Here is a 72,089-nt window from a genome sequence, read left to right as displayed (position 1 = left end):
GGATCACAGCCACACGCCTTCACATGATCACAGTCACACGCCTTCACATGATCACAGCCAAACGCCTTCACATAATCACAGTCACACGCCTTCACATGATCACAGCCACACGCCTTCACATGATCACAGCCACATGCCTTCACATGATCACAGTCACACGTCTTCACATGATCACAGTCACATGCCTTCACAGTAACTGCAGCCACATGCCTTCACAATGACTGCAGCCACACGCCTTCACAGTGATCACAGCCAAACGCCTTCACATGACCACAGTCACACGCCTTCACAGTGATCACAGCCACACGCCTTCACAAGGATCGCAGACACACGCCTTCACAGGGATCGCAGCCACACCCCTTCACAGTGACCACAGCCACACGCCTTCACAGTAACTGCAGCCACACGCCTTCACAGTGACTGCAGCCACACGCCTTCACAGGATCACAGCCACACGCCTTCACATGATCACAGTCACACGCCTTCACATGATCACAGCCACACGCCTTCACATGATCACAGTCACACGCCTTCACATGATCACAGCCACACGCCTTCACATGATCACAGCCACATGCCTTCACATGATCACAGTCACACGTCTTCACATGATCACAGTCACACGCCTTCACAGTAACTGCAGCCACATGCCTTCACAATGACTGCAGCCACACGCCTTCACAGTGATCACAACCACACGCCTTCACATGATCAGAGTCACACGCCTTCACATGATCACAGCCACACGCCTTCACATGATCACAGCCACATGCCTTCACATGATCACAGTCACACGACTTCACATGATCACAGCCACACGCCTTCACATGACCACAGTCACACGCCTTCACAGTGATCACAGCCACACGCCTTCACAAGGATCGCAGACACACGCCTTCACAGGGATCGCAGCCACACCCCTTCACAGTGACCACAGCCACACGCCTTCACAGTAACTGCAGCCACACGCCTTCACAGTGACTGCAGCCACACGCCTTCACAGGATCACAGCCACACGCCTTCACATGATCACAGTCACACGCCTTCACATGATCACAGCCACATGCCTTCACATGATCACAGTCACACGCCTTCACATGATCACAGCCACACGCCTTCACATGCTCACAGCCACATGCCTTCACATGATCACAGTCACACGTCTTCACAGTGATCACAACCACACGCCTTCACATGATCAGAGTCACACGCCTTCACATGATCACAGCCACACGCCTTCACATGATCACAGCCACACGCCTTCACATGATCACAGTCACACGCCTTCACAGTAACTGCAGCCACACGCCTTCACAGTAACTGCAGCCACATGCCTTCACATGATCACAGCCACATGCCTTCACATGATCACAGTCATACGCCTTCACATGATCACAGCCACATGCCTTCACATGACCACAGTCACATGCCTTCACAGTGATCACAGCCACACGCCTTCACAAGGATCGCAGCCACACACCTTCACAGGGATCACAGCCACACGCCTTCACAGTGACCACAGCCACACACCTTCACAGTAACTGCAGCCACACGCCTTCACATGATCACAGTCACACGCCTTCACATGATCACAGCCACATGCCTTCACATGATCACAGCCACATGCCTTCACAGGACCACAGTCACATGCCTTCACAAGGATCGCAGCCACACACCTTCACAAGGATCGCAGCCACACACCTTCACAGGGATCGCAGCCACACGCCTTCACAGTGACCACAGCCACACGCCTTCACAGTAACTGCAGCCACACGTCTTCACAGTGACTGCAGCCAAACGCCTTCACAGGATCACAGCCACACGCATTCACATCATCACAGTCATATGCCTTCACAGTCATCACAACCACACGCCTTCCATGATCACAGTCACACACCTTCACATGATCACAGCCACACGCCTTCACATGATCACAGTCACACGCCTACACATGATCACAGCCACACGCCTGAATATGATCACAGTCACACGCCTTCACATGATCACAGCCACATGCCTTCACAGGGATCGAAGCCACACGACTTCACATGATCACAACCACACGCCTTCACATGACCACAGTCACATGCCTTCACAGTGATCACAGCCACACGCCTTCACAAGGATCGCAGCCACACACCTTCACAGGGATCGCAGCCACACGCCTTCACATGATCACAGCCACACGCCTTCACATGATCACAGCCACACGCCTACACAGTGATCACAGCCACACTCCTTCACATGATCACAGCCACACGCCTTCACAGTAACTGCAGCGACACACCTTCACAGTGACTGCAGCCACATGCCTTCACATGATCACAGCCACATGTCTTCACATGATCACAGTCACACGACTTCACATGACCACAGCCACATGCCTTCACATGACCACAGTCACACGCCTTCACAGTGATCACAGCCACACGCCTTCACAAGGATCGCAGCCACACGCCTTCACAGGGATCGCAGTCACACCCCTTCACAGTGACCACAGCCACACGCCTTCACAGTAACTGCAGCCACACGCCTTCACAGTGACTGCAGCCACACGCCTTCACAGGATCACAGCCACACGCCCTCACATGATCACAGTCACACGCCTTCACATCATCACAGTCACACGCCTTCACAGGATCACAGCCACACGCCTTCACAGGATCACAGTTACACGCCTTCACAGGATCACAGCCACACACCTTCACATGATCACAGTCACACGCCTTCACATGATCACAGTCACACGCCTTCACAGTAACTGCAGCCACATGCCTTCACAGTGACTGCAGCCACATGCCTTCACATGATCACAGCCACATGCCTTCACATGATCACAGTCACATGACTTCACATGATCACAGCCACACGCCTTCACATGACCACAGATACACGCCTTCACAGTGATCACAGCCACATGCCTTCAGAAGGATCGCAGACACACGCCTTCACAGGGATCGCAGCCACACCCCTTCACAGTGACCACAGCCACACGCCTTCACAGTAACTGCAGCCACACGCCTTCACAATGACTGCAGCCACACGCCTTCACAGGATCACAGCCACCCGCCTTCACATGATCACAGTCACACACCTTCACATGATCACAGTCACACGCCTTCACAGGATCACAGCCACACGCCTTCACAGGATCACAGCCACACGCCTTCACAGGATCACAGCCACACGCCTTCACATGATCAGAGTCACACGCCTTCACATGATCACAGCCACACGCCTTCACATGATAACAGCCACATGCCTTCACATGATCACAGTGACACGACTTCACATGATCACAGCCACACGCCTTCACATGATAACAGCCACATGCCTTCACATGATCACAGCCACATGCCTTCACATGATCACAGTCACACGTCTTCACATGATCACAGTCACACGCCTTCACAGTAACTGCAGCCACATGCCTTCACAATGACTGCAGCCACACGCCTTCACAGTGATCACAACCACACGCATTCACATGATCAGAGTCACACGCCTTCACATGATCACAGCCACACGCCTTCACATGATCACAGCCACATGCCTTCACATGATCACAGTCACACGACTTCACATGATCACAGCCACACGCCTTCACATGACCACAGTCACACGCCTTCACAGTGATCACAGCCACACGCCTTCACAAGGATCGCAGACACATGCCTTCACAGGGATCGCAGCCACACCCCTTCACAGTGACCACAGGCACACGCCTTCACAGTAACTGCAGCCACACGCCTTCACAGTGACTGCAGCCACACGCCTTCACAGGATCACAGCCACACGCCTTCACATGATCACAGTCACACGCCTTCACATGATCACAGCCAAACGCCTTCACATGATCACAGTCACACACCTTCACATGATCACAGCCACACGCCTTCACATGATCACAGCCACATGCCTTCACATGATCACAGTCACACGTCTTCACATGATCACAGTCACACGCCTTCACAGTAACTGCAGCCACATGCCTTCACAATGACTGCAGCCACACGCCTTCACAGTGATCACAACCACACGCCTTCACATGATCAGAGTCACACGCCTTCACATGATCACAGCCACACGCCTTCACATGATCACAGCCACATGCCTTCACATGATCACAGTCACACGACTTCACATGATCACAGCCACACGCCTTCACATGACCACAGTCACACGCCTTCACAGTGATCACAGCCACACGCCTTCACAAGGATCGCAGACACACGCCTTCACAGGGATCGCAGCCACACCCCTTCACAGTGACCACAGCCACACGCCTTCACAGTAACTGCAGCCACACGCCTTCACAGGATCACAGCCACACGCCTTCACAGGATCACAGCCACACGCCTTCCATGATCACAGTCACACACCTTCACATGATCACAGCCACACGCCTTCACATGATCACAGTCACACGCCTACACATGATCACAGCCACACGCCTGCATATGATCACAGTCACACGCCTTCACATGATCACAGCCACATGCCTTCACAGGGATCGAAGCCACACGACTTCACATGATCACAGCCACACGCCTTCACATGACCACAGTCACATGCCTTCACAGTGATCACAGCCACACGCCTTCACAAGGATCGCAGCCACACACCTTCACAGGGATCGCAGCCACACGCCTTCACATGATCACAGCCACACGCCTTCACAGTGATCACAACCACATGCCTTCACATGATCACAGTCACACGCCTTCACATGATCACAGCCACACGCCTTCACATGATCACAGCCACACGCCTTCACATGATCACAGCCACACGCCTTCACAGTGATCACAGCCACACTCCTTCACATGATCACAGCCACACGCCTTCACAGTAACTGCAGCCACACACCTTCACAGTGACTGCAGCCACATGCCTTCACATGATCACAGCCACATGCCTTCACATGATCACAGTCACACGACTTCACATGACCACAGCCACATGCCTTCACATGACCACAGTCACACGCCTTCACAGTGATCACAGCCACACGCCTTCACAAGGATCGCAGCCACACGCCTTCACAGGGATCGCAGTCACACCCCTTCACAGTGACCACAGCCACACGCCTTCACAGTAACTGCAGCCACACGCCTTCACAGTGACTGCAGCCACACGCCTTCACAGGATCACAGCCACACGCCCTCACATGATCACAGTCACACGCCTTCACATCATCACAGTCACACGCCTTCACAGGATCACAGCCACACGCCTTCACAGGATCACAGTTACACGCCTTCACAGGATCACAGCCACACGCCTTCACATGATCACAGTCACACGCCTTCACATGATCACAGTCACACGCTTTCACATGATCACAGTCACACGCCTTCACAGTAACTGCAGCCACACGCCTTCACAGTGACTGCAGCCACATGCCTTCACATGATCACAGCCACATGCCTTCACATGATCACAGTCACATGACTTCACATGATCACAGCCACACGCCTTCACATGACCACAGATACACGCCTTCACAGTGATCACAGCCACATGCCTTCAGAAGGATCGCAGACACATGCCTTCACAGGGATCGCAGCCACACCCCTTCACAGTGACCACAGCCACACGCCTTCACAGTAACTGCAGCCACACGCCTTCACAGTGACTGCAGCCACACGCCTTCACAGGATCACAGCCACCCGCCTTCACATGATCACAGTCACACACCTTCACATGATCACAGTCACACGCCTTCACAGGATCACAGCCACACGCCTTCACAGGATCACAGCCACACGCCTTCACAGGATCACAGCCACACGCCTTCACTTGATCAGAGTCACACGCCTTCACATGATCACAGCCACACGCCTTCACATGATAACAGCCACATGCCTTCACATGATCACAGTGACACGACTTCACATGATCACAGCCACACGCCTTCACATGATAACAGCCACATGCCTTCACATGATCACAGCCACATGCCTTCACATGATCACAGTCACACGTCTTCACATGATCACAGTCACACGCCTTCACAGTAACTGCAGCCACATGCCTTCACAATGACTGCAGCCACACGCCTTCACAGTGATCACAACCACACGCCTTCACATGATCAGAGTCACACGCCTTCACATGATCACAGCCACACGCCTTCACATGATCACAGCCACATGCCTTCACATGATCACAGTCACACGACTTCACATGATCACAGCCACACGCCTTCACATGACCACAGTCACACGCCTTCACAGTGATCACAGCCACACGCCTTCACAAGGATCGCAGACACACGCCTTCACAGGGATCGCAGCCACACCCCTTCACAGTGACCACAGGCACACGCCTTCACAGTAACTGCAGCCACACGCCTTCACAGTGACTGCAGCCACACGCCTTCACAGGATCACAGCCACACGCCTTCACATGATCACAGTCACACGCCTTCACATGATCACAGCCAAACGCCTTCACATGATCACAGTCACACACCTTCACATGATCACAGCCACACGCCTTCACATGCTCACAGCCACATGCCTTCACATGATCACAGTCACACGTCTTCACAGTGATCACAACCACACGCCTTCACATGATCAGAGTCACACGCCTTCACATGATCACAGCCACACGCCTTCACATGATCACAGCCACACGCCTTCACATGATCACAGTCACACGCCTTCACAGTAACTGCAGCCACACGCCTTCACAGTAACTGCAGCCACATGCCTTCACATGATCACAGCCACATGCCTTCACATGATCACAGTCATACGCCTTCACATGATCACAGCCACATGCCTTCACATGACCACAGTCACATGCCTTCACAGTGATCACAGCCACACGCCTTCACAAGGATCGCAGCCACACACCTTCACAGGGATCACAGCCACACGCCTTCACAGTGACCACAGCCACACACCTTCACAGTAACTGCAGCCACACGCCTTCACATGATCACAGTCACACGCCTTCACATGATCACAGCCACATGCCTTCACATGATCACAGCCACATGCCTTCACAGGACCACAGTCACATGCCTTCACAAGGATCGCAGCCACACACCTTCACAAGGATCGCAGCCACACACCTTCACAGGGATCGCAGCCACACGCCTTCACAGTGACCACAGCCACACGCCTTCACAGTAACTGCAGCCACACGTCTTCACAGTGACTGCAGCCAAACGCCTTCACAGGATCACAGCCACACGCATTCACATCATCACAGTCATACGCCTTCACAGTCATCACAACCACACGCCTTCCATGATCACAGTCACACACCTTCACATGATCACAGCCACACGCCTTCACATGATCACAGTCACACGCCTACACATGATCACAGCCACACGCCTGCATATGATCACAGTCACACGCCTTCACATGATCACAGCCACATGCCTTCACAGGGATCGAAGCCACACGACTTCACATGATCACAACCACACGCCTTCACATGACCACAGTCACATGCCTTCACAGTGATCACAGCCACACGCCTTCACAAGGATCGCAGCCACACACCTTCACAGGGATCGCAGCCACACGCCTTCACATGATCACAGCCACACGCCTTCACAGTGATCACAACCACATGCCTTCACATGATCACAGTCACACGCCTTCACATGATCACAGCCACACGCCTTCACATGATCACAGCCACACGCCTTCACATGATCACAGCCACACGCCTTCACAGTGATCACAGCCACACTCCTTCACATGATCACAGCCACACGCCTTCACAGTAACTGAAGCCACACACCTTCACAGTGACTGCAGCCACATGCCTTCACATGATCACAGCCACATGTCTTCACATGATCACAGTCACACGACTTCACATGACCACAGCCACATGCCTTCACATGACCACAGTCACACGCCTTCACAGTGATCACAGCCACACGCCTTCACAAGGATCGCAGCCACACGCCTTCACAGGGATCGCAGCCACACCCCTTCACAGTGCCCACAGGCACACGCCTTCACAGTAACTGCAGCCACACGCCTTCACAGTGACTGCAGCCACACGCCTTCACAGGATCACAGCCACACGCCCTCACATGATCACAGTCACACGCCTTCACATCATCACAGTCACACGCCTTTACAGGATCACAGCCACACGCCTTCACAGGATCACAGTTACACGCCTTCACAGGATCACAGCCACACACCTTCACATGATCACAGTCACACGCCTTCACATGATCACAGTCACACGCCTTCACAGTAACTGCAGCCACATGCCTTCACAGTGACTGCAGCCACATGCCTTCACATGATCACAGCCACATGCCTTCACATGATCACAGTCACATGACTTCACATGATCACAGCCACACGCCTTCACATGACCACAGATACACGCCTTCACAGTGATCACAGCCACACGCCTTCACATGATCACAGCCACACGCCTTCACATGATCACAGCCACATGCCTTCACATGATCACAGTCACACGACTTCACATGATCACAGCCACACGCCTTCACATGACCACAGTCACACGCCTTCACAGTGATCACAGCCACACGCCTTCACAAGGATCGCAGACACACGCCTTCACAGGGATCGCAGCCACACCCCTTCACAGTGCCCACAGGCACACGCCTTCACAGTAACTGCAGCCACACGCCTTCACAGTGACTGCAGCCACACGCCTTCACAGGATCACAGCCACACGCCTTCACATGATCACAGTCACACGCCTTCACATGATCACAGCCACACGCCTTCACATGATCACAGTCACACGCCTTCACATGATCACAGCCACACGCCTTCACATGATCACAGCCACATGCCTTCACATGATCACAGTCACACGTCTTCACATGATCACAGTCACACGCCTTCACAGTAACTGCAGCCACATGCCTTCACAATGACTGCAGCCACACGCCTTCACAGTGATCACAACCACACGCCTTCACATGATCAGAGTCACACGCCTTCACATGATCACAGCCACACGCCTTCACATCATCACAGCCACATGCCTTCACATGATCACAGTCACACGACTTCACATGATCACAGCCACACGCCTTCACATGACCACAGTCACACGCCTTCACAGTGATCACAGCCACACGCCTTCACAAGGATCGCAGACACACGCCTTCACAGGGATCGCAGCCACACCCCTTCACAGTGACCACAGCCACACGCCTTCACAGTAACTGCAGCCACACGCCTTCACAGGATCACAGCCACACGCCTTCACAGGATCACAGCCACACGCCTTCCATGATCACAGTCACACACCTTCACATGATCACAGCCACACGCCTTCACATGATCACAGTCACACGCCTACACATGATCACAGCCACACGCCTGCATATGATCACAGTCACACGCCTTCACATGATCACAGCCACATGCCTTCACAGGGATCGAAGCCACACGACTTCACATGATCACAGCCACACGCCTTCACATGACCACAGTCACATGCCTTCACAGTGATCACAGCCACACGCCTTCACAAGGATCGCAGCCACACACCTTCACAGGGATCGCAGCCACACGCCTTCACATGATCACAGCCACACGCCTTCACAGTGATCACAACCACATGCCTTCACATGATCACAGTCACACGCCTTCACATGATCACAGCCACACGCCTTCACATGATCACAGCCACACGCCTTCACATGATCACAGCCACACGCCTTCACAGTGATCACAGCCACACTCCTTCACATGATCACAGCCACACGCCTTCACAGTAACTGCAGCCACACACCTTCACAGTGACTGCAGCCACATGCCTTCACATGATCACAGCCACATGTCTTCACATGATCACAGTCACACGACTTCACATGACCACAGCCACATGCCTTCACATGACCACAGTCACACGCCTTCACAGTGATCACAGCCACACGCCTTCACAAGGATCGCAGCCACACGCCTTCACAGGGATCGCAGTCACACCCCTTCACAGTGACCACAGCCACACGCCTTCACAGTAACTGCAGCCACACGCCTTCACAGTGACTGCAGCCACACGCCTTCACAGGATCACAGCCACACGCCCTCACATGATCACAGTCACACGCCTTCACATCATCACAGTCACACGCCTTCACAGGATCACAGCCACACGCCTTCACAGGATCACAGTTACACGCCTTCACAGGATCACAGCCACACACCTTCACATGATCACAGTCACACGCCTTCACATGATCACAGTCACACGCTTTCACATGATCACAGTCACACGCCTTCACAGTAACTGCAGCCACACGCCTTCACAGTGACTGCAGCCACATGCCTTCACATGATCACAGCCACATGCCTTCACATGATCACAGTCACATGACTTCACATGATCACAGCCACACGCCTTCACATGACCACAGATACACGCCTTCACAGTGATCACAGCCACATGCCTTCAGAAGGATCGCAGACACACGCCTTCACAGGGATCGCAGCCACACCCCTTCACAGTGACCACAGCCACACGCCTTCACAGTAACTGCAGCCACACGCCTTCACAGTGACTGCAGCCACACGCCTTCACAGGATCACAGCCACCCGCCTTCACATGATCACAGTCACACACCTTCACATGATCACAGTCACACGCCTTCACAGGATCACAGCCACACGCCTTCACAGGATCACAGCCACACGCCTTCACAGGATCACAGCCACACGCCTTCACTTGATCAGAGTCACACGCCTTCACATGATCACAGCCACACGCCTTCACATGATAACAGCCACATGCCTTCACATGATCACAGTGACACGACTTCACATGATCACAGCCACACGCCTTCACATGATAACAGCCACATGCCTTCACATGATCACAGCCACATGCCTTCACATGATCACAGTCACACGTCTTCACATGATCACAGTCACACGCCTTCACAGTAACTGCAGCCACATGCCTTCACAATGACTGCAGCCACACGCCTTCACAGTGATCACAACCACACGCCTTCACATGATCAGAGTCACACGCCTTCACATGATCACAGCCACACGCCTTCACATGATCACAGCCACATGCCTTCACATGATCACAGTCACACGACTTCACATGATCACAGCCACACGCCTTCACATGACCACAGTCACACGCCTTCACAGTGATCACAGCCACACGCCTTCACAAGGATCGCAGACACACGCCTTCAAAGGGATCGCAGCCACACCCCTTCACAGTGACCACAGGCACACGCCTTCACAGTAACTGCAGCCACACGCCTTCACAGTGACTGCAGCCACACGCCTTCACAGGATCACAGCCACACGCCTCCACATGATCACAGTCACACGCCTTCACATGATCACAGCCAAACGCCTTCACATGATCACAGTCACACACCTTCACATGATCACAGCCACACGCCTTCACATGATCACAGCCACATGCCTTCACATGATCACAGTCACACGTCTTCACATGATCACAGTCACACGCCTTCACAGTAACTGCAGCCACATGCCTTCACAATGACTGCAGCCACACGCCTTCACAGTGATCACAACCACACGCCTTCACATGATCAGAGTCACACGCCTTCACATGATCACAGCCACACGCCTTCACATGATCACAGCCACATGCCTTCACATGATCACAGTCACACGACTTCACATGATCACAGCCACACGCCTTCACATGACCACAGTCACACGCCTTCACAGTGATCACAGCCACACGCCTTCACAAGGATCGCAGACACACGCCTTCACAGGGATCGCAGCCACACCCCTTCACAGTGACCACAGCCACACGCCTTCACAGTAACTGCAGCCACACGCCTTCACAGTTACTGCAGCCACACGCCTTCACAGGATCACAGCCACACGCCTTCACATGATCACAGTCACACGCCTTCACATGATCATGCCAAACGCCTTCACATGATCACAGTCACACGCCTTCACATGATCACAGCCACACGCCTTCACATGATCACAGCCACATGCCTTCACATGATCACAGTCACACGTCTTCACATGATCACAGTCACACGCCTTCACAGTAACTGCAGCCACATGCCTTCACAATGACTGCAGCCACACGCCTTCACAGTGATCACAACCACACGCCTTCACATGATCAGAGTCACACGCCTTCACATGATCACAGCCACACGCCTTCACATGATCACAGCCACATGCCTTCACATGATCACAGTCACACGACTTCACATGATCACAGCCACACGCCTTCACATGACCACAGTCACACGCCTTCACAGTGATCACAGCCACACGCCTTCACAAGGATCGCAGACACACGCCTTCACAGGGATCGCAGCCACACCCCTTCACAGTGACCACAGCCACACGCCTTCACAGTAACTGCAGCCACACGCCTTCACAGTGACTGCAGCCACACGCCTTCACAGGATCACAGCCACACGCCTTCACATGATCACAGTCACACGCCTTCACATGATCACAGCCACACGCCTTCACATGATCACAGTCACACGCCTTCACATGATCACAGCCACACGCCTTCACATGATCACAGCCACACGCCTTCACATGATCACAGTCACACGCCTTCACATGATCACAGTCACACGCCTTCACAGTAACTGCAGCCACATGCCTTCACAATGACTGCAGCCACACGCCTTCACAGTGATCACAACCACACGCCTTCACATGATCAGAGTCACACGCCTTCACATGATCACAGCCACACGCCTTCACATGATCACAGCCACATGCCTTCACATGATCACAGTCACACGACTTCACATGATCACAGCCACACGCCTTCACATGACCACAGTCACACGCCTTCACAGTGATCACAGCCACACGCCTTCACAAGGATCGCAGACACACGCCTTCACAGAGATCGCAGCCACACCCCTTCACAGTGACCACAGCCACACGCCTTCACAGTAACTGCAGCCACACGCCTTCACAGTTACTGCAGCCACACGCCTTCACAGGATCACAGCCACACGCCTTCACATGATCACAGTCACACGCCTTCACATGATCACAGCCACACGCCTTCACATGATCACAGTCACACGCCTTCACATGATCACAGCCACACGCCTTCACATGATCACAGCCACATGCCTTCACATGATCACAGTCACACGTCTTCACATGATCACAGTCACACGCCTTCACAGTAACTGCAGCCACATGCCTTCACAATGACTGCAGCCACACGCCTTCACAGTGATCACAACCACACGCCTTCACATGATCAGTGTCACACGCCTTCACATGATCACAGCCACACGCCTTCACATTATCACAGCCACACGCCTTCACATGATCACAGTCACACGCCTTCACAGTAACTGCAGCCACACGCCTTCACAGTAACTGCAGCCACATGCCTTCACATGATCACAGCCACATGCCTTCACATGATCACAGTCATACGCCTTCACATGATCACAGCCACACCCCTTCACAGTGACCACAGTCACATGCCTTCACAGTGATCACAGCCACACGCCTTCACAAGGATCGCAGCCACACACCTTCACAGGGATCACAGCCACACGCCTTCACAGTGACCACAGCCACACACCTTCACAGTAACTGCAGCCACACGCCTTCACATGATCACAGCCACATGCCTTCACAGGGATCGAAGCCACACGCCTTCACATGATCACAGTCACACGCCTTCACATGACCACAGTCACACACCTTCACAGTGACCACAGCCACACGCCTTCACACGATCACAGTCACACGCCTTCACATGATCACAGCCACACGCCTTCACATGATCACAGCCACACGCCTTCACAGGACCACAGTCACATGCCTTCACAGTGATCACAGCCACACACCTTCACAGGGATCGCAGCCACACGCCTTCACAGTGACCACAGCCACACGCCTTCACAGTAACTGCTGCCACACGTCTTCACAGTGACTGCAGCCACACGCCTTCACAGGATCACAGCCACACGCATTCACATCATCACAGTCATACGCCTTCACAGTCATCACAACCACACGCCTTCCATGATCACAGTCACACACCTTCACATGATCACAGCCACATGCCTTCACATGATCACAGTCACACGCCTTCACATGATCACAGCCACACGCCTTCACATGATCACAGTCACACGCCTACACATGATCACAGCCACACGCCTTCACATGATCACAGTCACACGCCTTCACATGATCACAGCCACATGCCTTCACAGGGATCGAAGCCACACGCCTTCACATGATCACAGCCACACGCCTTCACATGACCACAGTCACATGCCTTCACAGTGATCACAGCCACACGCCTTCACAAGGATCGCAGCCACACACCTTCACAGGGATCGCAGCCACACGCCTTCACATGATCACAGCCACACGCCTTCACAGTGATCACAGCCACATGCCTTCACATGATCACAGTCACACGCCTTCACATGATCACAGCCACACGCCTTCACATGATCACAGCCACACGCCTTCACATGATCACAGCCACATGCCTTCACAGTGATCACAGCCACACGCCTTCACATGATCACAGCCACACGCCTTCACATGATCACAGCCACACGCCTTCACAGTGATCACAGCCACATGCCTTCACATGATCACAGCCACACGCCTTCACAGTAACTGCAGCCACACACCTTCACAGTGACTGCAGCCACATGCCTTCACATGATCACAGCCACATGCCTTCACATGATCACAGTCACACGCCTTCACATGATCACAGCCACACGCCTTCACATGACCACAGATACACGCCTTCACAGTGATCACAGCCACATGCCTTCAGAAGGATCGCAGACACACGCCTTCACAGGGATCGCAGCCACACCCCTTCACAGTGACCACAGCCACACGCCTTCACAGTAACTGCAGCCACACGCCTTCACAGTGACTGCAGCCACACGCCTTCACAGGATCACAGCCACACGCCTTCACATGATCACAGTCACACACCTTCACATGATCACAGTCACACGCCTTCACAGGATCACAGCCACACGCCTTCACAGGATCACAGCCACACGCCTTCACAGGATCACAGCCACACGCCTTCACATGATCACAGTCACACGCCTTCACATGATCACAGTCACACGCCTTCACAGGATCACAGCCACACGCCTTCACATGATCACAGTCACACGCCTTCACAGTGACTGCAGCCACACGCCTTCACAGGATCACAGCCACACGCCTTCACATGATCACAGTCACACGCCTTCACAGGATCACAGCCACACGCCTTCACATGATCACAGTCACACGCCTTCACAATGATCACAACCACACACCTTCACATGATCACAGTCACACGCCTTCACATGATCACAGCCACACGCCTTCACATGATCACAGCCACACGCCTTCACATGATCACAGTCACACGCCTTCACATGATCACAGCCACATGCCTTCACAGGGATCGAAGCCACACGCCTTCACATGATCACAGTCACACGCCTTCACATGATCACAGCCACACGCCTTCACATGATCACAGTCACATGCCTTCACAGTGATCACAGCCACACGCCTTCACATGATCACAGCCACACGCCTTCACATGATCACAGTCACACGCCTTCACATGATCACAGTCACATGCCTTCACAGTGATCACAGCCACACGCCTTCACATGATCACAGCCACACGCCTTCACATGACCACAGTCACATGCCTTCACAGTGATCACAGCCACTCGCTTTCACATGATCACAGCCACATGCCTTCACAGTGATCACAGCCACACGCCTTCACATGATCACAGCCACATGCCTTCACATGATCACAGTCACACGCCTTCACAGTGATCACAGCCACACGCCTTCACAGTGATCACAGCCACATGCCTTCAGATGATCACAGTCACATGCCTTCACATGATCACAGCCACACGCATTCACAGGTATCGCAGCACACATCACAGCCACACACCTTCACAGGGATCACAGCCACACACCTTCACATGATCACAGCCACACGCCTTCACAGGGATCGCAGCCACACACCTTCACAGGGATTGCAGCCACAGGCCTTCACAGGGATCACAGCCCCAAGCCTTCACAGTGACCGCAGCCACACGCCTTCACGGCAACCGCAGCCACACGCCTTCATGGCAATCACAGCCACAACGCCTTCATGGTGATCGCAGCCACAATTTTTTCTTCCCTCCACCGTGCTCTGCCCCCCATCACGTCCTCATACCCCTCCACCCTGGCTCCTGCTCAGGGCCACTCACAGAGGCTCACAGTTCCACTGGTTCCAGTCACAGGGCACGGGCATGTGGTTGAGGCTCTGACCCATCTTCTATATGATCTGGTTCTTGGGGTCCACGTGAGCATACACAGGGAAGCCCTGCTTGAGCAGACACTGGGACTGCTGGTAGACGGCGTGGGTGACAAGCCCCTGGGCCCGGTACTCAGGCAGGGTGCCTGCCATCCGCATCTCTCCCGTCTGGTCCATCAGGGACCAGGACACAGGGGTCCCCTCAAGCCCCAGCAGGCAGAAGTTGGGGAAGCTCCAGATACAGCGATCGATGAACCTCAGGCTCCTCTCGTTGCCGCTGAAAAGCCAGAATCTGTTCACCACAGCCGCATGGCTAAGATCCGCAGATGAGAGCTTAAACATCTCTGGGTTGCTGTGGGTGTTCCAAGAGAAAAGCACAGTCTGTGAGTTTAGAGGTTTGCATCTGTCCCCACCTCTATTGTCCTGAGAGACAGAGGAGGCAGAGGAGAGAGGGCACACAGAGTCCTGGACTGTGGCTGAGCTTGTGAGGATGGAGGATGAGAAAGAGTCTGCTGCTGCTGGACTGAGTGAGCTAGAAGGGCAAGTCAGGTCAGAGAGGGCTGCACAGGCCTGACACACTCCAGAGGAGAGGGCCTGGTGGCCTATTTTAAGCAGGGAGAAACACGGCTTGAATTATATTTTTTCAAAAAGCTTATTCTGGCTGCCTAGAAGAAGATGGATTGTGGGGAGCCAGGGTAAAAGCAGGCAGAGAAGGCTGGAGGCTACTTGCATATGAGAAGTGTAAGTGGTGCAGAGTAGCTTTTATCAAACTCACATGGACTTGGGTTTGCCATCGCCGACTGGTAAGTTCTTTACATCCAGCAGAGATGGAGTCAGTTCCTTTATTGTCTCAGATGCCACGTAGAGAATGTTTTTTGATCACTTGACTTTGAAAGATTTCATGGCTGCAAGATTTTGTATTACTTCATTCAGGCTGGACTGTGTACCTAGATGGAATTATAAGGAGACATGCCATGATTTAAGTCCATTCTAAGGAAAAGCTCTCCAGTGGAGTAGGAGTATCTGAGGGTTTATAAACAGAGAACTTTGGGGATGGGCTTGGGGCTGCTTCCCTGGTGGCTCAGCCAGTAAAGAATCCTCCTGCAATGCTGGAGACCTGGATTCGATCCCAGAGTTGGGAAGATCCCCTGGAGAAAGGAATGGCAACCCACTTCAGTATTCTTGCCTAGAGAATTCCACTGACAGAGGAGCCTGAAAATCTACAGTCCATAGGGTCACAGAGAGTTGGACAGGTCTGAGCCACTCACATGCTGGTGGTGCTGCTGTATGACTGGCATTATGTAGTCAAGATCTGTACAGTTTTCCTTGTTTTACAAAATTGAAAACATGTCTAGGAATTCATTCAGTCATGGTCATACCAAGACTTAAGTCTCCTGGGCTACATAACCATGCGGTTCTGACGACCAAAGAAGGTGAGCTATCATCATTATAGTTTCCACCATGTATGGAGAACTTACTGTGTTTCCAGTATGGTAGATGATTGCAGAGATGATTGCAGGAATGGTCCTCAGTTTGCCCACATGTCCTTGTATCCATTCCCTGGAATAGCCCCCCTCCTGCACTGCATCTGACCTTGACCATATGACTGGATTCCACCAATTGGGAAAGAGTATATTGATGCGGGGGGGGGGGCTTAAAAATGCTTGCACATTGTGGCTCACCATGTCTTTGCATTTCTGTTTCCTTGAGATCAACACTGCGTGAATAGGCCTAGGCTAGCTCGCCGAGGACGTGTGCGCCTATTGTATGACCACAAGTAGCCAGCCCTGACAGTCAGACCATCATTCAGACATACGCTAGGCCATGCTAGAGAAACCAGCCAATGGCCCACCCATCAGCTGACTGCAGTTGCATATGAAAACCCAGAGGAGACCAACAGAACAACCGCCTTGCCAAGCCCAGCCCACCTGTCAGTTCACAGATTTATGAGCTTTCCTATGCAGTGAAATGGACTGAAACATCCAGGCATTGCACTCAGCAATTCCTGGTCAAGATTTCATTGAATCTTTTCAACAATGCTTTGTTTTGGGTCCTTCATTGGAAGGACTGATCCTGAGGCTGAAAGTCCAATACTTTGGCCACCTGATGTGAAGAACTGACTTGTTTGAAAAGACCCTGATTCTGGGAAAGATTGAAGGCAGGAGGAGAAGGGGATGGCAGAGGATAAGATAGTTGGATGACATCATTGGCTCAATGGACATGAGTTTGAGCAAGCTCCAGGAGTTGGTGATGGACAGGGAGGCCTAGCTTGCTACAGTCTATGGGGTCACAAAAGTTGGACACAACTGAGCAACTGAACTGATTATTCTCAATTCTATATATGTAAATCATGATCTCAGATAATGTCTCTGGCTAGGATCACATAGCAAAGTCACAGGCAAATGCCATCCTAGGTGGTCTGACTATGGAGGGGATGCTCATAACCACGACAGCTGTTCTCTGTGACCTGAGAGGTGATCTAAGAACAGCAGTCTCTGGGGCAAGCTCTGCTCTGATACCCAACCATCCTAAGGCACCCTGCAAGTGAAGGGTGAAAGTGTGCAAGTGAAGTGAAAGTCACTCAGTCATGTCTGACTCTGTGACACTGTATGAACTGTATAGTCCATGGGATTCTCCAGGCCAGAATACTGGAGTGGGTAGCTGTTCCCTTCTCCAGGGGATCTTCCCAACCCACGGATTTAATCCAGGTCTCCTGCATTGGAGGGGGATTCTTTCCTGGCTGAGCCACAGGAAAGTCCCTGGGGCAAGCTCTGCTCTGATACCCAACCATCCTAAGATATCCTGCTTATGTCTGCAAAGTGTGGCACAAATCCTTGACTATCCGGGGACTATGTACAGTCCTCTATAGAAGCCATACAAGTTTGGAGGGCGTTTCTTCCCCTTTACATGTACAGTTGTAGTTGAACAACAACAACAAAAATGTTGACAGCAGGCTGAGGGTCTGGAGCTTGGAGAAAGGACATAGATGACAAGAAGAAATTGCTAGGATGGAGATGTGAGTCCATTCCTGTTACTTACTTTGGATCTGCAGATGCTGTTTCCAATTGATGACTTCTGATAAGTCAAGGAATTCCTGACAATTCTTAAGATCTTCAGAGTAGACATGGTAAGTATTAGTGTAGTGATCAAGGTCATCTTTCATGTCCTGTTATCACAAAGAAATGGGGGACAAAATAAATTTCTTATTTTTCATAATTTCAATCCTTTTTTTCCTAAAATCTACTAAACTGTGGTATTTTTCAGTACTAGAATATTGCTGTCTGTATTTGTGCACTACAAATTTTTCTGAATCATTTAAGCTATGAGGTATAAGCTATAAACTATTCAGGTATTCAAATTATGATGAAAAACTGAAGAATATTATATACATTGTGTCAAAATGTCCTCTCAAACAAAGGCACAACTATCTAGAAACCACTTTTCTATATTTTCATTTCCTCAACAGGGATAAAAGCAATTGACAAGGAAAAGTTTCTGTTGCAAGAATAAATTTTTCTTATTTCAAATACTTGTTGAATATACCAACTAGAGGATGACAATATTAAATTTAGATATTGATAATTCTGGGTTGAAATTTTTATCTATACTTAATTAGGACAAAGAAGATGAAAACCTATTTGAAATGCTTACTTACAATATTAAACTAGTTGAACAAACTGTAATTACAGAAAAACAATGAAATCACTTATGCAGAAAAATCCTGTCAAATTATTAAAAAGGGAGTGAGATTATGTGGAAGAAAAAGTCACAGAAAAACATAACAGCTAGTGCAGAATTATAGAATTTTTAAAATGTTTGGAGTATGTTTCATAAAAATACATTCACAACTCAGCAATGACATCGTTAACAAATTTTGTTTATTAATATCCCATTGAAGATAAAAGATCAAATAATTTTATTTCAGTTCAGTTTTTATCAATATACATTTATTCATTAAATATGTTTTTTTGTTTCCAGTTTTTAAATAACATTATTTTTAGGAAAGGTATATTTATATATTTATAAAGCTATAATTTTGCTGGATATTTTTAATGAACTTAGAATGTTTTGTCTTTGAAATGCACTAAATATTTAGTTTTACTACTTTTTAATATTTTTCAAAAATGCATACAGAAATTCTAATATAAGTTTGCTTTTATAATCACCTTAGCTAACTGTCTTATTTTATACCTTCCTATTTTTGTCCTTGCTACTTTCTCTGGTTAGAATGTCCTCCATTCTTTTTCGGCCTAACAAAGATGTATTTATCAACAAAATCCAGTTCCGATGAAACATCCATTCAGAGGTGTCTCTCACCTGATTCTGTAACGTCCGTCTTCAGCCTCCACAGCTCATCAGTTTTCACCAGTGATTTCTTTGTATGCTGTACATTTTCTGTTCTTGTACACTTTGTGCTAAATTATCATTTATTTATCTATCTATATTTCCCTCCAGACTCTGAGGTTCTTGAGGACAGGGGCCTGTTCACTATCACTGCATTTCATCTCCATATCTCTAGGGTCCACCACACTGCCAGGCACATGCTAGGCACACAGCAAAGATAAACATAACACATTCATTCCACACCTGGCCCCTTACCTGCTCCTGAGGGCGGATAACCACTGTCTTAAAATCAGGCCACTTGTCCACCAGGGCCTTTAGATTGAATGGGTTTCCATGGTTCATGTTCATGACGGTTCCATAAACCTGCAGTGTGCAGAAAAAGTGAGGGGGTCAGCCTATCAGGAAGGGATGGCAAAGTACCTTCTTTGATCAGGACAAGGCTTATTTCTATGAAATCATGAAATTTTATAGTGGGAAAAAGACAAATAGGGCATCTATGTCAAAAATCTCCACGTGAAACATTTTTTTTTTACCTGAAATGAGAAATTTTTCTGCCCATCTAATATAAATCAAATTGCCAAAATCTATTGGATCATAGAAAAAGCAAGAGAATTCCAGAAAAACATCTAATTCTGCTTCATTGATTACACTAAAGCCTTTGACTACATGGATCACAACAAACTGTGGAAAATTCTTCAAGAGATGGGAATACCAGACCATCTTACCTGCCTCCTGAGAAAGCTGTATGCAGGTCAGGAAACAACAGTTAGAACTGGACATGGAACAATAGACTTGTTCCAAATTGAGAAAGGAGTACATCAAGGCTATATATTGTTGTCCTGCTTATTTAACTCATATGCGAAGTACATCATGCGAAATGCCAGGCTGGATGAAGCACAAGCTGGAATCAATATTTCCAGGAGAAGTATCAATAACCTCAGATATGCAGATGACACTATCCTTGTGGCAGAAAGTGAAAAGAAACTAAAGAGCTTCTTGATGAAAGTGAAAGAGGAGAGTGAAAATGCTGGTTTATAACCCAGCATTCAAAAAACTAAGATCATGGCATCTGGTCCCATCACTTCATAGCAAATAGATGGGGAAACAATGAAAGCAGTGGCAGATTTTCTTTTCTTGGGCACTGAAATCACTGTGGATGGTGGCTTCAGCCATAAACTTAAAAGATTGTTCCTTGGAAGAAAAGCTATGACATACCTAGACAGCATATTAAAAGTAAAAACATCACTTTGCTGACAAAGGTCTGTCTAGTCAAAGCTATGGTTTCTCCAATAGTCATGTATGGTTGTGAGAGTTGGACCACAAAGAAGGTTGAGCACCAAAAAATTGATGCTTTCAAGGTGTGGTGCTGGAGAAGACTCTTGAGAGTCACTTGACCAGTAAGAAGATCAAACCAGTCAATCCTAAAGGAAATCAACCCCAAACATTCATTGGAAGGACTGATGTTGGAGCTGGAGCTCCAATACTTTGGCCACCTGATGTGAAGAGCTACTCATTGGAAAACTCCCTGATGCTGGGACGGATTGGGCGCAGGAGGATGAGTTGGTTGGATGGCATCACTGATTCAATGGAGGTGAGTTTGAGCAATCTCTGGGAGATAGTGAAGTACAGGGAAGGCTGGTGTGCTGCAGTCCATGGGGACCCAAAGAGTTGGACATGACTGAGCAACTGAACAACAACAAATATAAATCATACATGCATATGGCAAAATATTTGGACAAATAAAGTTAGTGATCTTAAGAACATCATTCTTTTTTTTTTTTTTTTTCTTTTTTGGTAGGATTTGTTATCTTTTCCCAGACTGTCTTCTAGTCATACCCATGTGCTATGCTTAGTCACTCAGTCGTGTTTGACTCTTTGCCACCTCATTGACTCTTGAGACCTCATGTTTGACTCTTTGCCACCCGCCAGGCTCCTCTGTCCATGGGATTCTCCAGGCAAGAATACTGGAGTGGGTTTCCATGCCCTCCTCCAGGGGATCTTGCCAACCCAGGGATCGAATCCCGGTCTCCCACATTACAGGTGGATTCTTTACCATCTGAGCCACCAGAGAACTTCATGGACATACACAATTTTACAAATGTAAAATGATCAGATACATGATCTTTCCCCCCACTGAATAAATCGTGGAAGTACTTCTATGTTCATAAATATAAACATTTTTAAATTATGTTCTAATTGGTGCAGAGGATTCCATTATATAGAATCAGTACTACAGTTCATTCATACCTTTGCCTGTTAAAGGTCATTTCAGCTGGTTCCAAATTTTCATTTTAACAGATAGTTCTTCAAAGAGCATGCGTGCACAGACATCTTTGCATGGGCACCTGCTATTTCCTTACATTATCCAGAAGGTAATTACTAGTTGAAAGGTTATGGACACATTTAAAACTCTTTCACATGTCTTCATAACCCCTTGGTGGCAATTTCCTTCCACCAATAAGCAAAGGCTACAGCAAAATGCTCAAGAGAATGGACTGTGGAATCCGGCAGCCTGAGTCCAGTCTGGGAATCCCAGCCCCACCGTGTTGCACAGGCTGTTGAGAGAGAGGGAAAAGCAAGGAGAGAATGTATGAGGGCACCCGTAGGTCTTAAATACTCTAGTTGTTTGGGGGTTGGGGAATGCAGCAGTGAATGAGTTCTACCATGGGCCTCGTGACTCTTGTGGACATGAAACCTCTGCAGATACCAGCATGGAAACTGCCAGAGACCAAAGGTGAAAATAAAAAAAAAAAACAAGTTATCCAGTTGAATGACTTCTACCGTGGTTAATGAGGAGAAAAGTCTATGTTGACTGATCTTACCCGAATGTATTGTTTTCAGCCATGAATGGAGGCTTGAAATAGAAATTCAGTGGAGTCTGGCAAAATACTGGTGTTTTTACACATCGGCATCTGGGGGGTGTAAAACTATTTTATGCGCTTGTGTTTAGTCGCTCAGTTGTGTCTGACTCTCTGCAGCCCCATGGACTGCTGCCCACCATGCTCCTCCATCCATGGGATTCTCCAGGCAAGAATACTGGAGCGAGTTGCCATTTCCTACTCTAGAGGATCTTCCCAACCCAGGGATAGAACCTGCGTCTCTTGCATCTCCTGCATTAGCAGGAGGATTTTTTACCACTAGCACCACCTGGGAAGTCTGTAAAACCATTTTATATTAATATATGATTCATTACAAGATCTGAAAATATGTGTAACTGTTACTCTTTCTTATTCCTCTGGCTGAATTAATTAAAACCTTTTTTCTATTGAACTCGGAACATAGTGAGTCAGGCAACTACTCTAAATTGACTCAACTGGAGTTCACACACAATAAAATGTACTGAATAGCCAACACTTAGAAGGGCAGATGGACATTATCTGAACTGAGACTCAAGTACTGAGTTCCAGGTTACAGTTCCATTAAAAGTACCTGGCAAACAACTACTGTAGATTTGAACTAGGGTATAATGTGCATCTCCAATATACAACCAATGCTGTTTCTTCAGGAAAGCTGGGGACCCAAGAGGACCACCTTTTCTTAACACAGAGATGCTCCAAATAAGGGCCCTTGGACCCACCAACAGTTTTCTCGAAATGTTTGGAGTCCACTTAACTTGAGGAGAAAGTTTTAGGCTGAAGAATATTAAAAAATAGCTACTCACCATAAAAAATAATCTTAAGCAAATGTTCTTAAAATGTATGACTGATGTTATCTCTAAGAAAAAATTGACTGTTTCTCTGAGAGTTTGCCTGGATCTTAAGGATTTATCAAGTGAAAGAAGTTCACTAAAACTAGGTAACAGAGATTTGTATTTAGTGGGATCCACTGAAGGGGGTGCTTTTTTAGTTTTAAATTAGTTGATCTGGAGTCATTTTCAGGCAGTAATTTAAAGACAGGGTGAGTTGTTTCATTAGTCCATTTTGCTCTTTTTCAATATTTATTTCACTGCCCCAGGTCTGAGTTGCAGCATGCACGTCTCTAGTTGCTACCCGTGCCCCTTTAGCTTGGCACGTGGGATCCAGTTCCCTAGCCAGGGATCGGAACTGGGCCCCCACCTTGGAGTGTGGTGTCTGAACCACTGGGCCATTAGGGAGTACCCCCATTAGTCTATTTCTAATAAATGAAGCCATACGATCTAGAAATAAAATACTGCTAACATTTTCCACCTTTATACTGAAAGAAGGAGCAGAAAAATCTATTAGAGAGTGAGGGGGTGAAAAATGCATTTACCTAATCTCAACTGTATGCATCTTGTAGGAGTGTCTGACAAAACAGTAGAAATCTAATTTCTAATCTGACATAAGAAACAAAAAATATTTCAGGGAAAAATGATTGTTACACACACACACACACACACACACACACACATTGTTGCTGTTGTGCAGTCACTCAGTCATATCTGACTCTTTGCAACCCCATGGACTGCAGCACGGCAGACCTCCCTGTCCTTCATGATGGCCCAGAATTTGCTCAAACTCCCCACAGACACATGGTTGCATTTAAATTCCACTGGAATGGACACCATCCCTTTCATTGCTAAAGAAAAACATAGGTGAGGACCTCAGCCAATCAGTAGAGCTGCTATGGAACAGTGCTGGATGGGGGCGTTTATGAGTATTCCCTATTTAATCCTAACGTTTCTGATCAATTGTCCTAGGTGAACAGAGATCCTCAGTGTCAGCCTGACTATCAAAATAGCCTGATGTGCAGTATGTTCAGAGAAACTTGGAAATTTAAGTCAAATAGAAACTGAGTCATTGGTAATTTCAAAGGTGGCTCATGACCTGGCAACTGATGCTTTAGGGAGAAAAAGTTAAAAATTAACATGTAGTCTTAGATAATTTTGTAGGAGAGCTCTGGGCAAATTCCCAGTGCTATTATGGAATGTTTCTTAAAAAGGAGCAAGGGAACACTTTTTTATTCAACTTGGAGAAAAAAAGCAATGTTAGGTCTCAGGCATTCCTATGTTCATACCATAGCACTGCAGCTCACTATCTGGGGTACCGGGCAAATCACTTCACCAAGCCTCCATCTTCACAGCAGTGATGTGGGCATAACAGTGAACATCTTGCAGAGAGGTTATGCACATTAAACCAGAGGAAACATGCTCTAAGGCCTGGCACAGAAGAGGCACTTAGCAAACACTAGTCTCTCTTCTTCATTCACAGGAACTTCCTAGTCCTCACTCCCCAAGGGGAAAACTCCCCAAGAATTTGCCATTCTCACCTTTAAGGACATAGGAAAGCTCTTCCTCAAGGATTTCTCCAGCATCTGCAGCATCTGGGCACCTTGCAGCAGGAACATCATGCAAGACACGTAAGCCTAGAGAGACAACCAGGAAACAGCCATGAGTGAGAGGAGCAGGAGGAGATTCAGGAGCAAGAGGAGCGAGTTCTGTGCTAATTGCCAGAGCCCTCTTCAGTGTCTCTCTTCTATTTCTCACATGTATACAGCTTATAGTCTTATCATCTCTAGTTATAAACCTATTTATACGTATTGATATAGAAACACCACGCAAATACATAGTCCCATTTCAATACCTAAAAATGAAATGTCTATTTGATCCATGTGTCAAAGAACTGGCTCATTCATTCACATTGTATTTGTTTTTAAATTTTTGTTGGTGTATCGCTGATTTACAACGTTGTGATAGTAGTGGAGGTGATGGAATTGCAGTTGAGCTATTCCAAGTTCTGAAAGACAATGCTGTGAAAGTGCTGCACTCAATATGCCAGCAAATTTGGAAAACTCAGCAGTGGCCACAGGACTGGAAAAGGTCAGTTTTCATTCCGATCCCAAAGAAAGGCAATGCCAAAGAATGCTCAAACTACCGCACAATTGCACTCATCTCACATGCTAATAAATTAATGCTCAAAATTCTCCAAGCCAGGCTTCAGCAATATGTGAACCGTGAGCTTCCTGATGTTCAAGCTGGTTTTAGAAAAGGCAGAGGAATCAGAGATCAAATTACCAACATCCTCTGGATCATAGAAAAGGCAAGAGAGTTCCAGAAAAACATCTATTTCTGCTTTATTTACTATGCCAAAGCCTTTGACTGTGTGGATCACAATAAACTGTGGAAAATTCTGAAAGAGATGGGAATACCAGACCACCTGATCTGCCTCTTGAGAAATTTGTATACAGGTCAGGAAGCAACAGTTACAACTGGACATGGAGCAACAGATTGGTTCCAAATAGGAAAAGGAGTTCGTCAAGGCTGTATATTGTCACCCTGTTTATTTAACTTCTATGCAGAGTACATCATGAGAAATGCTGGACTGGAAGAAACACAAACTGGAATCAAGAAGATTGCTGGGAGAAGTATCAATAACCTCAGATATGCAGATGACACCACCCTTATGGCAGAAAGTGAAGAGGAACTCAAAAGCCTCTTGATGAAAGTGAAAGTGGAGAGTGAAAAAGTTGGCTTAAAGCTCAACATTCAGAAAACGAAGATCATGGCATCGGGTCCCACCACTTCATGGGAAATAGATGGGGAAACAGTGGAAACAGTGTCAGACTTTATTTTTCTGGGCTCCAAAATCACTGCAGATGGTGACTGCAGCCATGAAATTAAAAGACGTTTACTCCTTGGAAGGAAAGTTATGACCAACCTAGATAGCATATTCAAAAGCAGAGACATTACCTTGCCAACAAAGGTTCATCTAGTCAAGGCTATGGTTTTTCCAGTGGTCATGTATGGATGTGAGAGTTGGACTGTGAAGAAGGCTGAGCGCCGAAGAATTGATGCTTCTGAACTGTGGTGTTGGAGACGACTCTTGAGAGTCCCTTGGACTGCAAGGAGATCCAACCAGTCCATTCTGAAGGAGATCAGCCCTGGGATTACTTTGGAAGGACTGATGCTAAAGCTGAAACTCCAGTACTTTGGCCACCTCATGCGAAGAGTTGACTCATTGGAAAAGACTCTGATGCTGGGAGGGATTGGGGGCAGGAGGAGAAAGGGACGACAGAGGATGAGATGGCTGCATGGCATCACTGACTCGATGGACGTGAGTCTGAGTGAACTCCAGGAGTTGGTGATGGACAGGGAGGCCTGGCATGCTGCGATTCATGGGGTCGCAGAATCGGACACGACTCAGCGACTGATCTGATCTGATAGTTTCTACTGGACGATGATCCCTGTTTGTTTCTTACTTCAGACAGAACAATCACTCCCTTTTCTCTGCTCTCGTAAGTGCTTTTGCATACCTGCATTACATAACTTGTTACTCTGGGCTAGAGTTTACTTTTCCAGACTGTATTCGCCTCTGGGGCAGGAACCTCATCTTATTTGTTATCCTATCTCTTACACTTCTTGCACTCAGTTCAGTTCAGTCACTCAGTTGTGTCCAACTCTTTGCGCCCCTCTGGACTGCAGCACGCCAGGCCTCCCTGTCCATCACTGACTCCCAGACTTTACTCAAACTCATGTCCATTGAGTCGGTGATACCATCCAACCATCTCATTCTCTGTCATCTGGCACATAACATGCCCTCAGTAAGTGGGTGATGAGGATGATTTGATGCAAGAAATGCTGTATTTACCTGTTTAGTAACTCCACCTTCCAGAAACATAGAGATTGATTAATCCAATCAACATATATGTATTGAGTACATAATATATGCTGGACATGGGAAAGGTGTCCAGTTGCTTTGTACTAAGGTATGTCTTGAAGAAAAGTCCAGAGCCTTGTTGTGTATTGGAGGATTTTTTTTTTTTAATTTATTTATTGTATCTATTTACTTTTGGTTTTACTGGGTCTTCATTGCTGTTCAGGCTTTCCTCTAGTTGCAGCGAGCCGGGGCTGTTCTCGAGTTGCAGTGCACAAGTTTCTCCCTGTGGTGAGTGAGTTTTTCCCTGCAGTGCGCGGGCTTCTCATTGCAGTGCGGGAGTTTCTCCCTGCAGTGCGGGGGCATCTCACTGCCTTGCGTGGGCTCTCAGTGCCAGGCGCCAGTTTCTCCCAGCAGCGCGCGGGCTTCTCATTGCAGTGTGCAGAGTGCACGGGCTTCTCGCTGCCCAGCACGAGTTTCTCCCTGCAGTGCGCGGGCTTCTCATTTTCTTGCGCGGGCTTCTCGCTGCCGAGCTTGAGTTTCTCACTGCCGTGCGCGGGCTTCTCATTGCGGTGCGGGAGTTTCTCACTGCAGTGTGCGAGTTTTTCACCGCAGTGCGTGGGCTTCCCACTGCAGTGGCTTCTCTTGTCACAGACCATGGTTTCTAGGGCACGTGGGCTCAGTAGTCATGGCCCCGGGCTCCAGAGCACAGGCTCAGTAGCGGTGGTGCACAGGCTTACTTGCTCCGTGGCATGGGGGATCTTCCAGGAACAGGGGTAACACCCGTGTCGCCTGCATTGGCATGCAGACTCTTTACCGCTGAGCCACCAGAGAAGCCCTATTTCAAGATCTTAGGACTGTAAAAAGGATAGCATTCCTGAAAGCTAATCTTACCTTTCATCTCGAGGCAACTCATAAGGAATTACCCGAGTATAAGATGACCCCTGTGGGGTGAGGCCAGAATAGCCATCATTAAAAAGTCTAGGAATAATAAATGTTGGAGAGGCTATGGAGAAAAGCGAACCCTCCTCCACTTCTGGTAGGAATGTAAATGGATGTCGCGGCTATGGAAAGCAGTATGGAGGTTCCTAAAAAAACTAAAAATAGGGTTGCCCTTTGATCCAGCAATCCCACTCATGGGCACATATTCACACAAAATAGTAATTCAAGAAGATACATGCATCTTCTGTTCATAGCAGTGCTGTTTACACCAGCCAAGATGTGAAAACACCCTGAACACCCATCGAGAGAATGGACAAGGAAGACATGATATAATATATGTACGAACATGCACACACATATATATACACAGTGGAATAGTACTCAGTCATAAAACAGAATGAAATAATACCATTTGCAGCAACATGGACGGATCTAGAAATTATCATACCAAGTAAAGGAATTCAGAAAGAGAAAGATAAATACCGTGTGATATCACCCGGAAGTGAAATCTAAAATGTGACACGAGGGAACATATATGTGAGTCAGAAACCAACTCACAGACCTGGAGAACTGACTTGCGGTTGTCAAGGGGAATGGTGGTCGGGAAGGGAAGGATTGGGAGTGTGGGGTTAGCAGATGTGAGCTATTACATATAGGATGTTAGGGTCAAAAGCAAAGTTCTACCATACAGCACAGGGCACTATACTCAACATCCTGTGATAAACTATAGTGGAAAGGAAAGTGAAAAGGAATATATAAAAATATATATGTGTTCAACATGTATAATTGGAGAATTTTGCTGTATAGCAGAAATTAACACAACATTATAAGTCAACTATATTTCAACAAAGTTTTTAAACAATCTGTGGGGTGTAATATCACCATATTTCCTGAAAAGCATAGGGTTTAGAACCATCCTTCATGGATGCACACAGGAACCAACAACCAAGCTTTGTGGGTAGACAGAAAACAACTGAGCCCGAGATTCATAAATCAAGTAAACTGAAAGCAACTGAAACAGGAATCTGGACAGACTACAGGGCTTTGGACACGCTCACCATGAGCTGCAGAACTGGGTAACAGGCAGCGTCCTGGGGAGTGAAATCCGAACCTTTGACTTAGTCATTCCCAGAAAAAGAAATTAACCCAAAGAAAACAATCCAAATGGAAGAAAAAACACTCTCAGCAGAAACTGATTAAGCTACATGAACATAATAAGCAAGGACTGAACAACAGCGCAGTGTGCAGCTGAGAGAAAGGAAATATGAACTATGATACAACTCCATGATGGTCACCTCATTCTTGATACACAGGCACAGGCGAGAAACAGCTCATATACCACATCAGATCAGATCACATCAGTCGCTCAGTCGTGTCCGACTCTTTGCGACCCCATGAATCACAGCACGCCAGGCCTCCCTGTCCATCACCAACTCCCGGAGTTCACTCAGACTCATGTCCATCGAGTCACTGATGCCATTCAGCCATCTCATCCTCTGTCGTCCCTTTCTCCTCCTGCCCCCAATCCCTCCCAGCATCAGAGTCTTTTCCAATGAGTCAACTCTTCGCATGAGGTGGCCAAAGTACTGGAGTTTCAGCTTTAGCATCATTCCTTCCAAAGTAATCCCAGGGCTGATCTCCTTCAGAATGGACTGGTTGGATCTCCTTGCAGTCCAAGGGACTCTCAAGAGTCTTCTCCAACACCACAGTTCAAAAGCATCAATTCTTCAGCACTCCGCCTTCTTCACAGTCCAACTCTTACATCCATAAATGACCACAGGAAAAACCATAGCTTTGACTAGAGGAACCTATGTTGGCAAAGTAATGTCTCTGCTTTTGAATATGCTACGTAGGTTGGTCATAACTTTCCTTCCAAGGAGTAAGCGTCTTTTAATTTCATGGCTGCAGTCACCATCTGCAGTGATTTTGGAGCCCAGAAACATAAAGTCTGACACTGTTTCCATTGTTTCCCCATATACCACATACGTAGGCATAAATTCAAAAGAGAACGCAAAAAGATGGATTGTGGTGGCAGCAATATAAGTGAATAGTAGTAGCAATATAAGTGAATTCTTTAAAGCAAGTTTATTACAGCAGATCTGTTGTGTATTCTTGTCCTTACTCATCTCCTCATTTCCTCTCTGACATGAAGTACAACTTTCTTATCATTCAAAGAGACAAAACACTGCCTATCTTAAAATATGACCAGAAGGATTAAACAGGGTGATGTTTAGAGTGTCATCTTCACATATTAAGTTCAATTCATTTCAGTTCAGTCACTTAGTCGTGTCCGACTCTTTGCGACCCCATGAATTGCAGCACGCCAGGCCTCCCTGTCCATCACCAACTCCCAGAGTTCACTCAGACTCACTTCCATCGAGTCAGTGATGCCATCCAGCCATCTCGTCCTCTGTCGTCCCCTTCTCCTCCTGCCCCCAATCCCTCCCAGCATCAGAGACTTTTCCAATGAGTCAACTCTTCGCATGAGGTGGCCAAAGTACTGGAGTTTCAGCTTCAGCATTATTCCTTCCAAAGAACACCCAGGACTGATCTCCTTTAGGATGGACTGGTTGGACCTCCTTGCAGTCCAAGGGACTCTCAAGACTCTTCCCGAACACCACAGTTCAAAAGCATCAGTTCTTCGGTACTCAGCTTTCTTCACAGTCCAACTCTCACATCCACACATGACCACAGGAAAAACAATAGCTAAGTGCTCCATTTACCCACACACTTCTGGGAAAAGCCCCGATCTTTCCTCATTCCTTTATTAGTTCAGATCTGGAAAATGCAAGATTTTTTTCATGGTACCTAACAAGTTGCGTTTTCCAGAATAGGTGCTGGATACACTTTTCTTAAGTTCAAGCTATTCCTTTCTCTTATATTTATCATTGTATTCTGAGCATAAGACAATATGAGCACTTTGATTTGTCTTACGTAAGTGGAGAAGATGTCACAGAGCAATGATTATCCTTTTTTTTTGGAACGGGTACTTACCTGGAAAGCTGTCTTCACACCAAGCCTTGCGGGAACACCTGAAGAGGAGCCCTCTGTAGATGATGAAATTTCTCTTTGCTGCAGTCAGTTTGGTGGTGTCTTGCTGAGTGCCTTTAAGGATGCTTTCTGCAGAAATTGCTAAGCAGAGGCTTGTGATGTGGACCTTGCACTGAGGCAAACAGTTAGGAGCCAGTGTTCATGAAATCCAGCCCTTGCTGTCTGGGTCTCATGTTGCAGGAACGGGTTCTGAAAGGTTGGGAGGCTGCCAGTGTGCACGTGAGCTCCTCTTTGTGAAACACCATGCTGCTCTTTGCCCACAGGCCCTGCCGTTACTCTGCAATCCAAGCTGCAGGAAACCAATAGGCCGGATCCTGGGTCACGCTTGGTAGACAGTACCTCCCTCCTCCCCTTCCCGGTCTCTGTTGTCCCCATTGTTTAGTTGCTAACTCGGGTCCAACTCTTTTGCAACCCCATGGACTGTAGCCCACCAGGCTCTTCTGTCCAGGCAAGGAACTGGAGTGGGTTGCCATTCCCTTCGTCAGGGGATCTTCCCCACCCAGGGATCAAACCTCATCTCCTGCATTGGCAGGTGGATGCTTTACTGCTGAACACCTGCAATGAGTAAGATATTAGGAAAGATAGGGCTCCAGTGTGATTTGCATAATTTGATCTCCCTTTTTACATATATTCAGAGCCGATCATTTGCAAGAATCCTAAAGCTGTTGGGATCCTCCTTTTCCTAGGATGAGCTGTGGCTCATCTGAGTGGATGAGCCCCCTCAACCCCCATTCTGAGGCTACAGTTAAACATCCCCACAATGGGTCAACTTGGGCCTGAGTTTCACTTTTATCAAAAAGGAAACTAAGGCTCAGTGTGTCTGAGTTAGACAGAATTTCAGTCCAGAGCCTTTCTCGCCAAAGTGCCCTGGATCCCATGCAAACACTTGTCCTACCACCCTCAGAAAGGAAGGAAAGTCGAGTTCATAGAGAAGATAGTCCACTGGGTGAAACAACCAAGGCAGGACGTTTGAATTATATGGGTTCTTGTCCTCATCACTCTTATCCTTGTTTACAGGTCAGAGGGCAGTTTCTTTATGGAGGAAGGAGTCATTCTGGTTAGAGGAGCAGGGACAGGGTGATTAATGTCTGGAAAGTCGAAAAAGCTTGTGCGCTCCTTCAGTCCATAGACCAGCACAGCACAAGTTTACACATGGTTACCTCTGCCTTCCTAGAATATTATTTCTCCATCTTGTTTCCTAAATTATTCATTACTCTTCCTCCAAGGTTAAAGGCTGTGGAAGCGCTTTTGTCTCAGAATGGCCATCATCAAAAAGTCTACAAATAATAAACGTTGGAGAGAATGTGGAGAAAAAGGAGACCTCCTACATTTTGATGGGAATGTAAATTGATGCAGACACCATGGAGGATGGTATGGAGGTTCCTTAGAAAAACTAATGGACGGACCATATGATCCTGCAATCCCACTCCTGGTCATACACACGGACAAGACAAAAACTCTCATTCAGAAGGACACGTTCACCTCAGTGTTCATAGCAGCACTATTTACAATATCCAGGACATAGAATCAACCTAAATGCCCATTGACAGATGAAATGAAGAAGACGTGGAATAGCTGTTTTCACTCCCATGTTCGTTACAACATTATTTACAATAGCCAAGATAAGGAAGCAACCTAAATGTCAGAATGATGGATAAAGAAAGTGTGGTACATACCTACAGTGGAGTATTACTCAGCCTTGAAAAAGGAGGAAACACAGCAATATATAACAACGTGGATGAAACTTGAGGACTTTATGCTGAGTGAAATTAGCGAGTCCCAGAAGGACATGACTCCACTTACACGCGGTATCTAAAGTAGTGCTGCTCGTGGAAACAAAAAGTGGAGTGGTAGTTAGGAGGAGAGGGAAACAGGATGAGCTGCTTATCATTGAGTATGAAGTATCCACTGTGTAAGATGAAAAAGTTCTAGAGGCCTGCTCTACGATAGTGGGTTCACAGATAACAACACTGTCCCTTACACTGAAATATTTGTTAAGATCTCATACTATTTTTCAGCTACAGGAAAATAAATACATAAAATTTAAAAGTAGGGGGACAAAGCAGTCAGAGACAAAAAGACATATTGCATTGAGGGAACAACAACAATTGCCCTTGGCTTCTTATCACTACAAAGTTAGAAAGAACTGCATCAACAGCATAAAAAAGGCTTCAGGAAAAACATTGAAAAAATTCTACATTCAGTGAAAATATCCTTCAAAGTAAGCAGTTAATGTACTTTATTACTGCAATCTGTGCTGTTTTATGTTTTCAGTACTCAGAAAATTCCAGTGATATGATGATGATCACAGATGTGATATAGAAATCCTGTCTTAGAACAGCAGTTTCAGTTCATCTTCCTGAAATGAGGAAGTACTTCTTCCTCAATGTATCGGCTTGGAGAATTCTTTTTTTTCTACCACTGATACATCCCCAGTATCTCTCTTCTTAAATAATCATACCCGTGCTACACTAATTCATTAGAGATGTGAGCATTTTGTTGTCTTAAAGTTTTGTGCTGTGCTGTGCTTAGTTGCTCAGTCGTGTCTGACTCTCTGTGACCCCATGGACTGTAGCCCGCCAGGCTCCTCTGTCCATGGAATTCTCCAGGCAAGAACACTGGAGTGCGGTGCTGTTTTCCCTCCAGGGGATCTTCCCGACCCAGGGATTGGCAGGTGGCTTCCTCACCACTGAGCCACCGGGGAAGCCCCGTATACTCTAAATAGAGAGAAATTCGACAGTGCTGGAAACAGTAGTGGAACACTGGAATAGGGAGTTGCATTCATCCTTTATCAATTAAGGGCACTTCCTTACTAGCCATAAGTGTTACAAGAAACTTACGAACCTGTGAAATAAACCAGACAGGAACAGGGATACTGCCAGATGATATCACTTAGACATTTTTTTTAATGTTTCTTCAAAGCATTAACTTTATTCTTTTAATTTATTTCTTAATTGGAGGAAAATTGCCTTACAAAGTTGTGTTGGTTTCTGCTATACAATAGCACAAATCAGCCATATTTATACATATATCACCTCCCTCTTTATACATGGGGGTCTTAAAAAGAAAAAAAGTTGAACTCATAGAAGCACAGAATAGCATGGTGGGTGCCAGGGTTGGAATGTGGAGGAAGCAGGACGGTGTGCAGGACCCAAAGGGAAGTCCGTGGGTGAGCAGTGAGCAGGGACTCTGGGGTTCTGTTGACCGTTCACCGCTCTTCCACCCCAAACAGCCCACGCTGCTTCCCCACTGATGAGGATTCATTCTTCATTCCCGCCCAGCCCTCTGCCTCTTTGGCCACATGTCCATCCCACCTGGCGCTGTCTTGGGTGGAGGCCCACTTTACAGGGGCTCACAGTTCCACTGGTTCCACCCATGGGGGATGGCGATGTGATGCAGGTTGTGACTGATTTTCTGCACGATTTTGTTGGCTTTGTCCGTGTGGTTATACACGGGGATGCCGAGCTGGTCCAGAGCCTGGGTGTGGACAGCCAGGATGTGGGAGATGAGCCCGTGGCCACGGTACTTGGGCACCGTGGCCCCCATCCGAATCTCTCCCGTCTGGTCCATCAGGGACCAGGAGGCAGGGGTCCCCTCAGGCCCCAGCAGGCAGAAGGTAGGGAAGGCCTGGATACAGCGCTCGATGAACCTCTGGCTCCTCTTGTTGCCACCAAAATGCCAGAATTTATTCACCAAAGCGGCATGGGTAGGATCCATGGATGAAAGCTTAAACATCTCCTGGTTACTATTGACAAGAAGGAAAAAAAAAAAAACAAACAAAAACTCGTATGTCACACATACTGAGAAGTATTATACATATTATTTGCCCCCAAATGGTCTTCAGATGATGCATTTGAGAGTGCAGGGAAAGGCACAGATTCTGCAACAAGGCTACCCAGATTCATAATTCAAAAGCTGTGTGATTTCAAACAGGAAACATGCTGTCTCTCTGCCTCCTTCCTTTATAAAGTGAGCCTATCAATCGTACCTTCCTCAAAAACTGATAAAAGAGCAATTACACCGTAAGGACCCAGGACTTTTGCCTACCCGCAGTCAGTTCAGTTCAGTCATTCAGTCGTGTCCGACTCTTTGCAATCCCATGAATTGCAGCACGCCAGGCCTCCCTGTCCATCACCAACTCTCGGAGTTCACTCAAACTCACGTTCATCGAGTAGGTGATGCCATCCAAACATCTCATCCTCTGTTGTCCCCTTCTCCTCCTGCCTCCAATCCCTCCCAGCATCAGACTCTTTTCCAATGAGTCAACTCTTCACATGAGGTGGCCAAAGTACTGGAGTTTCAGCTTTAGCATCATTCCTTCCAAAGAAATCCCAGGGCTGATCTCCTTCAGAATGGACTGGTTGGATCTCCTTGCAGTCCAAGGGACTCTCAAGACTCTTCTCCAACACCACAGTTCAAAAGCATCAATTCTTCAGTGCTCAGCTTTCTTCACAGTTCAACTCTCACATCCATACATGACCAGTGGAAAAACCATAGCCTTGACTAGACGGACCTTTGCTGGCAAAATAATGTATCTGCTTTTGAATATACTATCTAGGTTGGTCATAACTTTCCTTCCAAGGAATAAGCGTCTTTTAATTTCATGGCTGCAGTCACCATCTGCAGTGATTTTGGAGCCCAGAAAAATAAAGTCTGACACTGTTTCCACTGTTTCCTCATCTATTTCCCATGAAGCGATGGAAGAAGATGCCATGATCTTCATTTTCTGAATGTTGAGTTTTAAGTCAACTTTTTCACTTTCCTCTTTCACTTTCATCAAGAGGCTTTTGAGTTTCTCTTTACTTTTCTGCTATAAAGGTGGTGTCATCTGCATATCTGAGGTGATTGATATTTCTCCCAGCAATCTTGATTCTAGCTTGTGCTTCTTTCAGCCCAGTGTTTCTCATGATGTACTCTGTGTATAGGTTAAATAAGCAGGGTGACAATATACAGCCTTGACATACTCCTTTTCCTACTTGGAACCAGTCTGTTGTTCCATGTCCAGTTCTAACTGTTGCTTCCTGACCTGCATATAGGTTTCTCAAGAGGTAGGTCAGGTGGTCTGGTATTCCCATCTCTTTCAGAATTTTCCACAGTTTATTGTGACCCACACAGTCAAAGGCTTTGGCATAGTCAATAAAGCAGAAATAGATGTTTTTATGGAACTTTCTTGCTTTTACCATGATCCAGCAGATGTTGACAATTTGATCTCTGGTTCCTCTGCCTTTTCTAAAACCAGCTTGAACATCTGGAAGTTCACGGTTCACGTACTGCTGAAGCCTGGCTTGGAGAATTTTGAGCATTACTTTACTAGCGTGTGAGATGAGTGCAGTTGTGTGGTAGTTTGAGCATTTTTTGGTATTGCCTTTCTTTGGGATTGGAATGAAAACTGACCTTTTCCATTCTGTGGCCACTGCTGAGTTTTCCAAATTTGCTGGCATATTGAGTGCAGCGTTTTCACAGCATCCTCTTTCAGGATTTGAAATAGCTCAACTGGAATTCCATCACCTCCATGAGCTCTGTTCGTAATGATGCTTTCTAAGGCCCACTTGACTTCACATTCCAGGATGTCTGGCTCTAGGTGAGTGATCACACCATTGTGATTATCTTGGTCATGAAGATCTTTTTTGTACAGTTCTTCTGTGTATTCTTGCCACCTCTTCTTAATAGCTTCTGCTTCTGTTAAGTCCATACCATTTCTGTCTTTTATCGAGCTGATCTTTGCATGAAATGTTCCCTTGATATGTCTAATTTTCTTGAAGAGATCTCTAGTCTTTCCCATTCTGTTGTTTTCCTCTATTTCTTTGCATTGATCGCTGAGGCAGCCTTTCTTATCTCTCCTTGCTATTCTTTGGACCTCTGCAATTCAGATGCTTATATCTTTCCTCTTCTCCTTTGTCTTTCGCTTCTCTTCTTTTCACAGCTATCTGTAAGGCCTCCCCAGACAGCCATTTTGCTTCTTTGCATTTCTTTTCCTTAGGGATGGTCTTGATCCCTGTCTCCTGTACAATGTCACGAACCTCCATCCATTGTTCATCAGGCACTCTATCTATCAGATCTAGTCCCTTAAATCTATTTCTCACTTCCACTGTATAATCATACGGGATTTGATTTAGGTCATACCTGAATGGTCTCATGGTTTTCCCCACTTTCTTCAATTTAAGTCTGAATTTGGCAATAAGGAGTTCATGGTCTGAGCCACAGTCTGCTCCTAGTCTTGTTTTTGTTGACTGTATAGAGCTTCTCCATCTTTGGCTGCAAAGAATACTATCAGTGTGATTTTGGTGTTGACCATCTGGTGATGTCCATGTATAGAGTCTTCTCTTGTGTAGTTAGAAGAGAGTGTTATGACCAGTGCATTCTCTTGGCAAAACTCTATTAGCCTTTGCCCTGCTTCATTCCATACTCCAAGGCCAAATTTGCCTGTTACTCCAGTCAGAAGTATCTAAAAGTTAAGTATGGATGCTGTCGGCAAAGCAGCGACTCAGCATTTAATGAGGGAATTGATAAGACCCCATTTTACTGATGAGAAAACTAGGTAAACAGAAAATAGGTGAGTGCCCCAAAGCACATGCTAGCAACTGTGGGTAAAGCCAGAGCTTGGGAACCATGGAATCATAGAATGTTGCTGTCAGAGGGTCCTTGTCCACTATGGGAACTGAAGTCCAGAGAAGTGGTGTGATGTGGAGTGTAGGCAGCCCCAGAAGCACAGAACACTGAGCCTGAAGTCATCTTCAGGGCGTAAAGGGCTTTGGAAAGGGTCTTGAGATGGGGAACTAGGGGATCTGTACTCAAGCCCATCACACCCTTAACTATCCATGTGACCCGAACAAGCTATTTCATCATCCAAGCCTGTTTCTGTCAGGAAAATAGGGATAATATCTCCTATCTTGTCTACCTCCAGGGTGGACAACAGAATCAAATGAGACTATAGATGTGAAGGTGTTTTCAGGTGTAACCTGGATTCGCTCAAATTCAAGCCCATTAAGTCAGCCATGCTGTCTAACCATCTCATCGTCTGCTGCCCCTACACCCCTTCATGAATCACAGCCTTGTCATGGCGAAGGGGCTTACGTAAATCAATAAACCTATGAGCCATGCTGTGCAGAACCAGCCAAAATGAACGGGACATGGCGAAGGTTTCTGATATAACATGATCCACTAGAGAAGGAAATGGCAACCCACTCTAGTATTCTTGCCTGGAGAACTCCATGGGCAGTGATGTATGATACTGTGAGTAAAACGTTTCCATTCATTTTAACACAGAGGACCATAGGACTGGGCATCTCTGAAGAAATGGCATCTGAGAGTATGAATGACAATAAAGAGGCAAGTGTATGAAGATCAGAGGGAAGGACATTGTGGGAAGACGAAGTGCAAATGCAATGGCCCAAAGCCATGTGTGGGTGCATGGGATCGAGTTGTATAAAGAGGGTCAGAGCCGCTGGTGGGAGTGAGGAAGGGCGACAGGATAAAGTCCAAGAGGTGATGAGTTCCAGGTCTTATAGGACCTTGGAAGTTCATAAAGGAGTTTGACTTTGATTTTTTTTTCTTTGGCTCCAAAATCACTACAGATGGTAACTGCAGCCACCAAAAAAAAAAAAAAAATCTTTCTCATTGGAGGAAAAGCTATGACAAACCTAGACAGCATATTAAAAAACAGAGATACCACTTTCCTCACAAAGGTCCATCTAGTCAAGGCTATGGTTTTTCCAGTAGTCGTATATGGATATGAGAGTTGGATTGTAAAGAAAGCTAAGTGCCAAAGAATTGATGCTTTTGAACTGTGGTGTTGGAGAACACTCTTGAGAGTCCCTTGGATTGCAAGGAGATCCAACCAGTCCATCCTAAAGGAAAGCAGTCCTGAATATTCATTGGAAGGACTGATGCTGAAACTCCAATACTTTGGCCACTTAATGTGAGGAGCTGACTCATTGGAAAAGCCTCTGATGCTGGGAAAGATTGAGGGCAGTGGGAGAAGGGGATGACAGAGGATGAAATGGTTAGATAGCATCACCGACTCAATGGACATAAGTTTGAGCAAACTCCTGGAGATGGTGAAGGACAGGGAAGCCTGGCGTGCTGTATGTAGTTTGTGGATTTGCAAAAAGTCAGACACAATTTAGCGACTGAACAACAACAGCAAGCTGAGAATCCTCAGTGGCTCTTCGGCAGGTGAATGGATGTAACCCACATCACACTCTAAAAGCATCGCTCTGGAAATGGATTGCGGGGAGCCAAGAGTGAATATGGGGAGAGAAGTTGGGAGGCTACTGCAATGGTGAAAGAGCATCTTTTTTCAAACTCACATGGCTTTGGGTGGGCCATATCCAACAGGTAAGTTCTTTGTCTCTGGCAGGGAAGGAAGAAGTTTCCTCGCTGTCTCCGGCATCACATAGAGAATGCACTGTGTGTGCTCAACCTTAGCAAATTTGGCGGCTGCAAGACTCTGTATCACCTCATTCAGACTGGACTGTGAACCTAGATAGGGGTAAAGTTAGGGGAGAAGTAACTGCCCTTGTAGATGCTCCTGGAAGCTTCCCAACAGACATGTCCAGGATTGAAAGTCAGCAACTTTGCTTCTGGTGTTGCAAGCGACCGTGTGACCATGGCCTCATCACTGCCTCAACCTGTTTGCTCTTACCCAATACAGAGATAACACTAGAAATACTGTGGAATCGAGGACACGTGGCATTTTAAAAATCGTAGCAAAACTTGGGCTTCCTTGGTAGCCCAGTGGTTAAGAATGCGCCTGCCAATGCAGAGGTCATGGGTTCGGTCCCTGATCCGGGCAGATGCCTTGGAGGGACTAAGCCTGTGTGCTGCAGCTTCTGAAGCCCGCTTTCTTAGAACTTGTGGTCCACAACACGAGGAGCCATGGCAACGAGAAGCCCAACACCGCAATGAAGAGCAGCCCCTACTTGCTGCAACTAGAGAAAGCCTGCGGGCAGCAACAAAGACCCAGCACAGCCAAAATAAATTAAAAAAAAAAATAGTAGCCAACCTTTGACATGCCCTGGTATTGGTCTAATACCACATTTAATCCTTACATTAACCATATGTATTGCATGCATGCTCAGTCATGTGCAACTCTTTGCAACCACATGGACCACAGCCTGCCAGGCTCCTCTGTTCATCGGATTCTCCAGGCAAGATTACTGGAGTGGGTTGCCTCCTCCAGGGGGATCTTCCCAACCCAGGGATCGAACACACATCTCCTGCATCGGCAGGCAGTTTCTTTACCACTGTGTCCCTTGGGAAGCCCAGCCGCAAGTTTCAGGTACTTCTATTATCTTCATTGTTTATATGTGAGGGGACTGAAAAATAGATATGTTACACTACTTGCTCAAGATCACGAAGCAAATAGTAGGCAGAACAGGGACGTCACCCAAGGGAGTCCGATTCCAACACTGACAGGTTTTCCTGTGACTGGGGACGTGCTCTATGGCACAAGGACTTATCATTCCAATTGTGGCTCAGTGGCAAAGAGTCCACCTGCCAGTGCAGGAGACACAAGAGCCGCAGGTTCGATCCCTGGGTCGGGAGGATCCCCTGGAGAAGGAAATGCAACCCGTTCCAATATTCTTGCCTGGAAAATCTCATGGACAGAGGAGCCTGGTGGGCTGCAGTCCCTGAGATTGCAGAGTTGGACACGGTTTAGCAACTAAACAACAAACAATAAGAAGGCCAGAGGGGTAGATCAGCTCTCACACCCAGTCACCCTAAGGGACCTTCAATATGTCTGCAAAACATATCAGGAATCCTCATCTAACAAGAACTTACATTTCTCACATGTTCTTAAAAGAACCCTCTAGTTTGCAATGTTTGAATTCAACTCCACTGAAGAGATGGTGTTAGCTGACACAGGGTGTCACCATCAAGCTGAGTGTCTGGGGTCTAGTAGGAAATACTGATTGTAGGGGATGTACTCAGGATAAAGTGATGCTCCAGGTATAGATATGAGCAGTCCCCTCAGTGGGAAGATCACAGAGCCCTTACATACTTTGGATCTGCAAACGTTGTTTCCAGTTGATGACATCTGATGTGGTAAGGGACTCTTGACAGTTGTTGAGATCCTTGGAATAGATTTGGTAGGTGTTGGTATAATGATCAAAGTCATCTGCCATCTCCTGTGTGGTTGGGTAATATAAATAAACCAAACTGATCATATCCAGTGATTGGAATACTTGTTTGGTATTTCAGTATACAGTGCTATTTTACAAACTAAATATCGCTATTCTTCTTGGTGTGCTATTATCATTTCTGAATCATTTTCACCATATGACTAAGTCAGGGATTTAATGAATGATTCCACTTACAAGTAAGAAAAACTTGATGAAGGTATTTTTCTGTTGCATGACAATTTCAAATCAACCAAACACTTACCAGTTTAGAGTGCATTCTTCAGTGATTTTGCAATCCTCAGGAGAAAGAATGAAATTTTGTTAAAGACAAGCTTCAGTTGCAAGAGTAAATGTTACTCTGTTTCAAAGAGTCTTAGAACAAATGGATTATGAGGACAATATTGAAATGGACACAGGTAACCTTGCATTAGAATTCTCACATGTGATAAAGCTGTACAGAATGAAGACCCAGGATGCCTTAAAAATGTAAACTGCAATGCACTGTTTAAAAAATAATTCATATTTCCAAAAAAGCTAAAACAAAATTTGCTCAAAAATATTGTCTCAAAATTAACAAATAAAAGATGATGAGATTATTTTGAAGCTGAAGGAAGAAATCAAAGAACAACTACCCAACAAGGGAGGAATAGCTGGAAATTGTTGCCCAGAAATGCCCTTCCGATTAATACCATGAACAATCTGTTTTTTAAAGATTGCATTAAAAAGTGAATATTATTCCCTTTTTAGATTTCAATAATTAAAGTATCTTTACTTTTGTATTCTGTTTAATTTGGTACTTAAAAAAAATCACTATACATTTAAATTTTACTTGCAAATAATTCATCAAATGATATTATACAGTTACATATTTTTGATGTGGGAATTTTTATACTTCATTTTCAATATGCTTAGAAAGAAAGTTATGACCAACCTAGATAGCATATTCAAAAGCAGAGACATTACTTTGCCAACAAAGGTCTGTCTAGTCAAGGCTATGGTTTTTCCTGTGGTCATGTATGGATGTGAGAGTTGGATGTGAAGAAGGCTGAGCACCGAAGAATTGATGCTTTTGAACTGTGGTGTGCCTTGGACTGCAAGGAGATCCAACCAGTCCATTCTGAAGGAGATCAGCCCTGGGATTTCTTTGGAAGGAATGATGCTAAAGCTGAAACTCCAGTACTTTGGCCACCTCATGGGAACAGTTGACTCACTGGAAAAGACTCTGATGCTGAGAGGGATTGGGGGCAAGAGGAGAAGGGGACGACAGAGGATGAGATGGCTGGATGGCATTACTGACTCGATGGATGTGAGTCTCAGTGAACTCCGGGAGTTGGTGATGGACAGGGAGGCCTGGCGTGCTGTGATTCACGGGGTCCCAAAGAGTCAGACATGACTGAGCGACTGATCTGATCTGATCTGATAACATATTTATATTTGAAACAGATTAACAACTTAGTCTGATTTTTAAAAGTCTAGTACTGAAAATATATTCTGAAATACAAGCATCATAATCTGTTCTTTTTATTTCCCTAATGTTATCATTGGAGTAGGAAATGGCAACCCACTCCAGCGTTCTTGCCTGGAGAATCCCATGGACAGAGGAGCCTGGTGGGCTGCCATCCATGGGGTCGCAGAGAGTCAGACACGACCGAAGCGGCTTCGCACACAACGTTGTCATATTTACCTTCACACATGTTGGGGTGTTCCTTTCGCTGCTTAGAACGCAACCTCTGTTCTTGTCAACCTGTCAAAAACCTATTATTCTTCAAAATTCCCTTTTGGCAAAACGTCTTCCGTGAAAGCTCTCTGGTCCTTGCCCCGCATCCTGACCTCTGTAGCCTAACCGTCTCTTGGCCAGCGCTACTCCTGTTTCTCCCATACTTATTGTACCTTGTCACACCTTGCTGTATTTGCTTTGCTTGTCTGCTTCCCTCCAGACTCGGAGGTTCTTGAGCACGGGGGCCTGTTCACTGTCACTGCATTTCGTTTCTGTATCCACAGGGTCTACCACATTGCCGGGCACCTGGTGGGCACATAGCGAATACAAACACAGACGCACATTCCTTCTGCCCCTGGCCCCTTACCTGCTCCTGAGGGCGGATAACCACTGTCTTAAAATCAGGCCACTTGTCCACCAGGGCCTTTAGATTGAATGGGTTTCCCTGGTTCATGTGGAAGACGGTCCCGTAAACCTGCCATATCCCGAGAAAGTGAGAGGGTCAGCTTATCAGGAAGGGATGGTGAAGCACCCTGTTTGATCAGGACAAGGCTTACTTCTATGAAATCAGGTTAAGTACCTAATAGGGCCTTTATTTTGGTCTTCAGGTTCTACTTTATTACTCCAAATGGAAATAGACTTTGGGGTCAAACAGTGAGAACATTATATTGTGTGTATGTGTGTTAGTTGCTCAGTCATGTCCAGCTGTTTTTGACCCCATGGACTGTAGCCTGCCAGGCTCCTCTGTCCATGGGATTCTCCAGGCAAGAATACTGGAGTGGGTTTCCATTTCCTTCTCCAGGGGATCTTCCCAACCCAGGAATAGAACCCAGATCTCTGCCTTGAAGGCAGATTCTTTACTATCTGAGCCACCAGGGAAGATAAAAAATTTTATTAGTATATTTTAAAATCCAGATAAATAAAATGAATAAATTAAAATCATCTACTAACACATTGTAGAATTTAGTGTTATATCTTTCCATTTTATTCCATTTATTTACACACACACATAGTTTTCAGGGTTCCCTGATGGCTCAGTCAGGGAAACTAAAGAAACTGCCTTCAACGCAAGAGACCGGGGTTCAATCCCTGGCTCAGGAAAATCCCCTGGAGAAGGGAATGGCAACCCACTCCAGTATTCTTGCCTGGAAAATTCCATGGGCAGAGAAGCCTGGTGGGCTACAGTCCACGAGGTCACAAAGAGTTGGACACGACTGAGTGACTAACACACACACATACAGTTCTTAAACATGAAATCAATTACCTAATACATATTAATTTAACATCTGTTCCCCCCCCCACATACACATACACACTATACTATGAGCTTGTTTCCACATCAATAAACAGAAATCTATATAATCATTTTTAATGGCTGCATAATATCCATTATATGGAAGGACTACTTCAATTTTACTGTCTTAATGCTCATCATTTCAGTGTTTTCTAATCTTTAAGAGTTTACTTTTCAATGAAAATTGCTTTTGCATAAATCTTTGCAAATATGTCTGATATTACAAATTCTAGAAGGGGAATTTCTGGGTCAAACACCAACTGTTGTTTAAATATTTTATTTTTCTTGCACACGTCTCTGAATCACCTTCCATAAAGGTTAAATGAATTCCCATCTATGTAAAAAGTAGAGACAGAGCATGGTGTTAACAACACAAGCTTTGGTGGCCAAGGTCCAAGGGCAACACTTATTGGGCAATTTTTTAAATCTTTGCAACCATCTGTTCAAACATTGGTGCCCTCAAAACATTGAAGAGCCCGAGAAAGAGATTGTCCAAACTGGAATGAGCCACATGGTTGTGGGGAGAGGAAAAACAGCAATCCATACCAGGGTGGACCTTAGGACCTGGATGCATTGAAACAAGATGCCTTAGCAGAAGGCATGGAAGAATGCCAAAGACCAGGGCCGACGGAATGGTGACTATTTCAGGCAAAGGACCACCTCTCACCCTGTGCTTCCCTACTCTTGCCATGAAATGTTCATGTCAGACTAAAGCGAAAGAGGAGGAGGCAAACTTTGACTTTGTCTTTCAAACTTTGACTTTACTGAGTTTTTATAAATTAAATTTCTGCCGTTAGCAGATGCTCAATATAGAAATTAAATGCAGCTTTAAGGAAAATAAAATACATGCTTTTCCACATGACGTTTGGAACCAGTGGCATTTATATACACGTTTCTGTGCCCGTGATAGTGTCATTTAACCGGAACATAGTGACTCAGGCAGCCACTGCAAACGGAAGGGACCGAAGCTACAGGCGAGCTAAACCCACATAGTTTCCTCTGCTTGGGAGATAGGTGGGCAGTCCTTCAGGCTGCAATACCCAGATTTTTCTCTCACCTGAGACTTATTAGCAACTAGTCAATGAGTTTTAGGTCATACATTTGTAACAAGAATAAATTTTACAAATATCCTAGATTTCTGCTTCTGGGGAAAAAGCTATGTCATCAAAGAATCAGGTGAGTAGAGAGGAAAAGAACCTCATTAAAACTGAGGATCTCATATTGAGAGTTACTTTGCCTTACAGTAGAGTTGGGCTAAGACTAGTCATGCAAAGATTTTCTCGAAAAAGTTTGGGATCCACTTAACACAAAAAGTAAATAACAATTCAAACCCCAGACATACAGCATAAAAGAAAACAATTTAACTTGAAAAATTTTCCAAGTAGACTTGGAAAAATTTTCCAGTAAAGATAAAAATAATTCAGGCACCTAACTGATTTAGTTCCTTCCCCTCCTCCTCCTGAAAAAATACTTTTGAGGTTATATTGAATACATGGTGTAGTTCCTGATATTTGGCAAGTGTTGTGGCACCCTACTCCAGTACTCTTGCCTGGAAAATCCCATGGACGGAGGAGCCTGGTAGGCTGCAGTCCATGGGATCAGTAAAAGTCGGACACGACTGAGTGACTTCACTTTCACTTTTCACTTTCATGCATTGGAGAAGGAAATGGCAACCCACTCCAGTGTTCTTGCCTGGAGAATCCCAGGGATGGGGGAGCCTGGTGGGCTGCCGTCTATGAGGTCGCACAGAGTCGGACACGACTGAAGCGACTTGCAGCAGCAGCAGCAGCAGCAAGAAGTATTGGCTATTAATTTTATTATATCTTAGTTAACCCTCCAAACATCTCTGCAAGGTAATGATAACCCTGCTTAGGGCTTCCCTGGTGTTTCAACTGATGAAACATCTGCCTGCAAAGTGGGAGACCTGCGTTTGATCCCTGGGGCGGGAAGATTCCTTGGAGAAGGAAATGGCAACCCACTCCAGTATTCTTGCCTGCAGAATCCCATGGACAGTGGAGGCTGGCAGGCTACAGTCCATGGTCTCAAAGAGTCAGACTCGGCTGAGCGACTCACACACACACAACCCTGTTCAAGGTTGAGGAGTGTCTACCAAGAGTATTTACTTTCTGGTTTTACTCATTTTACATGCAAGAGCACTGAGATTTTTGCAGTGTTACCCAGAAAACAATGAATTTGTGGGATCAAAGCCGTCTGACTCCTGACCTTGTTCCTCTCAAGAGCTGCCTACCCTACCCCTCAGTGTAGCATGCCTCTGGGCTACACTAAGCACCCCTGGCCCAGCCTACACATGACCCCTAAACACAGTGTCAGGGCACCAAGGAGAAGATGCGTTCGGTGCTTTGCCACCCCATGGACTATAGAGCTCATGGGACTCTCCAGGCCAGAATACTCGAGGAGTAGCCGTTCCCTTCTCCAGGGGGTCTTCCCAACCCAGGGATGGAACCCAGGTCTCCTGCACTGCAGGCAGATTCTTTACCAGCTGGTCTACAAGGGAAGCTCCCCCCAAACCCCTGACCAAAAAAGGATATAATACGATGCTATTCCTTTCAGGTTTCCCATCAGCATGATCAGTATAATTAACTCTACTAAATTCTATGTCATATTCATGCTGCCCTGAGAAGTCTGGAGCTGTGATTCATCAATAAAAGGAAAAGCGTTTATTTTCCAGACAAGCCCTGTATGCTAACAGAGTTTATACTTAAGGTTTTTTTGTTGTTGTTGTCTACTGTTTTTGTCTAACTTATAAATTGTATTGATTTTTAATTCCAATTGTCCATTGCTAGTACATGGAAAACCAATTTTTGTATTTTGTATGTTCACCCTAAGGCCTTTGCTAAACCTAATTGTACATCTAGGAGCTTTGGGATTTTGGTAGATTCCTTAAGATTTTTCTCATTAGACAATTATACCAGCTGTGAATAAACACTACTTTATTTTTTTCCAATATGTATTTCTCTTATTTCTTTTTCTTGTCTTATTGTGCTGATTAGTATATCTAGTACCATTCCCACTGGGACTGGTGGGAATGAATATCTTTCCCTTGCTACTGACCTTAGCAAGAATATTAAATCTTTCACTATTTAGTTTATTCTTAGGTATAGATTTTTCCAGTACACGTTTTATCAGGTTGAAGAAATTCCCTCCTATTTCTAGTTTGCTGAGAGTTTTATTTTTATCAGAAACATTACATTCTGTCAAACATTTTTCTGCATCTACTGAGAGAAGATCTATGGCTTTTCTCCAGTCTGTTGATAACAGTGAATTGAACTGATTGATTTCTGAATGTTGAATCTGCCTTGCCTTTCCAAGATGAACTTCCCTTGGTTATGATGTATTATCCTTTTGATATGTTGATGGATTTGACTTGATATTATTTTGTTAATGGATATCTCTGTTCACAAAGAATATTGTTCTGTAGTTTTCATTTTGGTGTCAGGGTAATTCTGGACTCATAAAATGATTTGGGAAGTGTTTTCTCCTCTGCTCTATTCTGCAAGGGTTTTTGTGGAAGTGATATTTTTTCCTTACGTGTGTGGTAGAAATTGCCACTGACAATATCTGAGCATGGAATTTTCTTTGTTGGAAGGTTTTAAACTACAAAGTCAATTTCTCCAATGGATAGAGGGCAATTCAGGTTGCATATTTCTTCTTCAGTGACCTTTGGTAATTCATGCTTTTCACAGAATATACAAATTGAAATGTATGGACTTAGTATTGAAAATTGTTTTCACTGGAAGTGCCAAGTCTTAACTATTGGACTGCCAGAGAAGTCCCTAGACTGTTATTCTTTTTTAGTATAAGCACTTAATGCTATCTGTTTCTCAGTTACCAACTGCTTTAGTTGCATTCCAAAGCTTTTCATATATTGTATTTTTGTTTTCATTCAACTAAAATGTTTTCTAATTTTCCTTGTAAATTTAAACATGACTTATTTAGAAGTGTGTTGTATACTTTTAGAAATTCAGGTATTTTCTAGATATCTTTCAGGGCTTTTTTTTTTTTTAGTTTAATTCTATATTGTTCAAGAACATACTTGCTATATTTCAATTCTTCTAAAATTTTAAAAAATATGGTCTATTTTGCTAAACATTCCATGTGCACTTGAAAATAGTATGTACCCTGCCATGGCTGTGGAAAGTATTCTATAAATGGCAATTTATTCAAGCTGGTTCATAGTATTTCATATACAATAAGTTCACATATGTATTTATAGGTTTTCTGCCTTTTCTACAAATCACTGAGCGAGAAGTGCTGAGCTCTTCATGCCTGTGTGCTTCCCAATTTCTTCTTTCAGGGTTCTCAGTTTCTGTCTCGTGTCCTTTGAGCCTCTGTTCCCAGGTTTATGCATTTCAGGTTTTCTTACATCTTCTTGGTGAATTGATTCCTGTATCATAATAGTGGCAGTCTTTATCTCTAGTAATAGCCTACTCCCTTTGTAATATATATTATTGCAAGAAAAACACTTCCACTTCTCTAAGGTACAAGATCATTCCTTAAACACAATTTCTGTCTCATTCAAAGTTAAACATAATCCTTGGGGTTTGACAAAAAACAGAATTTGACCAATTATTAATTACAAAGAAGAACCATAATGGATAGCTCTTCACCAGGCACTTGATTGTTTGCTAAGAATAAACATTGACTTTGCCAATTCTGGGAAAAAAAAAAAAAAAAAACTTCCAGAGTTACATAACATGAGCTGAAGGGCACGAGGGAAAGGTTTGGCGTCATCACACAACAAAGATCACAATGGGTTCAAATCATAGCCCTGCCACTCACCGCTGGCATGATCTTGGTCAAGTCATATGACTGAGCCTGCCTTTCCCCTTTGGTTCTACAGACATGACATAGCTGTCTTGCAGATAGGTGAGGTAAACCAAACGAGCAGCCAGATGGGTGAGCTTGGCACAGAGTAGTGCTCAGGGTTTCCTTGTTCTCTTTCCCACCTTCCCTCAAGCCATCCCTAGCCCTTTTCCCCTTAAGAATGCTCCACTCTCACCTTTAAGGACTCAGGGAGACTCTTCCTCAAGGATTTCTCTAACATCTGCAGCAGTTGTGGGCCTTGTAAATGGAACATCTTGGCAGGTCCCTTAACCTAAGAGAGGATCGACAGACAAGGAATGAGAAGTGCTGGAAGACACACAAAGATGCCCAAGTCCCTGTTTCCTGGGAAACAGCAATGGTTAAAAAGCAAAACAGAACAAAAAACCCGCCACTCCCTTCATGTTTCTGAGTGTCTTCCTGCAAGGAATTGCCCTTCTCCCATTGGGCTTAAGACTCATCATAACCGTCATGTTGTCTGTGACAAGGCTACTAATCCTTCAAACTCCCCCTCTTCAACAGCTCATAGAAGTCAACATAAAAAAAACTTCAAACAAACCAAAAGCCAAACAACCCCATTAAAAGGGCATAAGAACTGGATTCTTTCTGTTTACTCTCCTTTCCTCCATGGTTAGGTGGATGGTTTATCCCAGCTTAACAATCGCAACAAAGTGTTCTAACAGCTTAACAAAGGTTATTGGCTTGACAAAACATTAATCCGTCTTCTCTCCTGCACAGAGTCCTCTGGCTGTGATCCACCCTCAGCTCAAGCCAACACTGGCATTCAGAATGATCCTCCATGAAACTTTGCTGACTCCTTTCCATGAAATAACCCCTTTCTGCCTGGCCTTTCAGATGTTTGTAGATCTTACCATCTGAGAGTTCTTCTGTTGAAATAATACCCTCTTCCTATTTCAGCACTCCTTTTCCCTCTTGAAATAATCCTTTCAAATAAAGTCTCTCCTTACCAAAGTCTGGCTTTGATTTTTTATTTAATGCTTTTTTGGTATGGTTTCATTATATTTTAAATAGACTTTTGTGACTAGACTGGAAACCTAAGTATTGCTTTATTCATCTATGAGTCATTCACTTATTCAATCACTCAGTAAGTGTTAATATTTATTGAGAACTTAATGTATTCAACAAATGAGGTGTCACCTAAGCTAGGCTGAACTACATTTCCCAGAATTCCCTTCCCTTTATGTTTCCACTTAGGGCGGACCACAGAGATTCTCTGGTAGCTCAGCTGATAGAGAATCTGTCTGCAATGCAGGAGACCCCAGTTTGATTCCTGGGTTGGGAAGATTCCCTGGAGAAGGGATAGACTACCCACTCTAGTATTCTTGGGCATCCCTGGTGGCTCAGTTGGTAACAAATCCACCTGCAATGCGGGAGACCTGGGTTCAATCCCTGGGTTGGGAAGATCCTCTGGAGGAAGGCATGGCAACCCAGTCCAGTATTCTTGGCTGGAGAATCCCCATAGACAGAGGTGCCTGGCAGACTACAGTCCATGGGGTCACAAAGAGTTGGACACGACTGAGTGACTAAGCACAGCACAGCATGGAGAGACTCCTATGGAAAACCTGGGTGCTGTTGTTCAGTTGCTCAGTTGTGTCCGACTCTTTGTGACCCAGTGGACTGCAGTACGCCAGGTTTCCCTGTCCCTTACTATCTCCTGGAGTTTGGTCAAACTCATGTCCATTGAGTCGGTGATGCCATCCAATCATCTCATCCTCTGTTGCCTCCTTCTCCTCCTGCCCTCAATATTTCCCAGTGGAAAACCCGGAGAGCAAAATTAAAGCAGCGGGCATTTTGCAGCTAACTTCAGGGATTCCCAGGTGGCTCAGTGATAAAGAATCCACCTGCTAATGCAGGAGACTCAGGAGATGTTGGTTCGATCCCTGGGTCAGGAAGATCCCTTGGAGGAGGAAATAGCAACTACTCCAGTATTTCTGCAGGAAAATCCCATGGACAGAGGAGCCTGGCAGGTTGCACAAAGTTGGACATGGCACAGTAACTCAAAATATAAGGTAGTAGCTGGGCTGGAAGTGCTTCTCTCTCCCCTGGGTCTACCTTCAGCCTGTCTGTCACCTGGGACAGGGGAATATTAACCCCTTAATGGTTTGCAAATGTTTTCTCCTATTCTATAGATTGTTCATTTTGTTGATTCTTTTGCTGTACAGAAATTTTTAGTTTGATATAGCCCCACGTGTTTATTCTCTGCTTTCAATACTTGAGCTTTTGTTGCCATATCCAAAAAAATCATTGCCAAGACCATGGTCAAGTTCCCCTCCCACCCCATACCATGTTTTCTTCTAGGAGTTTTATGATTTCAGGTCTTAATACATTTAAGCCTTTAATCCATTCTAGGTTAATTTTTTGAAGTGGTCTTTGTATCTTGATTGTAGTTGCTGTGGGCAGTCACTGAGGCTGGTAGGAATCACTTAAGTCCTGTAAATATATGTTTTCTTTACTATAAAGTGAAGTGTGCTAGTCTCCTCTGTTGTCCTTCTTTTCCACACAGGACCACAGAATATTTCTTTAACTCAGTATCTGGTTTAACAACTCTGGACTGTTTTCATTTTATTTAGGCCCTAATACCAGAAGACCTTCAAAATCCAGCTTTTGTTCCCGTTTCAAAGTCTTACTCAAATTTCCCTTTTCTATTGACTCCCTTTAGTTCCTCAATCCAAACGGAACAGATCACTCTCTTTTCTGTACCCCCCAAAGATTATGTACACATTTCAATCAAAACTTGTTACAGCCCTCTAGCTTATCAGTCCTCTGGGCAGGATCTTAAATCATTTATTCTATTATTCTCAATGTTTATTACACTGTTGGGCACACAGCAAGAACTCAGTGTTTATTGATTTAATGTATGACATGCTTGCATAAACACAATCATCTCTTTAGTCACTCTGGGATTACTAAGGGAAAAGACTCATTCTTTCATTCAACAGGTGTCAGTAGAAGAACCAACTACATTCTGGGCTTGGGCATTCCTACCAGATGTTTCTTTGAAAAAAAGGCTCAGACTAGAATAGAAGTACCTGTGCCATATCTTGGAAAATATCAAGACAGTAGAAGTGTATCATTTCTAAACATTAATCAGACATCGCATGTGTGCTGAGTTGCTTCAGTTGTGTCCAACTCTTGCAATCCTTATGGACTGTAGCCCACCAGGCTCCTCTGTCCATGGGATTCTCTAAGCAAGAATACTGGAGTGGGTTGCCATGCCCTCCCCCAGGGGATCTTCCTGACCCAGGGATTGAACTCCTGTCTCTTATGTCTCCTGCATTAGCAAGAGGGCTCTTTATCATTCATGCCACCTGGGAAGCCCATTCAGACATTAGCTAGGAGCATTTCACAAAAAGACTGCATGAGAATAAGAAAAGTTGAATTTGATGCCAGATTACTGGGATAGAATACTAAAGTTCTGACAAGTACATTTGGGAAAACTTTTTGCACTTGCATATATGCACACACACACACACACACACACACACACAAAATGAACACAAATGTAATGTTCAATAACTGCAGTTGACTAAAACTGAGGAGATTCATTTTAGGGGGTGCCAGCCTTGATAACATCCAAAGCCCTGGGAAGCACAGTGTGAAACCTTTGACAAATCCATTCCAGTACTGGGAATTTATCCAAAGAAAACAGTTCAAATGAAGAAAAAGACTCTGAAAAAGTTTGAAAGCAATACAATATTAACTCACAGGCATGTACAGGACACAATCTCAGTGTCCTGCTATACATATAATTCATGTAAATATGACCTATCATTCTTTTACTACTCTAAAACCCATTTTAACATGAAGGTTATATGTTGCCATGTGAGAAAGTCTTCAAGATGAACATGAAAAGGAGGGACATGACACTGCAAAAATAACTAGAGGCCTTTTTGTGTGCATATTTACATAAATCACAGGTGATAAAAATTTAGAAGGAAACACCAAATTATATAGGAGCATTATAACTGAGATTTTAAAAATTACATTTCTTTTTTATGGTTTTAAATTAATATTAATCTCATCTGGATTGTAGTCTGTTGACTACAGTCTACCTCGTCTTTTGGAAACTTTAAGAAGGACACTTAATTTCCCTGGCCATCATTTATCCAAGGGGGGAAAAAATCTGACTACCATATGTTTCTAGGGAATTGAATAAGATCATGTTTGCATATTATGTCTGCAAACTGTTCCATAAATATCACCCAAACCCACATACTTCTTCCCAGAAGCTGTTACCTTTTCTGGCACACCAGCCATTAACAGGAAGTTTCCAAATCACGCCACATTTAGGTACCAATTCAGAACAAAAGCCTGTCCTTATCCAGGGAAACGTTCTTACAGAATCAGGACACTACCCCATACATGGTACATGCCTGATGCCGATTTCTCAAAGGGAACTACTTCCTTTTCGCCTGGCATAACTCTCAGCACTCAGAAATTCTTTATCCGCATCCAACAGCAGCGTTTTGGTTCATCCGCTTCAGTGAGGAGACAGGGGCCGAGGCGTCTCAGAGCAGTGATCCTCCTTGGCTCTTACCTGTGACACTGTCTTCCCACTCAGTCTCTGCGGAGATCCCCCCCCAGAAACAAGAGGCAGAAGATCATTCCAGAAGATGACACGTATCTTCTGGCTACTGTGGTCTTGAAAAGTGTGCCTATTGGTCTGATCCCCAACCTGCTGAGCTGAGAGTCTTAACTGAACCCACGTACCAAGCTGCGCTTCAGCGGCTGGGTGTGGGGAGTCCCTCCTCCCAGGTCCCGTGTTTGGCAGAGTGCCCCCCTGAGGCTCATTTTTTTCCAGAGGTCTGAGCTGCTTTCTGATCCCAGAGGTCCTTCCAATCCCCCCAGTCCTCAGCAACTCTGAACTGTGAGATCCTGGAGGCAGGATTTCTACAGGCAACGCCTGGTGCGCTCCAGCCGTTTTCATGAATACCTGCGGCAAAAGCAAGAGACGGCCACTGTTTGAACTTGATGTAGAGAATCAGAGCTCTTTTTTTAACCATAAGAAATTACTAACTTGGAAAGACTTAAAGGGCCTAGAAAGTACCCCACCCCCCACCCTCACCTTTAGGATAAGTTCGGTAAACCTCAAACGGAATAAACAGAAGGAGAACCACTCCCCAGACATATCATAATTAAACGATTAAAAATCCCGGATAGACAGAGAACCTTAAAGGAAGCCACAGGAAAAGCACGTTTGACACGTAAGGGAACATAGGTGCAAACAGTGGCTGGCTTTCAGAGGTGCACGAGGTCGGGAAGACAGTAGTGTCAGTGAGTCCAGTCTTATACTGCTTGCAGCTCCGTAGTCTAGTAAAGGAACGGTGACTATTCAAAGGCCTGGCAAGGAACGGTGACTTTTCAAAGGCCGGCAGGCCAAAACGACAGCTGGCTTGCGTCCCAGAGAACCGTCTTGGCTGAGTTAGAACTCAAGCTTCTTTACTACTTAAAGGGGAGGGATTAAAATAAAACATTTCCTAGTTTGGGTCAGCCTCTGGATGGGACTTGTTCATGTCTTCCTTCCTTCAGTGATTCACAGGTGGGTCTGGTCAGGATGTTTCCTGTGAGCTTAACAAAAGTATTTTAGCTTGATGCTCCTTATCTGGGAGGCAGAGATAATAGGGAATTATGCAAATTATACTTAATGCCCATCTCTCATTCCCAGAGATACAATTGAAGCTTAAAGGTAGTACTGCTTTAGTGAGTAACTTGTAATAGAATACAAAGGTTCTTCCCTTGTAGGTTTCTGCACTGTCAATGTTCATTCCACAAACTTGTGGGGAAAAGGATTAAGACCACTGAAAAGTTGTTGTTGAATCACGCGAATACACCGGGATTCCTGGCCCCCGGAGGAGAAGAATTCAATCTGGGGCCAGAGACGAGGCTTGATTGCTCAGAGCTTTTGTGTAATAAAGTTTTATTAAAGTATAAAGGAGATAGAGCAAGCTTCTGACATAGGCATCAGAAAGGGGCAGAAAGAGTACCCGCTTGCTGGTGTTAGCAATGAAGTTATATACTCCAAAGAATGTCTGGAGGTTGTAAAGACCTCATCAGACCTACTCCCATAATTTACATTTTAAGATAACACTGTCCTCAGGCAAGATACATCCTAGTAAAGACCAGGTCTACTCCCATAATTTACACTTTAAGATAACAGAAGGTTGAATCCAAAGACTGTCCTTAGGCAGGATACATTATTGTTATATAATCCTAAGGAATGTGGAGAAAGAAAAAAAGTTTGTCCTTTCTTCCTCCTTGAGAATTCCAGACCTCTCTCTCCTTGGGGACCCCTAGACATCCTATCAACCTGCCTAGGAACTGACTCTCTCATTCCCCCCTTTTCTTTTAGGAGAATTATGTTGCCTAGGAAAAAGGGGCATCGTTCTCGTTCCATAACTACTTCCGAGCTCGGAATATCCATTAGCTTTTGGCATATGAGTAAAATCATTTTCCCAATCCTCTCCAGGATACTTCCCACTTCGTTGTAATCCAGATTTTGCTAGCTTTTCAGTCTTTGGGTTATTTTTTTTGACAAATCTCACACCTTTTGATAATATCCTTTAAAGTTTTCATTACATTTTTACCTTCAAACAAACGAGAAACCATCTGGTAAGTACTCTCGGCACCCAAATGAAAACTCTGATGTAAACCCTTAAGAATTTTCCACTGAGCATTTTCAGGAATTATTAATCGTCCATCCTTGGACTGTAACCATCCTTTATCAGTAATCTTTGCTCCTCGTTTCTCACATCTTTCTAATTCTTTCTCAGTATATTGTGGTTTTTCCTGTTCCACAGGACCTGTCCAGATCAAAGGCGTCTGTAGTGAAGGGGTTTCGTAAAGTGCCACTTTTCTGGCTTGACAGTCAGCCAGCTGATTACCTTTGGCTATTTTACTCCCATCCCTGCTGTGCCCTTTGCAGTGCATAACAGCTACTTCTTTAGGACAATATATAGCAGTTAAAAGTCTCTCGATCTCTCTGAAATGCTTAATAGGTTCTCCTGTTGCTGTTTTAAACTGTCTCTCCTTCCACATTGCAGCATGAGCATGTAAAGTCAAATAAGCATACTTAGAATCTGTGTAGATATTTACCCGCTGCCCTTTGCTTAACTTTAGAGCTCGGGTCAGGGCCACAGGCTCCGCTAACTGAGCACTGGTTCCCTGGGGGAGAGATTTTGCTTCCAAAACCTGTTCAGCAGTCACCACGGCGTAACCTGCTTTATGCTTTCCATCCTGAACAAAAGAACTGCCATCTGTAAATATTTCCATGTCAGGATTGGCTAATGGGGTATCCTTTAGATCCTCCAGAGCTGCATAGTTTAAAGTTAGGAATTGAGAACAATCGTGATCAGGTGTTTCATTTTCCTTCTCAGGAAGGAAAGTGGCAGGATTTAAATTTCCACAAACTTTAAGCTTAGTTACTGGTCCTTCTAACAACAATGACTGATACTTAAGAAGCCTACTGTCTGTCATCCAAATATTAACCTTAGAATTTAAGATTCCACTCACATCATGAGAAGTCAGTACAGTAAGCTTTCATCCATTAATTATTTTTAAAGCTTCAGGTGCTAATAAAGCCGCTGCCCCAATTACTCTTAGGCGGTGGGCCACCCACGTGAAATTACATCTAATTCTCTGCTTAGATAAGCAACAGGTTGCTGGTGAGGCCCTCGGGGTTGTGTCAAAACTCCCAATGCCACACCTTTTCTATCAGTGACAAACAAATTAAATTCTGACCCTGTGGGCAAGCTCAGAGCTGGAGCTTGCAGGAGAGCAGTCTGAAGAATCTTAAAAGCCTTTTGAGTTTCTGGAGACCAAACCAGTTTGTCGGTTTGGGCCTGCTGAGTTTCAGCTATAAGTTTATATAAAGGCCGGGCAAATTCCACATAACCTGGAATCCAAATGTGACAGTAACCTGTGATTCCCCAAAATCCACTCAATTGTCTTAAAGTCATAGGTAGGGGATGATTTAGTATAGGTTTAATTGTCTCAAGGCCGATGGCCCTAGTCCCTTCTGATATGATTAGGCCCAGATATCTAACCGATTGTTGACAAAGCTGAGCCTTTTCTCTTGATGCCTTGTAACCACAGCCTGCCAGAAAGTTTAAGAAATCTTCTGAGGCTTGCGAACAAGCTTCCTTTGTCTCAGCACAGAGCAAAATATCACCTACATACTGTAACACCACCGCTTCAGAGCTATTAAAGTTTTGTAGATCCCGTGACAAACTTTGTCTGAATAAGTGAGGACTGTCACGAAATTCCTGGGGCAAAACTGTCCAGGTTAACTGAGAAGCTGGCTGTGTAGGGTCTTCAAAGGCAAATAGAAATTAACTTTCTTCCGCCAAAGGCACTGAATAGAAGGCATCCTTTAAATCAATTACTGAGAAATATTTGGCCCGTTCAGGAATTTCAGACAATAGAGTATAAGGATTAGGCACCACGGGGTGTAAAGGAACTACAGCCTCATTTATTATTCGTAAATCTTGAACTAGTCTCCATTTACCATTCGATTTCTTTATACCCAAAATAGGAGTGTTGCAAGGACTGTTACAGGGAATTAATAGTCCCTGCTCCTTTAAATTTTCGATGATGGGTTCTAACCCTTCCTTAACTTCAGGTTTCAGTGGATACTGCTTCTTATGTGGAAATACGGGTGGGTCTTTGAGCTTAACAACTACAGGAATAGCATTTTGTGCTCGACCCACAGATTTTCCATCAGCCCATACTCTAGGATTTACATTTTGTTCAACCAAAGGGAGAGAAAGGGAGGGCTCCATATTCATGAAAACAGAGGCATGGACCTTGCTCAGTATATCCCTTCCCAAAAGGGGTGAGGGAGATTTTGGCACGATGAGAAACTCGTGTGAAAACAGCACAGAATCCCAGTTGCAAGATAAAGAATAACTGAAATAATACCTTTTGGCTCGTCCAGACTGTCCCATTACGGAAGCGGATCGGGAAGAAAGTGGGCCAGGGGCTTCAGTAAGCACAGAATAAGTTGCCCCAGTATCTAAAAGGAAATCGATGGATTGGCCTCCCACAATTATTAATACCCAGGGTTCCTCAGGTGTTATTAGGACGGGAGCTTGTGTGGGGACCCCCGGGGCGCCTTCAGTCCTGATTGTCTTGAGAGTCCGACCCTGGAGACCTACGCTTCTGGGGGCAGTCTCTCTTCCAGTGTGGTCCTTTGCAGACCTGACATGGAGCCGGGGGCGGCTTAGATGCCTGAGGGCAATCCCGCTTGAGGCGCCCCTCCTTTCCACAGTAATAGCAAGCCCATCCCTTTTCACCTGGGCCCCTCTGGGCATTTTTCTCAGGCTGTTTAAGAACGTTTTTCATGGCTATGGCGAAGGCTTCAGCCTTTTCCTTTGTAATTTTTTTGCCTTTCTTTCTTTTCCTCATATTCCCTATCATAATAGACTGTCTGAGCCAGTTGTAACAGAGTATCTAAAGACTGATTTGGTCCATACGCCTGTTTTAATAGCTTACGGCGGATATCTAGAGCCTACTGAGTGAGAAATCTATTCTTTAAGATCACTTTTCCCTCTTCACTTTCAGGATCAATCTCAGTGAATCTGCGAAGGCCTTCTCTCAGTCTATCTAGGAATTTACCAGGAGCTTCCTTCTCCTCCTGTTCCATATCTGCCAATTTGCCATAGTTTAAAGGCTTAGAACACGCCTGCCTAAGTCCTTCAAGAATACATCTAACAAAATGACTCTGATCCCATCTTCCTTTAGCTGTGTTGTAGTCCCAGTCTGGTTCTATAGTTGGGACCGCCTGATTCCCAGTGGGGAGGGCTGCTATCTTGTTCTCCCTCTTCCCTACTGATTCATTACCAAGCCATTCATCTCCATAAGCAACTGCTTTTCCCAAAACTCGAGTCTTTGACTTGGGAGTCAGCGTTTGTCCCAAGATATACATCACATCCTTCCAAGTGAGGTCATAAAGCAGAGTAACACCTTTAAAAGCTCTAATATATTTTTCTGGGTCATCTAAATAGTCTCCCAGATCCTCCTTGATTCTTTGTATTTCTTGATAAGAAAAAGGCTTATTAACTCTCACAGACTGATTATTTCTCCCGGTGGGTGTTTCATAAAGAGGCAACAGCATGTGTGGCTGTTCCTCAGTCTCTCTGGCTGCTCTGCGCATATGATCCCAGGGATAGATTGGAGAAACCTGTTTTTCCTCTTCTCTTTGTCTCCTGTCTTCCATCTCATCTCTTACTTCCATGGTCTGAGTTTCTACTGAAACCAGAGTAGTCTGAGGTCGTACTGAGACAGGAGTTGTTTGGACCTCCACGTGGGCAGTTTGAATCCCAGTTTGGAGTCCCCAGCATGGGGGCAGAGTAAGAGGACAGGAGGGAGCTGAAGGTTTCACGCCCAAATCTATACCCTTAGGACATAAGTCGGACATATTTCGCAGAGAGTAAAAGGGCAACACATATGCTACTTCTACCCATTTCCCTTGTTCCTTACAGAACCGGTCTAATTGTAGAACAGTATTATACTTAAGAGACCCTCCAACTGGCCACCGTTCGCCGTCTTCTAATGGATATCGTGGCCATGTAGTATCACATAGGAAGACCAGGTGTGTCTTCTTTAAGCCCTGGGGATCAAATCTATCCCAGTTTTTTTAGGATACAGTTCAAAGGAGTGAGGCTGGAATTGTTAGCTCCCATCTGTAAGAGAGAAAAAAAGCGACCAGCGCCATTTTTTCTACCGGAGGCGTCCCTCCCTGCTCTAGATGGGGGTGTAGACAGACGTTACACCAAAAGCTTTTCCTTCCTGGTCGGACTTAGTCTGTCCCTTACCGACGCAGGCGCCGTACTCGTCCCTCCCGGTTCTACCACCGAGATGGGGTGGGGATGTACCAGGGGTAGACTTGATAGCATCCCTACTTGACGTCCAGCTCTTCACCTTTAACCTTGCTTGCCTCTGATGTCACCCAGGGTGAATCAGAGTAATCTTCCGGAATGCCACCCAAGCTAAGACCGCTATATTCATCACCTGAGTGCCTGTGCACAACCCTGAGTATTTCCTGACCACAATAAGACCGACACGAACATAAAACTGAGATGTCCTTTCCAAGCATCACCACACCAGTATAACAGCCTCCTCTGATCTACTAAGAGTCGGTGTTACCAAAGAAAAAAACCCATTGTAATCCCAGTCTGAATAACCTTTAACCTCAGAGATGTTCTGGGAGCTAGAGCTCCATCTAGCTTCCGAACTTTCGATTCCTAGCGAGGCTAGGCGCTTTCTTGACTACCAATTCAAGTTTGGGACCTAAGCCACAGTATACAATAACAGTATAGATCACAAGTCCCTTGAAAGTCTATGATCCAATAGATTAGGTTAGTACTTCTAATTCCCAAGGAGTTATGAAATGGTCAAAGAGATCGAAAAGTTTGACCAAGAAAGGAGAGTTCGGTCCACACGCTTTGCCCACTTCTGGTCGGTTCTTGAAGGAGACATTGGGTGCCTCTTGGCATTGGCGGGTTGGTATAATGCCCCAACAGGTTTCTGCCATAAGCCGTATGAGATCACTGTGGAACTGCAGAGCAGGGCTCCTTACTTGCTTCACGCAGGGCATGTCATTCATTCACGCAAGCACACGGTAGAGTTAGTAAAGCACAGCAGAAATCGTGTTCGCTAAGAGAACAAAGAACTAAAGCTCCAGGCATCATTACCTTGTCCTGAAGGATCCAAGACGAGCCCCCAAGATGAAAGGTTGTGGTTGAATCACGCGAATACACCGGGATTCTTGGCCCCCGGAGGAGAAGAATTCAATCCGGGGCCAGAGACGAGGCTTGATCGCTCAGAGCTTTTGTGTAATAAAGTTTTATTAAAGTATAATGGAGATAGAGAAAGATTCTGACATAGGCATCAGAAAGGGGCAGAAAGAGTACCCGCTTGCTGGTGTTAGCAATGAAGTTATATACTCCAAAGAATGTCTGGAGGTTGTAAAGACCTCATCAGACCTACTCCCATAATTGACATTTTAAGATAACACTGTCCTCAGGCAAGATACATCCTTGTAAAGACCAGGTCTACTCCCATAATTTACATTTTAAGATAACAGAAGGTTGAATCCAAAGACTGTCCTTAGGCAGGATACATTATTGTTATATAATCCTAAGGAATGTGGAGAAAGAAAAAAAGTTTGTCCTTTCTTCCTTCTTGAGAATTCCAGACCCCTCTCTCCTTGGGGACCCCTAGACTCCCTATCAACCTGCCTAGGAACTGACTCTCTCACCACTCTGGCCATTTCCTGCCAAATGGGCAGATGAATATTTCTTACAATCTTCAGTCAGTAGTAAAAATCCTCTTTCCTTTTTTATCTACAGCTGTTTGAATCTGATAAAACCCTTAAGCACGTTCTCCCACCAGCGTTACCATCTCTAGGGATGACTTTCCAATGCTTGAAACAAGGCATGTTAGCACTTGGCTCCATCATGTTGTCACTGTTCTAGCCAGAAACTGCACGGATGCTACTGTGTCAGGGTTGGAGTCAATTTTCTTCATGCAGGTGCTGAATTTCTTAGCAAAGTCCTCGTCTCTCCTGGCTGTAAAGCAGCTCAGTGGGATCTGTCATTACGTCCAGCAACTAGATGTGTCACACCGAGAGTGGAAGCTAGAAGAGCACGCCAAGGGTCTGCCCATTCGTGGAGATACCTCTTTCAAATTCCCCGGCAGCAACAGCAATCAGGTGAGCATCATCAGTGTCGGATGTCCCGTGATCACGTTTCTGATAAGGTCCCTGTGTCCTGGGGCATCAGTCACGGTACTTGCTGGTCTCCATGTCCACAGGGAGATATCAATGGCGATACTTTGCTGGTGTTCAGCTTTCAGTTTGTTCAAGACCCAGGCATCCTCTTCAGAGACTTTCTGTCCAAGTGGGATATGCTTTCACCCACACTGAAAAAAATGTCCACAAATATTAGTGGCTATCTTTTCACAGACCCAGGAGGGAGTGCAGTTGGTAAAGCAGGGAAGACTTCTGTCTCCTTTTCTGGGGTTTCCATGTGCACCATCTGTATAGGCTTAAAGTGCAGTCTGATGGGGCTCTGACGCCAAGCTCTTGGTGAAAAACTTCAGGACGAGGTCTATCGCCAGAAAGTTCATCAGCTCATCGTGCACCATTTTACCCTGGGCTCCTGTGGGGAATTAGGCATCTCAAGTCCAAGGAAGCCACGGGCCTTGTCCTTCATCACTGTGATCGTCTCTACCGTATGAGAGGCTCTCATCTGTTATCATTTTTCTTCTTATGTTTTGGCCTAGGGCAATCACTTCTTCGTGTTGTCTTTCTTGCCGTTAAGGGCATTATTCCTTCCTCATTAGTGCTCTACCTGTCTCCAGGTTACTTGCCTTTCAGATGTTCAATGCTGCCCCCAGGAGAGTGGCATTTTGTCTTGCATCTTTCTTCTGCTGTTCCCTGTTGAACACTTTATAAGCAACACCAACCAACTGAGAAGTATTCATTCTAAATGTAATACCTAATCTTTGCAACTTTCTCCTGATCGAGGTACTTTGCTCAAAAAAAGGTCAAATTTACTATTCTAATATTTTCAGGGGCTTCTGAGTCTGCATTAGTATGGCATCTGTGTGTGTTAGTCACTCAGTCATGTCTGACTCTCTACGACCCCGTGGACTGTAGCCCATCAGGATCCTCTGTCCATGGGCGTCTCCATGTAAGAATATTGGGGTGGGTTGCCATTTCTTTCTCCAGGGGATCTTCCTGACCCAGGGATCAAACCTGTGTCTCCTGCATTGGCAGGCAGATTTTTCACTGTCTGAGCCACCAGGGAAGCCCTGTAGTCTTGATAAATCCTTTCTAAAAGTTGAGAGAGGTCTTCATTTGTTTTGCTGAATTTCCTGAATATTGTTCAAACTCTTTAGCCTTGGTTTCCCTTTTCAAAGCCCTGCCCGATGCATAATAAGTGGAGTCCTAATAAGGGCAGCCTTCCCTCATGAGGTCCCAGTGTGGTTCAGCCGTGGTTACTGCCAAGCATGCTCAAGGTGTCTTGGATCCTCCCTATAGGGACGGCTGTGATCTCGCCACTTACAGACGCCTGAGAAACCCAGCAGGCTGGCCATTTGCATTTAGCCTCCGCATAACATTCACGGGGTTCTCAAGAATACTGAAGTGGTTTGCCATTGCCTTCTGCAGTGGACCACGTTTTGTCAGAGCTGTCCACCATGTTGAAAGTGAAAGAGGAGAGTGAAAAAGTTGGCTCCAAAATCACTGCAGATGGTGATTGCAGCTATGAAATTAAAAGACACTTACTCCTTGGAAGGAAAGTTATGACCAACCTAGATAGCATATTAAAGAGCAGAGACATTACTTTGCCAACAAAGGTCCATCTAGTCAAGGCTATGATTTTTCCTGTGGCCATGTATGGATGTGAGAGTTGGACTGTGAAGAAAGCTGAGCACCAAAGAATTGATGCTTTTGAACTGTAGTGATGGAGAAGACTCTTGAGAGTCCATTGGACTGCAAGGAGATCCAACCAGTCCATTCTAAAGGAGACAGCCCTGTGTGTTTATTGGAAGGACTGATGCTGACGCTGAAACTCCAATACTTTAGCCACCTGATGTGAAGAGTTGACTCATTGGAAAAGACCCTGATGCTGGGAGGGATTGGGGGCAGGAGGAGAAGGGGACGACAGAGGATGAGATGGCTGGATGGCATCACCGACTCGATGGACACAAGTTTGACTGAACTCCGAGATTGGGTATGGACAGGGAGGCCTGGCGTGCTGTGATTCATGAGGTCGCAAGGAGTCGGACACGACTGAGTGACGGAACTGAACTGAACTGAACTATGTTGGCATAGCTTTTCTTCCAAGGAGTAAGTGTCTTTTAATTTCATGGCTGCAGTCACCATCTGCAGTGGTTTTGGAGCCCAAGAAAATACAGTCTGTCACTGTTTCCCCTGTTCCCCTATCTATTTCCCATGAAGTGATGGGACCAGATGCCATGATCTTCGTTTTCTGAATGTTGAGCTTTAAGTCAACTTTTTCACTCTCCTCTTTCACTTTCCTCAAGAGGCTTTTGAGTTCCTCTTCACTTTCTGCCATAAGGGTGGTGTCATCTGCATATCTGAGGTTACTGATATTTCTCCCAGCAATCTTGATTCCAGCTTGTGCTTCTTCCAACCCAGTGTTTCTCATGATGTACTCTGAATATAAGTTGAATAAGCAGGGTGACAATATACAGCCTTGACGTACTCCTTTTCTTATTTGGAACAAGTCTATTGTCCATGTCCAGTTCTAACTGTTGCTTCCTGACCTGCATATAGGTTTCTCAAGAGGCAGGTCAGGTGGTCTGATATTCCCATCTCTTTCAGAATTTTCCACAAGAAACACCTGGAGTAACAGGCAAATTTGGCCTTGGGATACGGAATGAAGCAGGGCAAAGGCTAATAGAGTTTTGCAAAGAGAATGCACTGGTCATAGCAAACACCCTCTTCCAACAACACAAAAGAAGACTCTACAGATGGACATCACCAGATGGTCAACACCAAAATCAGATTGATTATATTCTTTGCAGCCAAAGATGGAGAAGCTCTATACAGTTAGCAAAAACAAGACCAGGAGCTGACTGTGGCTCAGATCATGAACTCCTTATTGCCAAATTCAGACTTAAATTGAAGAAGTGGGGAAAACCACGAGACCATTCAGGTATGACCTAAATCAAATCCCTTATGATTATACAGTGGAAGTGAGAAATAGATTTAAGGGACTAGATCTGACATAGTGCTTGATGAACTATGGACAGAGGTTCGTGGCACTGTACAGGAGACAGGGATCAAGACCATCCCCATGGAAAAGAAATGCAAAAAAGCAAAATGGCTGTCTGGGGAGGGCTTACAGATAGCTGTGAAAAGAGGAGAAGTGAAAAGCAAAGGAGAAAAGGAAAGATTTAACCATCTGAATGCAGAGTTCCAAAGAATAGCAAGGAGAGATAAGAAAGCCTTCTTCAGCGATCAATGCAAAGAAATAGAGGAAAACAACAGAATGGGAAAGACTAGAGATCTCTTCAAGAAAATTAGAGATACAAAGGGAACATTTAATGCAAAGATGGGCTCAATAAAGGACAGAAATGGTATGGACTTAACAGAAGGAGAAGATATTAAGAAGAAGTGGCAAGAATACACAGAAGAACTGTACAAAAAAGGTCTTCATGACCCAGATAATCACAATGGTGTGATCACTCACCTAGAGCCAGATATCCTGGAATGTGAAGTCAAGTGGGTCTTAGAAAGCATCACTACAAACAAAGCTAGTGGAGATGATGGAATTCCCATTGAGCTATTTCAAATCCTGAAAAATGATGCTGTTAAAGTGCTGCACTCAATATGCCAGCAAATTTGGAAAACTCAGCAGTGGCCACAGAATGGAAAAGGTCAGTTTTCATTCCAATCCCAAAGAAAGGCAATGCCAAAGAATGCTCAAACTACCACACAATTGCACTCATCTCACATGCTAGTAAAGTAATGCTTAAAATTTTCAAAGCCAGGCTTCAGCAGTATGCGAACTGTGAACTTCCTGATGTTCAAGCTGGTTTTAGAAAAGGCAGAGAAACCAGAGATCAAATTGCCAACATCCACTGGATCATGGAAAAAGCAAAAGAGTTCCAGAAAAACATCTATTTCTGCTTTATTGACTGTGCCAAAGCACTTGACTGGTGGACCAACCTAGACAGCATATTAAAAAGCAGAGCCGCTTCTGTACCGACAAAGGTCCGTCTAGTCAGCACTATGGTTTTTCCAGTAGTCGTGTATGGATGTGAGAGTTGGACTATAAAGTAGGCTGACTACCAAAGAATTGATGCTTGTGAACTGTGGTGTTCGAGAAGACTCTCAAGAGTACCTTGGGCTGCAAGGAGATCCAACCAGTGCATCCTAAAGGAAATCAGTTCTAAGTGTTCATCGGAAGGAGTGATGTTGAAGCTGAAACTCCAATACTTTGGCCACCTGATGTGAAGAGCTGACTCATTGGAAAAGACCCTGATGCTGTGAAAGATTGAAGGCAGGAGAAGGGGACGACAGAGGATGAGATGGTTGGATGGCATCACTGACTCAATGGACATGAGTTTGAGTAAGGTCCGGGGGTTGGTGATGGACAGGAAGGCCTGGCGTGCTGTGGTTCTCAGTGTCGCAAAGAGTCGGTCATGACTGAACGATTGAACTGATGAAATAACAGCCCTTGGAGAAGGAAATGGCACCCCACTCCAGTATTCTTGCCTGGAGAATCCCATGGACGGAGGAACCTGGTAGGCTATAGTCCATGGGGCTGCAAAGAGTCAGACACAACTGAAGTGATGTAGCACGCACACCTGAGATAGCCACGGAGACAGTCCTGCTCTAGGAGTGGCTCTTGGCCCAAACTGGCTGCCCTGTTGGGTCTTAGATGGTAATACCAGGCCAAGTCCCTGTGCCCCAGAAACTAACACAGGATTTTCTAAGCGATTCCTAGAAGGAGGGGAAGTCCTGAGCCCTGGTGTCAGGAATTGGGGCAAGGTAGGAAGGGAAGGTGGTGGAAGGGGTGGATGTATTAGCAGAGCAGCAGGAGTGGCTGAGACATCTAGTTCAGCCACAGGAGTTAAGGTTTGAAGCACCGTATCCTCACTCTCATTTCCTTCCTTTTCTTCCTTTCCCTGATGTAACAGCCCACATGCTTGCACATAAAGGACCTCATCATTCTTCCTTGCTACTTCACAAAAGAGCCATAGGGGAGAAAGCTTTGTAAAGCTGTAAATAGCCATTGGTTCTTTCTAACCATGAAAAGAATGCACTTTTGCTTTGGCACCAAGCCACCGGGAGGAATTCTAGGATGGGGCTTTTGGTGATTTTAAGAACCAAATGGAACCTTTCTCTTTTCCCTGGGAATATCCCACTCTTGGACAGGAGGAGCTTTTTCCCCCTGTTTCTTTCCTCCATTTGACATCAGTAAAAGTTTTGAATATCATAAATTTGGTTTGGCTGTAAATGGAGAAAAAATTGCTGTTGCTTGGTCATTAAGTCATGTCTGACTCTCTTGCAATCCCATGACATGTAGCCGGCCATGCTCCTCTGTCCGTGGGATTCTCCAGGGGCAAGAATACTGGAGTGGGTTGCCATGCCCTCCTCCAGGCCATCTGCCCAACCCAGGGACTGAACGTGCATCTCCTGCATTGGCAGCCGGATTCTTCACCACTGAGCCACCCAAGAAGCCCTGGAGCAACAGCACCAAAGAAAAAGAGATGAAAACCCTTAAAGGACAAACAGAAAATCCTAGATAAATCTTCAAGTCTGGTCTTGTGGTTTTACATATACCAACAACACTGGAGAGCACAAACTATGTAGTTAACATGGCACGGTGGACAGAACGTGGTACACAGGGCCCTGTGCTAACCCCACCTAAAACCCCTTGTGGAGACCCTGACACGTACTGAGGCCACACCTTCTTACAATAAAATATCTTCCTCTCAGTCAGGGGTTCATGGCCCTCATTAGAGCACTTGCCCAAAGTGTGCACGGGGGGAATCTTCTTTAGGGGTAGTGAAACATTCCCCCCTTTTAAAGCCAAATTCAAGACCGACAAAACACAAATGGCAGACAAATGCTAGAAAGAAAACAGAGAACTGGTTCACGAACTGGGTGAAAGTTGAACAACTATTTCCTCTTTCCTATTGGGTACCCCTCCTCGAATCCAAAAAAGCTGACTTATTCTGGAGAAAAAGTCCCTACAGAGAGGAAATAAATTTTCTGGGTGTATACACTGGAGCGGCCTACCCCACTGTAGGGAGTATGTCCTCTCCCCAATGTTGATTCCTTCCTCCAACTGCCAAGCGCTGGATCAGCCAGTGCCACCTTGGGGAATTTGGAAGCAAAGACTGGTATCTGCAGCTGCTAAGAGTCTCACCCAGAAACCTCCCAGGGTGGCGAGGGGACTGGGGCATCTGGCCACAGGCAGCAAGGCCCCTGGTTGGCTCTCCAAAATTTGTTACCTTGTCCAAGCTTGCACTGCTTGCTGTGTTGTAGGCACGAGTTCCGGGAAACTCACTCAGGACAATGCAGATAGTGGAGTGCAGTTTATTACACCGGTGGGCCCAAGGCAGCGTCTCCTCTTAGCCAAGGACCCCGACCAGTTTTTGTGAAAACCTTATATACCCTAAGTATATGTGCCCAAACCCACCTCCCCAAATTCTCTGAAACTAGTCTGAACAAAGGAAAAGAAAGATACAATCAGTTAACTGGTATACCTTAAGCCTAGGGAGTTAACACTGGACACTTATCAATAGGCCTGTGGTCATACCCCAATAAGCATAATAGAATGTATGATTCTATTAGGTCACACAGAAAATTAGGGTATTCTTTTAGGCAACGGACAGTCTAGATACGAGCCCTGGGGCTCTTCCTTCCTGGATCCTGGTTTTCCAGTTGGTGTGTCGTTTCCATAGATACTGGGTGTATAGCTCACAGTCCACAGTCTGGCCCAGGATGGATCCTGCTTTCAAGATGGAGCCTGTTCTGTTTCCTCCTTCTTTAGCACTGTATGCCAACAAATCGAGAAACAAGTTGTTGGGACAAGGAAGAATGACTTTATTCAGAAAGCCAGCAGACCAGAAAGATGATGGGCTCAGGCCCCGAAGAATCCTCTTTCCTGAGTTAGGATTCAGGCTGTTTTCATACCAAAAGGGAAGGGAGTCAAGTCAACCATTTCCTGGTTCCAATCAGACTCAGAAGGGATGTGTTCCTTTCTTCCTTCCTGCAGCCACTCACCCGTGGGCCTAGTCGGGGATGTTTCCTGTGAGCTAAACAAAGGTGTTTTAATTTAACACTCCCTACCTGGGAGGCAGGGTTCCCAGAGATGGGCCATTATGTATAATTCAAGCTTACATGCAACATCCCTTTAGTGATTAACTTGCAGAATACAAACGTTCTTCCCTATTACAATGGAATGACATTTTAAAAATGCTGAAAGCCTGAAATTTCATATCAAACAAAATATCCTTGCTAAGCACTCCAAAAAAAAGTTTCATATAAACAAGGCATATCTGCCCTACAAGAAAAAAATAGTCTGTAAACCAAAAGGAAATTAAATTCAATGATATTTTGGAACTGCAGTTAGAGAGACTATTGACAATATAAGTGGTTTAAAGCTACGTTTCTTTCTTTTCTTAAATTCTTTACAAACAATTGACTATTTTAAATTCATATATAGTGACTGTGTGGGGCTTCCCACGTGACTCAGAGGTAAAAGAATCCACCTGCCAAAGCAGAAGATACAAGCTTGATCCCTGAGTTGGGAAGAGCCCTTGGAGTAGGAAATGGCAACCCAGTCCGGTGTTCTTGACTGGAGAATCACATGGACAGAAAAGCCTGGCAGGCTACAGTCCATATGGTCAGCAAAGGGTTGGACATGACTTAGAGACTAAACAATAAGAACATAATAACTGTATACAGTATAATAATAATAATAATATAATAATTATATTATATATTATAAAATAATAATAATAACAGAGTTACAGTAAATGCAGAAGATGAACTTTAACAATAGCACAAAAGGGAGCAAATGGAATTGTCTTACCTTCGATGTGAAATGGGATAACATTAATTAAAGATAGAATGTTGTAGAGAAATGAAGTGACAACACGGAGTCGGTCAGAACCTCCTGCCCCACTGTCTCACAGCCTCAGACTGCATGTTTATGTTCTGTAAACAGCAATACTGCTGACCTTGGGAGCACTGGGCCATGGGCCACTTTTGTCTGTCTTAGGGTATCAGTAGTCTTTGAAGAGGAGAAGGCAATGGCTCTTGCCTGGAAAGTCCCATAGACGGAGAAGCCTGGTAGGCTGCAGTCCATGGGGTCGCTAAGAGTTGGACACGACTGAGCAACTTCACTTTCACTTTTCACTTTCATGCATTGGAGAAGGAAATGGCAACCCATTCCAGTGTTCTTGCCTGGAGAATCCCAAGGATGGGGGTGCCTGGTGGGCTGCCGTCTATGGGGTTGCACAGAGTCAGACACGACTGAACTGACTTAGTGCCAGGAGCCAGCGTGAGGAACTCCACCTGTGGCAAAGGTCATGAGGAAGGAGGCTCGGCATACGCAAAGGCGGGATCGAGCCTCAGGAGTCCCCCTGAAAATTCTTGAGCATCTACCCCCAAACCCAGAGTCTGCCTATTTTCTGCTTTGTGCTCTCACCTACACCTCTGACTTTTATGGGGGGCTGTCCCCCACTACCTCTCTCTGAAAAAAGAGTTAACTTACAGCTCCTGTTAATAAAGTTCCTGGGTGTGATAGTGTTTCAACCTACAAACTCCTTTGGAAGTCCTCTAGCCTACCTGAATAGGTTTTTCTGGCCACATGTGATTGTTCAGAGCCTCCCAACTGTGAGAGGCATGAGATGTTCTAAACTGTCTAAATACAGATTCCTTTGAGCAGTTAAAAGATTGATTGGAAATTGTATTGGTGAAGGGTTTTTCACTTGTTGGGCCAATGTTTGCTGCTAAGTTTCCATATCCCTTACCTGCTGTGTCCCTGGCAGTGTATTGATTAATATAATTGGTGTAAGTAGTAGTTTTAATGTTTGTAACCTTAGATCCTTGAGTTAATTCTTTTTCTTGTTGTAGCCCACCACACCTTTGCCCTATAGGAATGCAACTTTATCTAATGCTTTTGGAGGGTGGCACCTGACTAATCACCTTTAGAGAAAAATAACTTTTCTAAAGAAAGGGTCTTAAAATGTTAACAGGCCTCAGGGCCAGAAGATAATGCAAATCACCTAAACTTTTACATATGATAAGTTTGCAGGAAGAAAGCCTGGCTTACTGCATGACTCTACCCCTTCCCCCATTATCCTCTAGACATAACTTAAGGTATAAAAACTACTTTGGAAAATAAAGTGCGTACCTT

At 45.6% G+C, this 72,089-nt stretch overlaps 1 protein-coding gene and 1 pseudogene across 4 annotated transcripts; both read right to left on the bottom strand.

Moving 5' to 3' along the window:
• Nucleotides 1-15,782: 15,782 nt before the first annotated feature.
• Nucleotides 15,783-32,490, bottom strand: LOC123329685 (annotated as a pseudogene).
• Nucleotides 32,491-35,056: 2,566 nt separating this feature from the next.
• Nucleotides 35,057-55,591, bottom strand: LOC123329683 (glycine N-phenylacetyltransferase). 4 transcript variants are annotated; one of them, XM_045162902.1, is made up of 7 exons: nt 55,351-55,587; nt 54,892-55,114; nt 50,339-50,434; nt 44,392-44,499; nt 42,187-42,313; nt 40,493-40,664; nt 35,057-35,928 (listed from the first exon to the last, which is right to left on the bottom strand). In XM_045162902.1, the coding sequence occupies exons 2-7, from the start codon at nt 54,970-54,972 to the stop codon at nt 35,526-35,528; spliced, it is 987 nt and encodes a 328-aa protein (XP_045018837.1). In that variant the 5' UTR covers nt 54,973-55,114; nt 55,351-55,587; the 3' UTR covers nt 35,057-35,525. The 4 variants fall into 4 exon arrangements, with proteins under 4 accessions (XP_045018837.1, XP_045018840.1, XP_045018838.1 ...); XM_045162905.1 differs by lacking the exon at nt 44,392-44,499 and having other exon boundaries at nt 55,351-55,591; XM_045162903.1 differs by lacking the exons at nt 54,892-55,114; nt 55,351-55,587 and adding an exon at nt 54,719-54,883.
• Between the last annotated feature and the right edge of the window lie 16,498 nt (nt 55,592-72,089).

The sequence above is a fragment of the Bubalus bubalis genome, chromosome 16, assembly GCF_019923935.1.
Source record: "Bubalus bubalis isolate 160015118507 breed Murrah chromosome 16, NDDB_SH_1, whole genome shotgun sequence".
Lineage (NCBI taxonomy): Eukaryota > Metazoa > Chordata > Mammalia > Artiodactyla > Bovidae > Bubalus > Bubalus bubalis.
Note: the sequence above shows the minus strand (reverse complement) of the source record. Positions and strands in the feature narration are given on the sequence as shown.

What these genes read in the sequence shown, in the direction of transcription:
- LOC123329683 (XM_045162902.1), bottom strand. Translation starts at nt 54,972, where the DNA reads ATGAGCCTCAGGGGGGCACTCTGCCAAACACGGGACCTGGGAGGAGGG. An exon ending in AGCCGCTGAAGCGCAGCTTG is followed by an intron (nt 50,435 to 54,891) that starts GTACGTGGGTTC and finishes ATCCTCTCTTAG; the next exon opens with GTTAAGGGACCTGCCAAGAT. An exon ending in TATGGCCCACCCAAAGCCAT is followed by an intron (nt 35,929 to 40,492) that starts GTGAGTTTGAAA and finishes TCTTGTCAATAG; the next exon opens with TAACCAGGAGATGTTTAAGC.